The sequence below is a fragment of the Ascaphus truei genome, chromosome 2 (assembly GCF_040206685.1).
Source record: "Ascaphus truei isolate aAscTru1 chromosome 2, aAscTru1.hap1, whole genome shotgun sequence".
Taxonomy (NCBI): Eukaryota; Metazoa; Chordata; class Amphibia; order Anura; family Ascaphidae; genus Ascaphus; species Ascaphus truei.
This window is the reverse complement of record NC_134484.1, coordinates 62449885-62521973: the sequence shown is the minus strand read 5'-3', so window position 1 is coordinate 62521973 and position 72089 is coordinate 62449885. Positions and strand designations below refer to the sequence as shown.

General features: G+C 43.7%; 1 protein-coding gene across 5 annotated transcripts; it reads right to left on the bottom strand.

Annotated features, from left to right (window-relative positions):
- Nucleotides 1–45646: 45646 nt before the first annotated feature.
- On the bottom strand, nucleotides 45647–69590 carry AZIN1 (antizyme inhibitor 1). 5 transcript variants are annotated; one of them, XM_075582568.1, is made up of 13 exons: nucleotides 69297–69590; nucleotides 63730–63866; nucleotides 63274–63426; nucleotides 60517–60715; nucleotides 56915–57088; nucleotides 55495–55667; nucleotides 51598–51732; nucleotides 49721–49799; nucleotides 49280–49354; nucleotides 48862–49027; nucleotides 47882–47994; nucleotides 47364–47578; nucleotides 45647–46296 (listed from the first exon to the last, which is right to left on the bottom strand). In XM_075582568.1, the coding sequence occupies exons 4-13, from the start codon at nucleotides 60616–60618 to the stop codon at nucleotides 46194–46196; spliced, it is 1335 nt and encodes a 444-aa protein (XP_075438683.1). In that variant the 5' UTR covers nucleotides 60619–60715; nucleotides 63274–63426; nucleotides 63730–63866; nucleotides 69297–69590; the 3' UTR covers nucleotides 45647–46193. The 5 variants fall into 5 exon arrangements, with proteins under 5 accessions (XP_075438683.1, XP_075438682.1, XP_075438684.1 ...); XM_075582567.1 differs by lacking the exon at nucleotides 63274–63426 and having other exon boundaries at nucleotides 69297–69589; XM_075582569.1 differs by lacking the exons at nucleotides 63274–63426; nucleotides 69297–69590 and adding an exon at nucleotides 67663–68018.
- Between the last annotated feature and the right edge of the window lie 2499 nt (nucleotides 69591–72089).

The following is a 72089-nucleotide window of genomic DNA, read 5'->3' as shown; positions in this document are numbered from 1 at the left end:
TATCGCAAATCTGATCTCGCCACCCTTTAGCTCGAGAGAAAAGAATGCAAGTTTTTACAGTACGATATGCATATCAAAGTTTAGTGAATAGCAGTTGCTGGCAACAAATGCGAGTTTGGACATTTTTTCAGCTACCACACTACTTGTTGCAGCCAGTTTTATAGCTTGTTAAAAATTCATTTTAGTGTGATATTGCCATGTTCTCGAAGCTTTGTGAATAGCTACACATGCAATATCATAGTAAAAGGGCACTTATAGTGCATTTATAGCCCCTCTTCCCCCTCCCAATCGCAGATTTGGTCCCCTAAGGTGTTCTGGGGTCTGGCTAGGTGTCTCTGTGTGGTGCATACCTGCTGGCAACAGGAGGGCCTGAGTCTCCCGCGATGACATTGGGGATAACAGGAACAGGTTACTGGGGTGGATGCCTTCGTTCTGGTTCCATGGTGCAGCGCCTCCATCTATAGTAAGCCCCAGGAATGCGGGGTGGAATCCTTACCACAGAGTTTCCTCTCCAGGGATGAGAGATTCCAGTCTCACACAGGGTTGTCTTTAAAAGCAGCAGTCTCTTTATTCACAGCAGGGCAGCAGCAGCAGCCGACAGGTACAGTGATGCACAGTCCACTAACTGTTCTCCCTTGTGATGGTCCTGCCTCCACTCTGGATCCTACGGGCATCCAGAGTGGGGCTAGCTCTTCCCTCACCCCGTAAGCAGGGCGAGATTTACTTGGTCCACCTTACTAACTATAGTTAGATCAGCTCTACTCATGAGCTGATCACTCTTCTGCTTCCAACTCACTAACACTTCACACTCCAACTTTTGTGCCCTATATAGGAAGTGACACTGCTTTATGTAACCTCCAGTAGGCACCGCCCCTGCGTCTCTTGATTGGACACAGGGTCACGTGACCTACCTTCACTTACACAACCCAGTGTCATAAGCGGGGGAAACCGATGTCAACTCCAGGCAATCTGCCCTTAGCAGAGTTTACACTCATGAGGGGGATAGAACTATAGCCCCATTTCTTACCAGGGCTACACTCTCCCTCAGGTGGAATCCTATGGTCCCCACTTGGTCCTAATTTGCTGGGCCATCCTGCAGGTGAAAAATCTGTGAACATACAAAACATAATGAATCAATTTTGTGTACACTAGACTGTAACACCCATGATGGTGACATAACATAATGGGAAATTCCCAACATGGAGAACCCTAACTCAATAATAATGACGGGATTAGGCTTCTTCACTTCCCGCCCGTTGTGATCCACAATTTTAACAAAGAAGGGTTACACACAGGAGGAGGATAGAACTATAGCCCCATTTCTTACCAGGGCTACACATTAATGCAGTTATAGTGCATTAAGGCAGTTATCGAAGTATAGTGAATAGGCCCCATAGTCTCTCTCTTTCTGGGAGACAGTCTAACTCATTAGCCATCTCCTGCTGAGGATTGCAGCATGAGAGCTGTAATAACACATCAGAACTGTCACTCGCCACCAGGGCCGCTGACATCTTTCCCAGGGCCCAGGACTAGAGCTTCCACCGGGGCCACCTGTGTCAGCAGCCCTGCGAGCCCACCTCCCTCCTTTTTTATACCCCTCTCTCTTGCTCACTCCCCCCTCTCTTGTTCACTCACTCCCACTCACTTACTACTCCCTCCTCACTCTTCCCCCTCTCTAGTGGGGGCTAGAAACGCGTTGATGTCCTGTGTTCTTTTAGGGGGAGGGATCAGGGACTGGCTGGCAGATTTTTAACTTGGGGGCAAATGTACCCTACCAGCCCAAAAACCAGGCATCCCCTGGCCCCCACACATGTAGCACAATTGGTTAACAGAGGAAGAAGTGCATAGGCGGCTTGATAAAATTAAATTAATATAAGCACCTGGCCCCAATATCATACTGTACATCCAAAGTTCTTAAGGAGTTCTTAAGGAGTTCAGTAATAGCCAAACTATTACATATAATATTCAATGATTCCCTTTCCACAGGCTCAGTATCATAAGGCTGGCGTAAAGCTGGGGTTGTGCCTATATTTAAAAACAGGAGCTAGATCCCCACCAGAGAATTATAAACTTGTATGTCTGACATCAATAGTGGGGAAGCTACTTGAAGGTTTAGTATGGGATAATATTCAACAATACCTACTGGATAACCTCAAGGATTCGGTGCTGGGACCCCTGCTTTTTAACTTGTTTATTAATGACTCTGAGGTTGGCATAGAGAACAAAGTCTCCATCTTTGCTGATGACACTAAATTGTGTAAGGTAGTAGAATCAAAGCAGGATGTAATTTTTCTCAAGAAGGACTTGGATAGACTGGAAACTTGGGCAGGTAAATGGCAGGTGAGGTTCAATACAGATAAATGTAAGGTTATGCATTTGGTAAACAAGAATTAACAGGCAACACACTAATTAAATGGGGAAAATATGGGTGAATCCTGATTGACAAAGATTTAAGAATGATTGTAGACAGCTGGCTTAGCAATAGTGCTCAATGTCATGCAGTAGCTGCAAGGGAAAATAAGATCATATCTTGCATTAAACAGGGAATGTATCGGAGGGAAGTAAGCATAATTAAGCCACTGTATAAAGCATTAGTAACACCACATTTTTGATATGGAGTACAGTTTTGGGGACTACTCAATAAAAAAGACATTAATGTCTTGAAAATGTGCAGAGAAGAGCCACCAAATTAATAAAGGGGATGGAAAATCTGACTTATGAGGAGAGGCTAGCCAATCTTAGGCTGAGTCCATGCTCCCTGCTTGCTCGCTGAGGCGCGCTGAGGCTCAGGGAAAGCGGGTGCGTCACTGGCCGGGGGCGGGCCAGTGACGTCACAGAGCTGGTTCGCCCTCATTGGGCGAACCACTCACGTGACCGGCCTGTCTCGACGGCAAGCGGGGGAATTTTAAATTCCCCTAAGACCTGCGCAGGTGAGCCCCTACTAAAGCCGCTCTAATTGCGGCTGTAGGGGCTCAGTGGAAAGCATCAGCAAGCAAGAGCACGCTCAAGCAAGCACTAACCATGGCCTGGGCCTTAGATGTGTTTACATTAGTGTAGCCCTTTTTGTGAATCTCAGGTCTAGAGGAACTACTGGTGTTGTGTATACCTGTGGCTTCAGGAGCTCTGAGCCTCCGCTGTGGGGGAGCCTGGGGTCATACCCTTACTTATCATGGTGCAGCGCCTCCACTTACCCAGGATCCCCATATTAGAGAATCTACCCTGAGCAAGAAACATAGAAACATACAACGGTATTGTGCAACAGGCAACCTTTTACTACGGCGATTAGTTAACGAAAGCTTAGAGAGTATACATGACACGCATGAAACCCTTATACTCTATATATCACATAATGTAACACGCACACAGTGGCTCGGCCACACCTTGTTAGGTATAATGTTCTGTACACAGGTGGCTCTGCCACTCTCCCAAGGAGTATGTCCTGTAACTAGTATCTGTATAGCATGATATGCTGGCACACTGGTGCCCCCAATTAGTTAGTGGGAGGCGGGATCAGTGCCTGATGACCGGTGTAGGTGCACTTGTTGATTAATGATACCTTCCGGTCACTACGGTGACCACACCACTTCACACAGGGTCCCCAGTGTTGCTCCAGCCTTGCGCCGACACTCTGCTATGCTGTGCATTCTGTTCTCCAGACCAAGATGGCGTCCACAACTCCGCAGCTGAACCCGCACTAAAGGGGTAGGTCCCTACTACTACGGCCGTCCCTACAAAAGCGGCACCCTACGATGACAGGGGTAATGCTCCTGGGGGCTGGGGAATGTCTCTGACCTAAGCGGATGGGTCACTGACCCTCCGCTCCCGCACACGAGGTTCCGCCACCTTCCTCCTTCACCTCTTACTCGTGTGTCCCACCGCCCACACGCATCCTGTCCTCTCTATCCAGAGTCTCGCTCCCTATTGGTCCTCAGCCTCAGCTGACTCTCCCACGGTTCAGAGTTCAGAGTGCAACCCCCAAAGTCCCTCCAGATTGGTTGCCTTTCGCGCGCTTCCCTCGCGCATGCGCAGCATGATTATTCACACAGTGACCTTACTGGCAAAAGAACAGTATGGCGCTTCCTTTGTTAGTGACAGCGCGGAACCATCAATCTATATGTATACACATCCTTAAATTCTCCCCTCTCCAGAATCCAACGTCCCCGCTGGACTACCTAAACAACGTATACATGAACTTATTTACACAGCCCTCTTTTTCCTAGATCAGGTTACACATTTCGTTGAACAGTACCACCATAGCTTGCATTCTATGCCGAGCCCACTGCTGAGCCTCATAATGGGGTGCCCCAAATTGATCGTATGCCATTCGCATGGGAGGCTGACTGGTTCTTTGACTTCGCCGAGTTTGGTTCTCCTCGGCTTCCTCTGCAGAGTACCCCATCTCAACTGGTGTTTCCATATCTACCCTTGAGGGGTTTTCAGCATTAATACAGTCTCTCTGGGGTGTGAAACATGGGCTTTGTGGATCTAGGGACTGACTCACGGGAGTCAGATTATCAATGTTCGGGCCAAGAGGCTCTTTACCCGTGGCTCCTTCGGGAGATGCCTCCGCGGCCGGAAGGCCCCTTTGAGAGGTTCCTTCCATCGGATCCTCAGAGGTGGCAATTTTTACAGTCTCTAGGCCATCCTCTGGGTTTTCAACTTCTCCATCTATTGGCGTAGCAGGAAATTCCAACTCGTCGGTCCCTACTTGAGGTATGGGAAGTAGGTGATTCCTATGCCACACTTTTACTCGGCCTTCGGAGTCCTTGATCCGATACACAGGAAGGCCAGGCATCTGTGACTCCACCTCGTACACACCTTCCCGCCACCGGTCCGCCAATTTATGTTTCCCAGGAACACCTAAGTTGCGTAAGAGGACCGCGTCCCCGGGGTGAATCTCCTTGTGACGTACTTTGTGATCATAGCGTCTTTTATTTCCCGCATTCAATTGCGCTGCAGTGCGTTCAGCCAATTTATAGGCCTGCTGTAAACTGTCCCTTAGCCGCTGTACATATCGGAAATGTGTTCTGTTGGATACCCCATCGGTAGATATCCGCAGTCGCACATCCACCGGTAATCGGGCTTCTCTTCCGAACATCAAAAAGTACGGGGTGTACCCGGTGGACTCATGCCGAGTACAATTATACGCATGTACCAACGCCTCGACGTGCTTACTCCACTCCATCTTTTGGGGACTTGTTAGAGTTCCCAACATATCTAACAAGGTGCGATTGAACCGTTCGGGCAACGCATCCCCTTCGGGGTGGTACGGGGTAGTACGTGACTTGGCAATGTTCAGTAGCGTGAGCAATTCCTTTATCAGTGTACTCTCAAAGTCCCTGCCTTGATCAGAGTGAAGACGATTTGGTAATCCATAATGAATGAAATACTTTTCCCACAGGACTCGGGCCACCGTTACGGCCTTCTGATCTTTCGTAGGGAACGCTTGGGCGTACCGGGTGTAGTGGTCTGTGATCACGAGAACATTACTAACACCCCGACTGTCGGGCTCGATACAGAGAAAGTCCATACACACCAGATCCATGGGACCCGAACTTTTCAAGTGTGCCATAGGGGCCGCCCTGGTGGGCAGTGTCTTCCTTTGTAAGCAGCGATTACACCTTCGACAATGCTGCTCTACAGACTCCCTCATCCTGGGCCAGTAGAACCTATCCTGTAGTAGCCCAAATGTCTTATCAATGCCCAGGTGGCCATGGTCATCGTGAAGGGCCCGAAGGACTAGGGTCCTCAAGCGCTCCGGTAGAAACAGCTGACGCCGATCGGGATGGTTATGATATGGTATCACCCGGTATAACAAACAATTGTCCATTTCGAACTTCCCAGACTCATTCAACAGGAGTTTCACCAAGTTTTTGGGGGCTTGCTTCAGTATAGAGGGGTTTTCTTGTTGTACCGCTTGACGGGTCAGCTCCACTATGGGGTCTTGAGTTTGGTAATGCACTAGATCCCTCCACGAGATGATATTATCTTCCGTGATATTCATCCCTTCTCGACCTTGATAGGCCCGAGGGATAGCTCGCGAGTGGCATCCCAAAGAGTCAGCAACCCGTAATTCCGAGAATGCTACCTGGTTGTCGACTATCGCAGCCACGGAGCAGAGAGCACGAATCCCGGGACCCGATATTTCTTCCCATACTTCCTCATCAGGGGTAGATTGAAGGCCCGGTCGACGAGACAGGGCGTCGGCACCTATGTTGGTGGGTCCGGGTTTGTATTTAAGGTTGAACCTGTAGTTGGCCAGGGCAGCTAACCATCGGTGTCCCGTGGCGTCCAATTTGGCGGACGTATTTATATATGTCATAGGGTTGTTGTCCGTGCGTACTTCGAACTGTACCCCATACAGGTAGTCGTGCAGCTTGTCCACTACGGCCAATTTTAAGGCCAAGAATTCCAGTTTATGGACCGGATAGTTCTGCTCACTAAGTGTCAAGCTTCGGCTCGCATAGGCCACCGGACGTAGCCCGGTCTCATACTTCTGATGCAACACCGCTCCCAGTCCGCTAAGGCTAGCGTCGACATGTAGGACATATTCCCGTTCTGGATCCGCATAGGCCAAGACCGGAGCCTGAGTGAGGCTAGTCTTTAAGTTCAGGAAGGCCTGTTCACATTCTGGGGTCCATTTCTCCCCAAAGGGCGTTTGTGCCGTGACTCCCTTCCTCTCGGTTTCTCCTGGGTACACCTTTAGAAGATCGTTCAGCAGCTTTGCTTTGCTAGAGTAGCCTTCCACGAACCGCCGGTAATAGCCACAAAATCCCAAAAACTACCGCAGCTCCTGAATATTCTGAGGCCTAGGCCAGTTCACCACCGCTTCTATCTTCCCGGGATCGGTGGACACCCCTTCGGCCGATACGATGTGGCCCACATACGTCACGGAAGACCGGCAGAATTTACATTTGTCCAGAGACAGTTTGAGGCCCTCCCCCTGAAGTCTATCCAGTACCTTCATTAGTCTCTCGGAGTGTTCTTCTAGGGTCCGCCCGAACACTATAATGTCATCCAGGTACACCAAGCATTCTTGCGGGTTCAGGTCTCCGAGAGTCTTTTCCATTAATCGCTGGAACGTGGCGGGTGCCCCGCAGATCCCTTGCGGCATGCGGGTGAACTGATAAAACCCTAATGGGCAGATGAAGGCTGTCTTTTCTTGGTCCTCCTGGCCCATGGGTACCTGGTAATACCCTGACCTGAGGTCGAGTACGCTGAACCAAGTACTTCCCGTCAGAGCGTTCAGTAAATCTTCGATTCGGGGCAGCGTGTATTGATCGGGAATAGTGCGGGTATTTAAGGTTCTGTAGTCCACGCATAGGCGTACGGTTCCGTTCTTTTTGCGGACTACCACGATGGGCGATGCGTAAGGACTCCGGGACCCCTGCACAATCCCAGCCCTCTCCATTTCGGCGAGTAACCTTCTCACTTCGTCTACGTCCCGTTGGGCGAGTCGTCGAGAACGTTCCCGGAAGGGAGTAGCATCACTCATTCGGATGGTGTGGCGGGCACTGCGGCTGCACCCCACATCCATGTCACTGGTGGAGAACACCTGTTGGCGCTTTTGTAACTCGATCCGCAGCCTTTCCCTCCACTCCTCGGGGAGCGGAGAATCCCCAAAGTCGAATTCTAGCCGGGATCCGGAGGTATGACCATAGTTATGGGGTCGCCCCGTTACGCTCTTCTCTTCGGGGGTCACGGGGTATATTCGGCCTAGTGGCTGGCGCCGATCAATGCTCATGGGATATGGGGAGATATTCTGCACGTATACCCAGGTGCGCTCAGGGATTTTTCCAGGCCATTTCTTGACGGAGGCCAACACTTCGTAGCACAGCCGGTGTTCATCCTGGGCCACACTTTCTAGGGAGAAGAGCTGATCCTCCGGGCGTCGGCCCGGGTAGTGACATGCGGCGACCATCATTCTTCCTTCCCCCGGGGGAATTTGAGTCAGTCCCCACTCTTGACTATAGAGCATCCCATGCTCTTCTTCAGTCGCGATTTTCCCACAGACCTCTTGGAGGGCAGGGCAGGCGGCCAGGGCCAGCAGCGGGGCTTCTCCCGCCTGTTGCAAATACATGCGGAACACCGCGCGCACAATGTCAGTGTTAGTACCCAAGATGATCGGAGCGCTGGGGTGATCCTGAGGTTCCACTTCCATGGGATGATGTTTACCAGTGTTCAGTTGTGGGATGTCCAACTGCACCTTTACTACGCCGTCTATAGGGTAATCCTCATGACTCAATCCCCTCAGTCGCAAGGCATCCGCAGAGAGCAACGGTAATCGATGGAGGTGTTGATCGTAGAAGGGCCGGTATACGATGGTCACCTGGGATCCCGTGTCCAGCAATGCGGCGGCGTAGATGCCTTCGATAACTACCCGAATAATGGCGGCGGGGCCGATTCGGCTGCTTGGGGATGGCGGCGACGCCTCCCCATCCTCCAGAGTCTTGCACGGCATTGACTGCGCGGGCCGGGATGCCGTTTTCCGTAAGGTGGGGCAACGGGCACGCAGATGTCCCATCTTCCCACACGCGTAGCACTGAATTTGGCTGAGGTAATTCTCGCTTCTCCCGGTTGGTGAACTCCGCCCGGTCGGGGGACGAGGCCGGGGCGTCACTGGTGCACTGGCGTCCTCGTGGTCAGGATCGGGGTCCCCAGATTCGGGCCCGTCGGCTTTGGGTTCCACCTTCTTGGCTTCCTTACTTCCGGGCGGGGGCTTTTTCCCAGGAGCCAGGTCACGTCCTAACAACACCGTCTCGTGCGCTTGGACCCGATCCATTAGATCGTGAAACGATAAGGCTTGCCCGGGAGTTAGACAGCTACTGACCCGTACCGACACGGGATGTAGGGGTAGGAGCCCCCTCAACAGTTGAGTGGTGCGCAGTCCATTGGCTTCTATCCTTGGCAACACGCCCTTCCTCACCAGATTCCATAAGTCCAGGTGTAGTCGCCTGAGGAAGTCGGATACCATTTCCCCTTCCTTCTGGGCTAACGCATGGAATTTGGCCATCAACGCATAAGTATCCACTGGAGCCCCATACGCCTTGGTCAGGCAGTAGATGAGATCTGCTACATCAGCCTCCGGATTGTCATCTCGGTAGTAGTGCACCATGTGGGACGCGGGGGGCCGTAAGAACTCAACGATGCGTTGTCTTCGGACCGCATCCGTGCAGGTCCATTCAGGCAGCACCTGTTCTGTGTGATCCAACCAGTCCTCTATTCCTACTTCCCCTTGGGGCGTGGGTTTCTCACCGGAGAAGGCCTTTAACTTCCTATACTGGAGTGACTGGGTTGTGTTGTGGAGAGCGGCTGCTATCGCGGGGATAGAGGTGTCTCCCGGTAAGCTATCCCCGACTGCGGGGTAAGTGTCCAGCCTTGATAGGCTAAGTCGGTTGAGGCCAGACCGCAGGCCTGGCGGGGTGGCTGAGGAGCCTAGGTTCAGGGCTGCTGGCCAGCGCGGTTGCAGACCACGGTCAGGGGAATGGTCTGGGCCCCCAGTCGCGGCACCTACTGCGGTTGTATACTCTCTCTGTGGGGTGGAAGTGGCCAGGGGCGCAGGGGTGTCCGCCTGGACTATGGGGCAGCGCACCCCCGGGGCCTCGGGCAACAGCAGTATACGGGGCAAGGCCTCGGGGCATATATCTTGTTCAGTGGCATAAAAGACCCGGCGCCAGGCCTGGTCGCGGTCATAGAAATGGTCTTGTACTTGGGCATTGTCCAGGAGCGGGAGCTTGCGGACCTGCTCGGTCACTGTACCTAACGAGATCGTGGCGGGAACATGGCCCAGTGCGAAAGCACGATTTAAGGGGATCCCGCGCCGCTGGGAACACTTGCGCACCTCGAGCGCCGAGGGCACCGACATGATGTGGGTTGGTTGCACAATATAGAAAAAATGAAGGGGCACCCCAGGTCTAAGTATCTCAGCAGCGCCTCCAAATGTAGCCCTTTTTGTGAATCTCAGGTCTAGAGGAACTACTGGTGTTGTGTATACCTGTGGCTTCAGGAGCTCTGAGCCTCCGCTGTGGGGGAGCCTGGGGTCATACCCTTACTTATCATGGTGCAGCGCCTCCACTTACCCAGGATCCCCATATTAGAGAATCTACCCTGAGCAAGAAACATAGAAACATACAACGGTATTGTGCAACAGGCAACCTTTTACTACGGCGATTAGTTAACGAAAGCTTAGAGAGTATACATGACACGCATGAAACCCTTATACTCTATATATCACATAATGTAACACGCACACAGTGGCTCGGCCACACCTTGTTAGGTATAATGTTCTGTACACAGGTGGCTCTGCCACTCTCCCAAGGAGTATGTCCTGTAACTAGTATCTGTATAGCATGATATGCTGGCACACTGGTGCCCCCAATTAGTTAGTGGGAGGCGGGATCAGCGCCTGATGACCGGTGTAGGTGCACTTGTTGCGGAACCATCAATCTATATGTATACACATCCTTACATTAGAAAAGACGGGATATGATAACTATATGCAAATATATTCAGGGACAATACAAGGAGCTTTCAAAATAACTATTCATCCCAAGGGCAGTACAAACTACATGGGGTCATCCCTTAAGGTTGGAGGAAAGGAGATTTAATCAGCAACAAAAGAAAGGGTTCTTTGCAAATGCAATTTTAAAATACTGTAAATTCAAATATAGGATAAGTATCTGTCATTTAAATTTACAATAGATTGAACTTGATGAACATTTGTCTTTTTTGAACCTCATCTACTATGTAACTATGCAACTATTTAATATATCAACTGTGTATATAGGCACCATAAACAAGAGCACGCAAACACCTGATACATTAACCACATGCAAAGAACCATTTACATAATAATATATACACGACACACTTTCCCCATACATACCAAATGCATTCCACAAAACAAACACTGACCTGCAGAAACGTGCACAGACACTGGCATTCACAGCACTCACACACCGACTGACCAGCTCAAATTCTCACACCCTGGCCAGAACAGACACACACAGACACACTGACCAGCACAGACTCAGACACACAGGTTAAATGTTGGTCAAATAGGCATTTATTGTTTATTTGGCTGAATATATATTGAGTATACAGCAGTTAATTATGGTGCCTATTTATAGAGCCATTGTGTTTTTCTTAATATATAATCATCTTTTGTTACATCCTGTATTGTAAATGAACAGATTCATTGAATGTACTTGTTAACCTCTCTGCTTGCATGTATCAAGTCCACATTTTTTTTTAAAACAACCTTTCAGTGTAATCGTTTTTTTTTTAAAGGAGCATTTCCACCTACAGAAATGTGTTTTTACCCCCCTCTCTATTTTTATGTAATGGTGTTTCCCCCACCCTCGTGGAGACTCTGCCTTTTCTGGTTGTGTGGTGCATGATACCTGCTGGCAACAGGAGGGCTGAGTCTTCCGTCGATGGTTGTGGGGACACAGGACTAGGCTTCATACCCTACATATGTCTAGCAGTTCAGCGCCTCCATCTGCCATAGGCATCACGAGAACTGAAGATGATCTCCCACGGTAGAACCGATATCCTCTCCCCCAGTAAGATCACACACCGGGGCCGGAGGTATAATAACAGGAACGGTTTATTGTCTGTACACCAACAGCAGTACACGGCAATCTTCTGCCCAATGTGGCAACTGTCAGCTACTCACTGAAGGATGGTCTCTGGACCTTCACTACAGGCCGAGAGCAACCGCAGCAGTCCCAGCTCTTACCTGCCCCTCTAGCAGAGGCACAGGTATGGTCCACACTCACTCTCCCCTGAAGGGAAGAGGACCAGAGAAGGCCCAATAGTCAGTCTTTTGGCTGTGTGACCTGCCACTCTCAAGGGGGTAGAGGCACTGCCAAATTTGGGGTGGCACCACCCTTAAGTACAGCCAGGAAGAGGACATCAGGTCTGTCCCATGATTGGACATGCTCAGGCCTGATGTCACCACCCCCCCCTGTCACTCAAGTGCAGGACCAGTGAGTGTGGAAAACTCATATTGACTACTGGCAGGCCTGCTTTACCAGGGCTTACTGCCAGGAGTAGGGCAGGTTAGTAGCCATAGGTGGCATGGCTACATCCTCCCTTTGGTGGAATCCCAACGACCCAGCATGGGCCTTACATTTTCAGGTACCATCCTTAAAGGTAACCTGAACATAACAGAAAAACATTTCACACAATGATTATCACATTTTATAAGCATGATAACATTTTCTGTGACCACAGTACATTACAGCTTTATTTGACAATAACCATTAAATGGCTGCTTTACAGAAACATGGGTCCCTCCCAACATGGAGAACCTCATCAATAATAATGATTAGGGTCTGGCTTCCTGACTAAGGCCCCGGTAGTGTCTGGTACCGTTACAGAGAACACTTTCTTTGGATGCATTCTTCTAATTTGTTCACGAAATAAGCGACTACTTCATCATTTATAGCGGAAGGAGTAACAGAGGCACATGTAGGGGATACCCTGGCTACGGGAGCTATCCCTATGGATGATTCCCACTCGGAATCAGAAGACTCACTTGAAAATCCATCCCACCAATCCTCTTCCTCCTCTGAGCTATACTCAAAATCAACATTCCCTCTCCCTGGCTCACAGAAATAGAGTTCTGATTTCAATCAGTTTCCCTCCCACCTCACTATTTTCTTGAAATTCGCTGGTGGCTCAATTTCTGGCAGAACTGTCTCTATAGGAGCATGAGAAATATTGTCCTCAATCGGATCCATCTCCCAACTAGATACTCCCTCCATACCGCCAATATAAGACTTTATTACTGGCGAGAAGGGTGATCCATAACATAGTTTTGGTACTCCGCCACAGTCTTACGTATAAGTGGCAAAACTGTAACGGGAGTTGAGGCTTCACTGCGCCCAGGAAAAGGTTGACGGAACCCTCTAAGAGGCCTCCTACTTGAGGTAAAGGTAGCTGTACTCACTGGAGTGAGAATCGTCCACTCTTCATCCGCCCCGGCAGTCTTCTTTGGAATCATTGTAGAGGGAGAGGGGGTTGGCCCGGTATTAAAGGGGTTGCACCCCATATGGCCACCCCCTGACCTCACCAGGGAGGCAAGGGGTTAACTGGACTGCGGTCCAGGAATGTGGCTTACACCTTGTCATGTCAGGAAAATGTATGTTCCCCTGTTCCCATGTTTCATTATAAGCCTGTATTTTAATGTTTTAAAGTGCATTTCTGTATCTCCAGTTCTGGAGGTCGCAGAGAGTTGATATTTGGCCAATGTGTGGAGTCACTGTAGGCATTAAGAACTGGCAAATTTCGACCCACTGAGCCCACCAGAATGGAACTTATTAATATGTGTAGATATTAAAGTGTATATGTATGGTATTTTGGATCTGCTCTGAAAAATGCAGATTCCATCTGCTATGCTAATAGGTCATGAAGGGCAGCCGGCTGATTGAGCCTAAGCACTGTGATCAAAAGTTAAACTGCCCTGATTGTTTACACTAAGTACTAATCAACAGACCAGACTCTGCCACTCTAATTGTTACCTGAGGGCGGAGAATCATCAAACTGGAGTGGTTTGTAAGTGTTATGTCTACACCTACAAACAATGAAGAGTCTTCATTTGGTAAACTGGTCGTCGCCCCTGATTTAATTATGGGGCTACCCATAGAGTCCCAGTACACATGGGCTAATTAGCTGGGGGGCATGGGTTAATCTGTGTCTCCATGTTAGGGATTGGATACAGATAATTGTTCACCAATAGTCTGTATTCAATGTTAAGAATAGGGTTACACAGGTTTATAAACTGTGTCAACCCTACAGTTTTTAGTTCTTCTTCTGACACCATCTTGAATGTCACCGGATTGCTGGAGAATTGCTAGCTGATACTTCTCCATTCCCCAACCCTAAGTAAGTGTTACCTTCTTGCCTGTTAATTGTACTATATTGCTGTGTTCACCTTTTTTAAGGAATAAATTATATTTTATTATATCTAAGCCTTGTTCAGTTCAACCCAGATATTTGGTGTTCATTATATCTTGTCATAAGCTACCATGACAATGATGTCATCAGATTCCACTATCACGGGATTTCGATCAATGTCAATACCGTCGCCCTCAGCTTTGAAGTCGGCCCCGAAAAGTACCTTCTCGTTGAACATCTCCATCGGTTCCTGCTGGAAGGTAAGAGGTGGTATCTCACTGCTCTGTGGATATGCTGGAACCTGGAGACTCACTGGAGGTGGACTTCGGCTGCTGATCGGCCCACTGGAGGCTGTCACTTCAGGGCCTTTCCTCGCTGCCATCACGACCGCACAACACCATCGTTCGAGGTCTCCGGTGGGGTGGTCATCTGTAAGGAAGACGGTCGGGTTACACGCCGGTTGGAGCAATTCCATGGAAGCCGGCCCACTGGCGAGGGGACCGACAGGTTTGGGCTCTTTGGCTTGCTCCTGCATTGGTTCCGGCTTGGAAACCGTCTCGGACACTGAGTCAGCATCAGCAGCAATGAAGGAAGACTCTCCATCGTCGGACCCTGTGTTGGGACCGGTCAAATCTTTAGAAGAACAGGCCGTAGGCGTTAGCGGCCATGGTGCGAAATAGCTTGCGCCACACTCGGGGCACGTTGCTCCCCACACAAGGTCTCGGCCCGGGAAAGCACAATTGGGACACAGACACATCAAGCGGTGGTCACTCTGATCGTAACTTCCACGAACCCTCCTGGCAAGGAGTAGTGTACCGAAATGCAATTAGCCCTCGTGGACTTGACTAAAGTGCGTGGAGGCAGGAGAGCAGGTAAATGGTCTCCTCTGTCTTCGCTGGCTCCAAAGAACTGAGGGTGTGGTCGGATACATCCGACTCATCCCTTTCCTTCAACCGTCGATGAACATTGGTTGTCACAGTGCCCCCTCCCTCTGGTGGGGATTAGAGGAGGGGCCCACAGGGACAAGGCATGACTCTGAATCCAAGCTGAGCAAGTCACATCACTGGGGTGGGGCCCTGGCTTTCGAGCCAGAGGCGGGTCCCAAATCCCCGGGAATAGGGTGCTCCCAGCAGAACATGGTGCAATACACATGCTTGCTGCACCCTCGCTCGATGCAGCCTCGTTGCCATCGGCAGGATACTGGACGCTATTTTGAAACAGTTCACATGTGGGTCAAATCTGGGTAGTTATAGCAGGCTCTTCGATCTGGGGAGCAGGCATGTCGTCTGCAGCCCCACACATAAGCACAATGTCCTCACTGTCGGCTCCCTCTGGTGGAACCAGAAATCCTAAGCAGCACAAAAAGGTCGCGTTTATGGCTTTCGCGCCACTCCACAATGAAGCGGCAACACCATTCTCTGTATTTCACAACTGGACCATGCGGTCTGCGTGATTCTGGCGGGAACTAATTTCCGGTAATTCTGTACCGGTTGGATCTGTACAGCACATGGTTGCGGCCTACCGAGAGTAGGTTAAACCCCAGGCTAGCAAAGCTCCATCTTGATATGCTGCACACGATCACAGTCCATTACAAGCACTCTGTGGTTCCATGATCTGGCTACGGCTAGTAGTACTCTGGGCGTTCTTCCGACAGAGGGCTCTAGGCACCTAGTACGTCAGGCACCCCTGCTAAGACACTCCCGATCCAGTACCTTACGCCACCCCGTTAGGCTGCCGGCATTGCGGACCCTCTTCAGAGGTCTCTGGGACACGTTAACAAGAGCACAACCTTTAGGCATCCCAACTACCCACCTCAGGGCGATTCAGAACAGCAATAGCCCTTGTATCTCCAGACCATTCACCCAATAGGGCAGTCTAAGGCATAGTTCCGTGATTGGGGAAAAGTGTTCCCCCGGACACTACACCTAGCCTCCCTCCTTCAGTTTCAGCACTTGCTCTGGAAGCGTACCTTGTTACTTCCAGCCTTATTTCGCTGAAAGTCTGTCCTGTTACAAATCTCAGCAGCGCCTCCAAATGTAACGGTGTTTCCCCCACCCTCTGAGAGATTCTGCCATTACTGGTCGTGTGGTGCATGATACCTTCTGGTAACAGGAGGGTTGAGTCGTCCGCCGATGGTTGTGGGAACACAGGACTAGGCTTCTGGGGTTCATACCCTATATATCTCTAGCAATGCAGCGCCTCCATCTGCCGTAGGCTCCAGGGAACTGAAGATGATCTCCCACAGTAGAACTGATAACCTCTCCCCCCAGTAAGATCACACACCGGGCCAGAGATATAACAACAGGAACGGTTTATTGTCTGTACACCAACAGCAGTACACGGCAGTCTTCTGCCCAATACAGTCCCACTCTCAGCTACCCACTAAAGGATGGTCCCGGGACCTTCACTACAGGCTGAAGGCACCCGCAGCAGTCCCAGTTCTTCCCTGCCCCTCTAGCAGGGGCAGAGGTATGGTCCACACTCACTCTCCCTCGAAGAGAAGAGGACCAGAGAAGGCTCAATAGTCAGACTCTTGGCTGTGTGACCTGCCACTCTCAAGTAGGTAGAGGCACTACTGAATTTGGGGCGGCACCACCCTTAAGTACAGCCAGGAAGAGGGCATCAGGTCTGTCCCATGATAGGACATGCTCAGGCCTGATGTCACCGCCTCCCCCTGTCACTCAAGTGCAGCACCAGTGAGTGGGGAAAATCCATATTGACTACTGGCAGGCCTGCTTTACCAGGACTTACTGCCAGGAGTAGGGCAGGTTAGTAGCCATAGGTGGCATGGCTACATCTAGGATGCACGAGATGCGGGGTGTCGAACCACGTTATCTTTAGCTTTGAGATCCCATGTTCCCAACACATTTAATGACGAGGGTGCCACCAGTTCCTTCCCTCCAGGGGAAACAAAATGGACGTCAGCTGTCACGGCTTCAAATTGGCCCACGTCACGCAGGGGATGTGAACACCCAGGAAGTACCGGTGGCACCTTCCTATTAAGGATTTCAGGAACCAGTGGTCCGCTAGAGCTGAAATAAACACGGTTCATCTCCGAAGATCCTCACGCTTCCCCCATGTTAAACATCGGTATGCATTGAACTTTGACTGCATCGTTAAAGTAACAATGTTACAAGTTTGCCTGCTGTTAAAAATGTATATGTTTCCCTTTTCTCCAGGTCTGCTGAATTTAAGCACATCAATTACCTATCTTTATCTATTTGACTAATAATGGCTTCATAATTACTTTACAAACCATGGACAAAACAAAGACAGCAATTCTCGTTTAACTGTCCCCTCACCAAAAGACATTAAAATAAGAATTTTAAAACACTTTTATTAACCGTGAAACATGGGAACATTTAGAAAACATTATTTTTTAATACTTATACTAGTATGATTTTTTTTTTAATTTTAAAGCTGTGAACCAGCTCTATTTAATATAATAAACATGCCACTGTCCTTTGCTCACTTTAGCCCTAAGAAGGACTGTCCTTTTAGAGCAGCAATGCATGCAATATCATACGTGTTTTTTTTTTTTTTTTTTTTTAAATAAATCAGTTCTGGAGTATTAGATGTATTTGAAGCAAAAGGTGACATTGTGTGCTCAGTGCTTCTCATTTCCCAGAATCCCTTGCAGCAGTGGAAGCATTGCATGCTAAGGCCAGGTACCCAGTGGCCACTGTGGTGCGCGCTACTGCGTGCACGCCACACACCACAGCACAGCCCTGTTTGGGGCCGGCCCCAGTGGCCGTGTGTGTGGGTGCGCAAAGCGTGATGACGCATACGCAGGCAAGGAAGGCAAGAATTTTGTCTTCCTGTGCCGCGATCACGTGGTTGGCAGGCAGCCAATGGCAGGGCAGATATGCCCCGTCTTGGCCGCGCCCCTCCCCCCATCATGGTCCCCCCGCGCATCCCATAGCTCCCCTACAGAACGCCGATCGCGGCTTTTATCTGTGCACACGCCGCCAGGTCTCCAGGCGCGCGTGCAGCAATAAATACTGGGGGCGTAGCCTTAGGCTAAGGCCCCGCTCCCTCAGTCAGCGCGCCCGCACTGCATGCAGGCAGCGCGCTGAGAGGCACAGGCTATCTGCGGTCTGTAGGGAGCGGGAGAGGGAGCGGGAGAGGGAGTGGGGGGGGGGGGGGCATGGTTTGTGCGGGGAGCGTGGTTTGAGCGGGGAGGGGCGTGGTTTGAACGGAGGGTCCCTCCTCCGGTGTGCAGGAGCCCGGAGGCCAGGCTCCCTCCTCCTGAATGAAACTGAGCCGGCAAAAAAAAAAAAAAACAGGCCGCCTCCCTTCGAGCTCCTTCCCTGCTCCCCTGCTTACCTCCTCATTGGCTCACACGCACACCACGTGACACGTCAATGCTCCAGAACACCTTCTTCTGGTAGCACTGGCCGGCTGACGCATCACAGCACGTAGTGAGCCACGGAAGGAGGAGGCAGCGGGTACCAACGGATTGCAGGTAAGGGGCTGGTGGCGCACGCGCCGCACGCGCCACCGGACGCAGCGGGACATAACCCTTAGAGATAATGGGGAAAAGCCGGGCTGCAGACCTGTCTGAGACATGTGAATGTGCTCACACGTGATCTTTTCATTTGCTGTATGGTATACGGTGTTCGGTTTTTGTCACTTTTTTACCCACCATAACTTCTTTAGTTTCAATTAAACTCTTAATGCCATTTTTAATGTTTTAATATACTCCGCATTCTTTGATTTCTATAGCAGGTTTTAACACACCTCCCCAGCAGTGCAAGATCTTTGTAACGCTTTACTGTTAGTGATAATTTGGTTCCAATATTCCCAGCAGTTTGAGGTGCAAACTGCAACAAGAGATAATGTTACCTTAGTAATGTAGCGCTTTTTCTGACACTCTAGAGAGACTACGGGTAACTGCACACAGCCTGTGGCTCGAGGAGATCTGAGCCTCCGCTAGCTGGGAGCCTGGGTAACACTTATAGCGCAGCGCCTCCACTTACCCAGGATCCCCGTCATGTAAGATTCCCCTGAGCAAGAAACATACCACCACAGTGCGTGCAACAAAGTTTTACTGTGTGCAACAATAACTTTATACTTTATATGAACCGTGGCAATAACACAAAATGCATACACTTATACTCTAACGCCGCTAACTGATAATGTCCTTATAGCATAAGTGGCTCGGCCACGCCCCTAGGGAATATTGTCCTGTACAATAGTGGCTCAGCCACGCTCCTATGAGTATGTCTCTGTCCTGTCACCGCGTGCCCCACACACCGTGTCCATGCAATAATGATAGAGAGATAGCTTTGTGTATTTAGGCCTTTGGCCACTCACTAGTGTCCCAAAAGAGTTATGCCTAAGGCGGGATCAGCGCCTGTTGACCGGTGTTGGTGTACTTGATGTAATTTATACCTTACGGTCACGGCGGTGACCGATACCACTTCACAAAGGATCAGACGCATCCGACTCTTGACCTCCAGATGTCGCGGTGTCCAGCCGTATGGTCCCAGATGACGGCAACTGCCGCAACTCTGTGCTTTGTCCCTAACCAGTATACAGTAAGGTGACAATCACTTCCACTATAGGGAGTCCCTGCAGCACAGCAGCCTACTGTGACTCAGGGGATACTCCTAAGGGCCTTTGGGGATAGCTGTCCTATGCAGGCGGGTCACGGACCCCCTGCACTCACACTACCTCCTCCGGCTCCTTCCAGATCTCCTCTGCCTAGCGTGGTCTCTCCCCCACGCTTCCCTTTCCTCCTCCCGTAATCCTAGCCTTCCGATTGGTTCCTCCCGTCAGGTGACCACTCTAGGACTCATGGGAGTTGTAGTTCCTCCACGGAGCCTTTCCCTTACAGGCCCATGGTTCGCGTGCTTCCATTGCGCATGCGCGACCTTCCACTCTCACAGTGCCCTCTGCAAGGTTGCGCAACAATATGGCGGCGCCCTGTACTAACGTGCCACAGCGGAACCTGCCACACTCCCTCCAGGCACAGACATAAGGTTCCTAACACACCCTTACAGTAATATAAAGGATACATTGTAGCAGCTGAGTTACTGTGCACTGACTGAAGGATTAATGGGAACTAAAAGGCGGCCATTTAGTGAACCCTGTGAAGCAGGATCTTTGCTTATCGATTACCTTCAGTTAATTCATTTTCAATAAAGGAAATCAAAGGCTGTGTATGTTAAAAAGAAAAAAATTTCGTAAAAAAAAAAAAATTTCAAGTACTGCTTGGACTGCCTCTTTAAACCAGCGTTCAGCAAGACATCATTTCGTTCCCACTCCTTCCCGTTTATTAAAGTGTTGAATCAGCATATATATTGCGAGAACTGAAAAGCTCCCATAGTTACTGAAAAACAACTTTAAAAAAAGAAACACCTATTTTAAGCGAGTAGTACAAGGAAATTAACCCTTCGGCTCCCAGGGGGGGCCTGTAGCACATATCACTTCAAAAACATTAAAGGTTCCAGTTAGCTGGTAATTATGTATTAATTTATTTATTTTTTCATTTTCAAATTGCCTCCCTTGATCCTGTTGCGTCCTGCTCCTGTGCTTCAAACTTGCCACATGTCTTTTCCCAGCGAGTTGTAAGCCCCCTTAACACAAGTGTAACATGCATGGAAGTTATTGCGCTGGTGCTGCTTGCAGTTATTCCTCAGGGCTAATGCTGAAGAGCTACTCAACTTGTCTTCATGTTTTGAACCAGACTTTAAGCTTTTTGCTGCTTGAAGGCCGGCGCCCCTGAGTGCTGCTGGTCTTCCAGGATCGGAACCACGTGATCGCAAACCCCCAAGCAGGTTCCCAATGTCTTGAACGGAAAGGGCTCCACTTCCATTGTGCTGGAAAACGAACAGCGTGATTAGGTAAGCCAGAGGGTCAGAATGGTCTGTCGGCTCCATAAGGGCCGGATTGGCATGAGCTGGCTGCAGGTAGGGGGGAGGGGGGATGGGAGGGTTAGAACGGGCTGACCCCACCCGCCTCCTCCCCTGTCCACACTAGTCTGGGGTCCAGGGGGAGGGTTTAGTGAATTTTATAAGGGGAGCGCGGGACTAGGAGGCAAGAGTTTTTTTAAATTCCCACCCATCCCTTAATGTATTGTACATGTTTTAACTTGTTGTTTATCAAGCAGGAACACTGTTTTCCTCGTTACAGCTTGTCAGAACTGCTGCGCCAGCCAATCTCTGCGGTAACGCTAAGGACAGGTAAAGGTACAGGCGCCTGCTGTGCAGGAGGACCCGGGTAGAGTCCCAACCACGGATTGACAGGCTGGAGGCGCCGGCTGTACCGTCGGGCTTGCTATGCCCAATCAAAGCATGGGAGCAGGATGCCGGCAGTACAGTTGGGTCTACGCTGCCACCAAAGCGGGGACGGTGAGCCGAAGCATCATCAGCAGCCAGCGGGGGAGGGAGCGCAGCCGAAAGGCGGCGGGCAAGGATCTCCTACTCCGCTATAGGAGTAGTGAGGGAATGGTCTCCCTCCATTTGCTGCGTTGAGGCAGGGGGCCTAACATATTAGGGCTGGCAGGCGGTTTTGGGGATTTTTTAACAAGCGGTTAAAAATAAAGCTGTGACCTTTTTTTCCCCCCCAAACAAACATGTTGTCTCGTTTATTACGGTGTTCGGGTCCTTATTGCAAGGGACGATTGGAGCATGAAGCCTTTATACCCTGTACGTCTTTAAGAACCCCTGGGATCTCAGCCCTCGTGATGTGTATAACAGGGTGTGTCATAAAGGCAGCCTAAGGGTTCAAAATGCCAGAGAACTAGTTAACAAGACAGACTGTTTCGTGGAACGGCATATTTAAAAACACATACACCCGGCTAGTTAAATCTTGTAAATTGTAAGTTAAAAAAAAAATAACGTAAAGTATGTTCAAATATTGTTTTTATTCTTTAAATATTTGCATGTTGACCAACATGCTGTGAGTTTTTACATAGATGTTAAGTAATATGTAACTGAAGATCTATGTCCCTTTCTAAGAAAAACTTCACTTTTTGTCATGCCTATGCAGTAGTTAAATTCCAGCACATGACTTATTACATAAGATTCCATCTCGTGAGCAGAGATCTCCTGAGTTCATAAGTTCATGTCTGCTAGGTTTCTGTAGAATGTTTGGTTCCATCCTGATTAATAACCGGCAATATGCCTCTGTACATCCTACATTGTACTTACAGCAGTCTACATACTAGGTCCAAAAATATATGTGTAAACACAGCTACGTGTTATTCTACTCAGACAGATTTATTGTGATTTCTAAGCACTGAATTAGGAAGCGGTAGGCGTTGATAATACATTATTCATTTACTGGAAGCACCTTATTCCACTAAAATGAGAACTTCTAAAATATTGGTTTGAATGAAAGAGAAGGGAATGGGAGTTAATTCATTGTTAACTGTATGTTAACCAGCTTCCCACCATGGCGCTTACTCAATATGTTGTTCAGCCATCTTCACCATGCTGGGGAAGTGTTAAAGCCCATTCGAATGAACTAGAACCTCCAGGATGGGGAAGACCACTTTATAGCCACTTTTGAATAGCGTGGATAGTATTGGGAGAAACCTGCACGCTAGTATGTACAGTGTTTCATCCTGATGAAGGCAAGCAAAAAGAAACCCAGTGAAACATCATCCAATGATGTCTCATAAGGGAAAATAAATTCCTTCCCGACTCCAAATAATGACAATCAGATTTCTCCCTGGATTAACATTCTTCCCATGATTACTTATGTGGTATATCCCTGTATACTTTTCCTTTCAAAGTAATGTAAAGGGCTACCTGAATAAATAGGTTAAACGGGTCACTTTGTTATTGCCCCTTCCCATCATGTGATGTAATATGACTATGCAGAAGGGATTGTGACTCCCTTGTATGTGTTGTGACCGTGATGTCACCAGAGGGAAATAGAAGGATATATAGCTCCACCCAATATTCTAGAAGCAGGTTCCTCAGAGTTCTGGCAGAGGGCCTCGCTGTGAGTCCTGTAAAAATGTTTTTGGGTATAGATATGCGTGTTAAGAGTGTCCTGTCCCTGTTTATTGTTTTCAGTTAAGGAACATGCCCTATATAGTTAGCACCTATAGTGATGGCCCAAGAGTTGGGGGGAGGAGTGAGCATGTGCTTAGCAGGGAGTTCTCAGAGTAACAGCACAGGAGCATAATCAGATCAACCTCAGCGGAAGTTCCTTAGTAAACTCCTGATCCAATATGCATGAATGAAGTGTGCAGTACACAGTAATGGGATACTGATCCAAGAAAGCAGAGTGTATTCCATACAGGGACCCACTTGAGATAAGGCATTATTAACAATATGCATGAAATTGGCAATCTAACTAATACTTCTACCCTACTTCAATCTAACTAATACTAAGGGAAACAAGCATACAGGGGAAAGGTCAGGTGGGGAGGCGGAGCTGACGGGGCAGAGACACGCAAGGTGCGTGCGCCGCGTCAGAGGAGATGGAGTCAGGTGCCCGGTGCCAACTAATGGCGGCCTGGGTCCGTGCACGCTCGTAGGGGTGACGCGCGTGACCTGGAGATGCGGGGGCAGCCGCCAGTGGCGAGGGACGCCGCCGGGAAGCACGGACGGGCTCTAATAAAGGTAAGGAGGCGCTGGAAGCGGGTATACCCGCAGCGCGGATCCTTACAGTTGTGTAGTGGTGGGTAGTACATATTGTAATGTTTATTGGCGGCAGAGGGGGTGAGCCATCTTCACTCACCCTCTCTGCCCCCCATAAACCTGCCATTGTGCCTTAACTCCTTTATTGCCTTAGCGGCTAGCCTCTAAGGTAATGAAGATGCTTACATATTATTTTTATTCATAGTGTGCAGGAGCCGGGGGTCTCCTCAGCTGAACCACATTGATTTCAGCCTCGGGGACCCCCTGCTTCCCAAGATACAGGCCCTTTTATGGGGCACCGGTATCCCTGCCATGTTAAAATCCTCCGCATCACGTGACCGGAGGCCTTTAACATTGCGGGGATACCAGCACCCAATACCGGGGCCTGTATCTCAGGAAGCAGGGGGTCCCTGAGGCTGAAATTAACTTTGTTCAGCTTCGGAGACTCCCTGCTCACGCACACTATAAATAAAAATAAAATGTTAGCAGCTTCATTACCTTAGCAGCTACCCGCTAGGGTAATGATTTTTCCTTGGGGGGGATTTGATACTAGTGGGCGGGAGCAGGGTTCTTCTGAGCTGAACAAAGTTGATTTCAGCCTCGGGTCCCCTTACTTCCCGAGATACAGGCCCCTTATGGGGTTCCGGTATCTCCTGCAATATTAAAATCCCACGGTCACGTGACCCACAGGATTGTAATATTGTGGGGATACCGACACCCCATAACGGGGCCTCTAACTTGGGAAGTAGGGGGTCCCAAGACCTGAAATCAATGTGGTTCAGCTCTGGAGACCCCTGCTACAATACTGTAGTGTTAAAATTTAAATTAAACCCCCTCAATCGCCTGTTAGAGGCGTGCAGGTAGAGTGACTGATTCAGCCTATCTCTTACTGTGCGTCTTTTACAGACAGGTAGACCCCTGTAGGTTTATCACAGCAGGGACCCCTGCTGTGTTAATCCGATGGGCCATTTAGTCTGCAGTGGACCATCTTGGAGCCCCATGCACTATAGTGCGTGATTCAACCCCATAAATGGTCGGATAACAGCCACTGCATCTGTAGCCTGGCAGAATACACTATGATTTCTCTGTTTGTTTATCTTCACATGTCCTGAGGATCATCTGGTGGCCATCAGAGGCTTATCCGGATCTACTGGACCATCAGGATACCCCCAAGGGCAGGTAATGGGCAATAGCCCTTATATTGGTACCTTTGACCCTCACATTGGGGATGTTTATGTGTAAAGAGGTGTTTGTGCATTACTGACTATAATTTGCGGTAGTCAAGCAGACAGATCGCTACTGTGGCGCTGAGGCAAGGATGAGGATAAGATTGTAGACAGAGTTCTTCTCTTGGATGATTACCTCAAGAAAAAATGACAAAACATGCGGACAACGCTGCAATGGTGCACCCAGGGACAACAATGGATTATAAATAAATAAAGCTCCCTGATGAAGAAACCCACTATTTGGAGTTTCGAAATGTGTTGGAGGTTTTTTGGCATCGCAGGGACACCGTAGCAGTGAAATCTAAGTGGTGACGTCAGCAGAGGTGTTGATCGACCAGACTCTGGCAGCAAGCAGACTCCGAGCATAGAAGGTGATCCTCCTTCAATGACTGGCGTATTTCACCCCACGGCGAGCGGTTTACCTGGCGAAAAGACCCTTAAACAAATGCGCATGTCGTAGTCACTTTTGGTGAGTAGGATTCTAATTTTTATTAGGGCGGAGCAAGTTTCAAGATTCATCGTTCAAGTGCAGAGGCACATGAAAGTTTTATTGTATTATATTGTGTTTTTTACAATGTTTGGTTCAATTGTCTTATATTAAACTGCTCTCTTTATTTATAATCCATTGTTGTCCCTGGGTAATGCACCATTGCAGCGTTGTCTGCATGTTTTGTCATTTTTTCTTGAGGTAATCATCCAAGAGAAGAACTCTGTCTACAATCCTATCCTTATCCTTGCCTCAGAGCCACAGGAGGTTTTTTCTTCCACAATTCCAAGTCTGGTTGGGAGATACCAGAATAACCTCTTTGGGCAGCTCCAGGACTACCCATTGGACTTTGTATCACAGGTTTTTAAAATATCAATGTTTGCATGAGCGCTATTTTGCACCTACATTTTCACCAGACAGATCGCTAGGTCTTTTTTTGCCCCCCTATACGTGCTTATGGACTTTATACTTTATGGATGAATTACAGTGTTCCTATTTGATGTCCCAATGACTGTGATAATATATAAATAGTGCACACACTGATATTGAGCACCATTTTCTTCACAAATCTTTGTCCGGATCTACCTGACTGGACTCTAATGCATGGCTTGATCCATATTTGCCTATCCGTGTTTTTTGGACTATTAACCTTGGGCGCCAGAAGTAATTTATAGTTTGTATCTGTGTTATCCTGATTGGCATCAATCAGGCGTACTTTAGGCAGCCTTGCACATATATTTGTGTGTATTATTCAAATTGGATTGCAGCTGCGATTCTAATTGTGTCTAATATTACCACCCCTTCATCACAGCACTATCCCCAGTCACCTTGAGCATTAGGGCTTGTCTTTTCATTATTACAGTAATCACTTACAGTTCTTTTTCAACATCAGACAGGATCTCTGGGATTTTCAGCAGAAACTCATTCAGTCTCCAGTTGGTTTCAAGAGTTTCAATATTCAGGTTATCGCATACAATTTCGGGGGCATGGTCTGTCCAGTTTATATTATGTATTTTGGCTGAGGGAATTTTAGGTACCAATCTAGCACCAACAAAATTGTATTCTCTTTGAGAGTATGACTGGTGAGGGGATGTAAAAAAAATGTGTAAACTTTCGCTAAGGGGTTCAGTTCTCGCCAGGCTTTATTTATTGCTATGTTGTCCTCTCTTTTGTGAGTTGTGGGGTTATTACCAGTGGGCCAGAGCAATCCAGGATTATGTTGAGGGTCAGATTAAAATGTCCTCATATAATTATATTGCCTTTTCGCTCACTCCTGGGGATGTTAAAAAAAATTGTCAAAGAATTTTGAACTGCATTCCATCGGGGCACAGCTATTAGTTATGTTGAGGTTCTGACTGGAAAAGAGTACCCACTAATATCAAGAACATTCCCTCTCCATTACCTCTTTTAAGATTAGAGACAAAAGGTATTTGTTTGTTAATCAAGATCTCCACCCCTCTTCTTTTTTTTTGTTTAACTAGCGCAGATGAGTGGAGAAATGTTAGTATAGTTTATTGAAAAACCTTGGGACCATTTAAAGTACGTCTCTCGAACTGAGACTGTCTCCTTTCATCTTTTTGTAATCAGAGAATGCCACTCGCCTTTTACAAGGGCTATTGAAACTCTTGACATTATGAGTAATTATATTCAAGGACTTATGAAGAAAAAGGGATTAGCAAATACACACAATCGAGAGCGCTTAATTTTAGATTAAAGGGGTTGTGCGATATCAGGAATGGCCTGTGTTCATTTGTGAAGTACCCAGCTAGGGATTGAGGGAAGGGTCATGGGGGGAGAAAGTGATAGTGGAGGGGGGAGAGTGAGGCGAGGGAAGAGCTTGCGGGGGAAGAGAGTGTGTAGGGGGGAAGAGAGTGTGGGAAGGGGGAGGGAGTGTGAGGAAAGGGGAGTGTGTGGGGGAGGAGAAAGTGGGAGGGAAACAATGCGGGGGGGGAGAGAGTGTGTGGGGGGGTGGAGAGAGTGGGGGGGAGAGCATGGGGGGATACGTTATTCTTCTTTAAATGCGTATTAGACGTTATAACAAAATGGCTCATTTCCATGATGCCAGAACAGTCCAAAAAAATCCTTCATGCTCGACAGATGTCACAGGGCCCTGTGGCCGAAGTCTCCGCCTGGTGGTCGTCCTAGGGATGTCATGATAAGATTTCACTACTTTAAAACTAAGGAGGCATTTTTTTCCAGCAGTACGGAGTTACGGTGACCTCTCCTTTGAGAATATCCCACTTCAAGTCTTTCAGAACCTGTCCCTGGCTACACTCTCCAGAATGCACAACCTGGAAGTGATAACGGAAGTGCTATGCAAAAAAGACATCAGATACAGGTGGGCGTTCCCCGTCAGGCTTCTGGTCTTCAGAGATTACACCACCTTCTCCTCGAAAGACCCTGCAAACGTACCGGCACTTATACGAAGATTGGGGAACTCAGCTACCTCATCTCCGACTCGCCAAAGGGAACCTGAAATTAGCCAGCTATCTTGGTCTGGTTTCAAGCCAAGGAGGAGCCCTGCGAGGCAGAAATTAGGATTCTTGGTGTCAGTGATCAGTGGAATATAAAGGAGTGACAAGTGGATTCATAACCTTCTGCCTGGCTAGACAGTAAGAACTCTGCCTAGCTGCACTCTAGGTTTCCAACTGCCTGCCTGTTTTCCCAGTCAACGACACATACAAACACAAGATACCAGGTTACCAGGTTTAAGGGTCAGCCCTAAGCCCATCTCCCAAGATAACCCACACTTAGCTCCTAACCGGACCAGTCAGTCTGTGAGGCTCACCTTTCCTTCTAGCCTAAGATGACTTAATACACACATATACACACATATATATATATATATATATATATATATATATATATATATATATATATATATATATATATATATATATATATATATATATATAGCACTAGTTGTTCCCATCTATTACCTACAGCCCTCGGGGCTGCACCCCTAGACATGCTCACTTAGGCACCTGTATTGTTCTGTAAATGCTATGGTTCTGAGCAGTGCGTTAGCAATATCCTGTGCGCTGGCAGGATCAACAGCTCCGCGAACGAGCGGATCCATGGTCCCCAATATGAGAGGGCCCTAAAATTCCTGCGGTCATTCCTCCGGTCTTTATTCTCGGCATCTTCCTGGCACTCCAAGAAGTCCACCATTTATGCCTGTAATTGCACAAGGCCCCGATCCGTCCTGTTCTGATCGTCTGGTCCAACTTCCTAATGAGGGAATCCATCCTCTCCTCCAGAAATGACAGGTCCTGCTTTATTTCTTGAAGGGCTCTTTGTAGCTCCGATTGGAGCATGATTTGAGGTTGAATGTTGGACCCAGCGATTCAGAGTTGGTGCCTGCACATGGCTGAGAACCTGAGACCAGCTAAGTGCAGGGAACTGTTTGGCGTTTAAAGCAGCAATACTACTTCACTTTTTTTTCCTTTCGATTTTTATTATTTGTATATATAAAGCATGGAGCAATGTATAATTCTACATACTTACCTGAGCTGGCAATCATTTGGTGCTCCTATTATAAATCTTTCAAAATCGTGATTGTGTGCCTAACATAATGGCTGCTTCAGGCAGTGTAACTCAGCAGCTACGATGTATCCTTATATTACTAAGGTAACATTATCTATTGTTACACTTTACAGCTCTAACTGCTGGGAATATTTGCAACAAATCATCCCAAACAGGAAAGTGTTGCAAATAGCACCAGCACTGCTTGGGAGGAGTGCTAAAATCAGCTATAGAAATTAAAGGATGCTTTGATTAACTCATTAACAATGGTATTAAGAGTTGAATAAAAACAAAAAAATCAGTCACCATTATCTGATACTACAGAAATTTAAAAAAAACAAAAAAAACCACAAAAAAACACACACACACACACAAGAATAAGCCTCATAAGATTTCACATGTTTTGCTGCTTTAAAGAAGTCCCCAAGATCATTTAGAGTTTATTTTTTGTTATGGGGCTATTCCTACAGTGATGTAGGCTGAGTCCCACTTCAGTTGTAGGGAAAAGGGCTAGTAAAACTAGTAATTTATACTTTAATGCCCCATTTGCCGCACAGCTCGTCTCCTAAATTTCCATTCATTCAGGCACCGCACCTGCGCCACTGTTAAAGTTTACAAGGTTTTTGGTCCCTCCTCTCAGGTTCTGATCTACTTGCCAATCATCCAATTAGCAAATAGGTATAATACACGTGAGTGGCAGGTTGAATTTCACTTTATACAGAAGAGGTGGTTAGTGGATACAACTGACATAGATACGAGAATTGTGTATCTACCGGCAGTCCTCGGTTATCCAACGGAGTCCGTTCTGGAAGTAGCGTTGGATAGTGAAACCGTTGTAAAGTGAGCCCCATGTTAATCAGTGGCGGCGAGCGTTGGATAACGCATTCTGGCATCGAAAAGCAGCCCATAGGGAGGCATTGTAAAGCGTTGGATATGCCATTCGTTGTAAAGTGGAACGTTGGATAGCGAGGACTACCTGTATATATTATTACTTTGCACTAAGGAACGTGCACACACACGTCTCCTTCATGATGCTAAGGGAACCTTATTTCTGGCTTGTGCTAGCTTTTATTTGCACTGAATCACAGACAGCATTATGCTTCATTTATTTAACCCTTTATGCACTTTCACATATTTCACTACATTTAATGAACAGGACAATAAGAAATAATATGCATTTAGTGTAGGTGCCTAATAAAATGGCGGTTACCTAGACGAGATTAGCCGGCTTGAATATTTTTTTCATCAAAAGATGCAACTAAATGACTCCTTTGTTTATTAGACTTGGGATCAAAATGTAGCATTCCACTAATACATTGCAAATCAATATGGGAGGAGCCCAGGATGTGGGTATTTGTTTTCCATAAATGCAAGGCCAATTATTTTCCTAGCCGCGTACTGCATAAAGATAGTGAATTATATGGTGTTACAGATACATTCCGTTACAAGGGTAGGTCTGAGCTCAGCTAATTCTGTTGTGTTCATTAGTTTCTATTAGCATAGAAAATTACTGTCATCAGCCAGCTGAAACAGATCCAGAAAAGCAACGATAGATTGTTTAGGAATTAACATTAAGTTGTGGGCAACCAGTGTTAAAAAAAACAAGGGCTGGCATCTTTTAGGCAGCGGACCTAGTACGCGCAACGGGGTACCTGGCTAAAATGTACTACAAACCTTTATAAAAAAAAAAAAAGTTTGTTGTATGTATGAAAGGTCATGTAACTTCAAACATAGTTTGTGGTTTGAAATTAATGTTGACTCATTGCGTCATGCTGAATACAATATCAATGAAAAGAGAACAGTTACTTTTTTTTTATTTAGAACTACTATTTGTAAATCTAAATCATTAATGTAATATTTCTAATAGCCGTACTGTTAAAAGAATACATTTTGACAACCTACATCATGTAACATCTGTACTGCGTCAAATACCTTTTTGGTTGACACGTAGCAACTTAATTCTGCACTAACAACATAAACAGACTTAAGGTTTATGCCAGGTTCAACTTGGTTGACAATTTTGATGCATGTTATACTTTTTGCCAAGCGAGTGCCATTTCCGTGCAGCAAAATTTCACCTCAACAATTTTGTATGCTTAAAGCACACATTGAGCAAAGTAAGGTTAGTACAAAGACGCACACAAGCGCGTTTCAATTTGAAATTTAATTTGCGGCACTTAGTAGATAGGTCCCTGCGCAAGGGGGCGGACAAAGAAATGAGTCGAAGCAGGAAAGGGATTTAGAAAAGCTGTAATGGTGTTTACCTATTCTCTCCAGGGGAAAAGACACGAGTACCATTCGGATTACATGTGAACACAATAGAGTACTGCCAAAAATAATACCGCGGAAATCTTGAGTCACTGCTTTCCAAAAAACGTATCAACAGGCTTTCAAACTAGGTAAAAGGGCATTCGTTCTGAACACGGGGAATGAGAGCAATACAGAATATCTTTAATGAACCCTTTTGCAACTGAAATGCCAAACAAGGCATTGCAAACAGCCGCATAAAAATGTGCACATATTTGTTTCTTTTTTATGCTGTGCTTTTTGGGGCCAGAAGTTTAAAAAAAAAAAAAAAGTGCCATTTGTAATGTATCAAAATAGGGAACCGGTTTTCATGTAGACGTATTCTGCATGGGAGAATTCTCTTTGATGTTAGAAGATGCTCAGTAATCTTTCAGCTCTTTTGAAGAGCAACATGGAACATTATCTGTAACTATCACTACCATGTTTTCTGTAGGATGGTGGCAGCCTTGATGCTGACGTTGGAGCAATGTAAGAAACTGGAACTTAACCTTTTCTCACGTTTCACCTAACAAAATTGACATTAAAATAATTATCTTTTTTTGACCAGAACCGGAGGTAATTTTGAGGCCCAGACCAACAAAAGGGTGCAAAGCTTTATCACACTTTTACTCCCATTCAAAAGAATGTGAGCTAAGGCGTGCTAAAGGTTAGCACCCGTTTGCAGATCTGGGTCTGAACACCAGCAAGGTACTGACTCTGGTCAGTCAAGGTAGAGAGCTCTGCATAGGAGACAGGCGAGTTACTGTCTATGTGTGTGTAAAACAGGGGAGTGTGCGCGTTGCAGTGTTGTATGTATGCATTGTAGTGTGTGAAAATAGAGGGGGTGCAGTGTGCATGTGTATAGAGGGGTGCTGCAGAGTATGCGTGTGTGTATAGAGGGGGGATGCAGTGTGTGTGTGTGTGTATACATAGAGGGGGGCTGCAGTGTGTATATACAGAGGGGCGCATTGCAGAGAGGTGTGTGTGTGTGTGTGTGTGTGTGTGTGTGTGTGTGTGTGTGTGTGTGTGTGTGTGTGTGTGTGTATATATATATATATATATATATATATAATATAATATATATATATATGTATAGCTGCAGAGAGTGTGGGTATATAGGGGGCAGTGTGCGTGGAGACACAGGGGGTGGGTGCGAGACAGAATATAGTGAGGAGAGGGGGCTGCAGTGTGTGAATGTAGAGGAACTTTACTGTATTTGCAATTTTATTTGAATAAACAAGTACAGTAAAGGCACAAAAGAAAACGTAGAATATTTCTAATAATTAATAACTATACAAAAGTATCTTATTTTATGGGGTGGAGGGGCAAAGACATACAGTTAGCCTATAATAGTATAATTCCCTCATATATTAGGGCATTACTGGCCAAGAATGCCCTGAATGGGTTCATGTCCCTCAGCTTCTGCCTCGGGCCTTTGACTCTTCCAACTCTTATTGGCCAGTAATGCCCTGTTCTACAAGGATTATAACTTGTTTTAAATAATGAGCTCATCTGGTGGAGTAGTGTCCATTTCTGTAGGTCCCTTGTCTAAAAGCATAGAGGCAGGGCTCTTCAGAGAGCACCTTAAAAGTTTACACAGAGGGGAAAAGGGTTATGGTGAATTTCCACAATCTGTATGTTAATTGGAACCCTCTCCTACAGCTAAAAAGCTAAAATCCCCAGTCTTATTTACTTTTGAAAGGGAATTATTTCACATTCCAACAGGCCACTCCTAAATAGAAAGTCCCTTTGAAAATCCTACACTCTGGGATACAACATCAGGTGCTTTAATTCTAGCCTGATGTCACTTGGAAAAGAGAGCCAATAAACAGTGAAGATGACACGAGCAGAGGATTCTAAGGGGGTGTGTGGGTACGTACACGTGTGGTGATATTACTTATGCAGGATACAGCCAAGTGGGAAATATGATATGCTATACATGTTGACTCATCCATAGTGTTTATTTTCTAATGAATCTTGCTTGTATTAATAACTAATGTTGTGGAAACTCTAAAGTTAGTAATCTATCGAAAGAGAAGTGTACAGGAGAATTAGACTATGAGGTTTTACAAAATCATTAACCGGCCTAACACCAAGTTGTGGTTACGTCAGGCCAGAAACCCACCGTCCTTCCCTTTAGACACGGCTTGACGGGAACATGTATGAACTCTCTCCTTCAGAAACTAATGTATCGCCTAATCACCATATAAAAAGGTAACCCCTATAAGGTACATATTTGTATATATTTATTTTTAATAGATGCCTTTGTATCTGTCCCCGCTACCCCCACTCCATGCTAGTTTCAGAAGGCAAAAAGAAAGTGAAGGTAGGCTGTGCTGGTTTCACTCTGAGAAGATGCTGGCTCATTTCCCAAGCACGTGAGCGGGGAATGAGATAAAAAGGAGTGTGGGAGACATGGAAATACCCAGCAAAAACAGAACCTGAATTTGTAAGAGCAGTATCTTCAACAAATGAACAAGAGACGCAGCAACTATAATAAATATTATTAGTAGGTGTGCGAAGATCTTCAAAAGTGCTTCGTAAAATTTTGCACAGCCGTCTTAGATATTGCTTTTTAGCACAATTTTCGCTAGAGGTCACATTGCGCGAAACGTTCCCTGTTTTGCCAGAATTGCAGGGCTTTATTATTTTTATTAAATGTCCATCTGTCAAGTCATGTGACCTGCCTTTTTGCCTTTGGCAAACTTTTCAGATTTTTGCAAACAGGACAAATTTTGCACATCTCTACTAACTAGTCTTGGCCTTGTGATGGGGTTATCAATTCAATTTAAAGCAGCCAGAAACACAAGATTTAACTTCACGGAGTGTTTGAACACCCTGTGGTGCTATTAGCACATTACAGCAGCAAAATAAGCATTGCTGATCTTATCCAGCTTGACAAAATATGATTAACCCATTTAGTCATGGGAGGGCGACTCCCTAATTAACAGAGTTGGCCCAGTATACTTTTCTATCATCTTTAAGATTTGTTCAATAGTTTAGGATACTAGTCTTACAGTTACAACCTCTACAACACATTCCATAGCAATTGCCTCTGGCAGCAAAGTGGTTAGGGCTTGTTAGTCTTTTTGTCATTGTAAAAAATGGCTTAAAAGCAACAACAAAACCGTAATTTTGCCATGAACACTTCATATATGTAACACTTGAAGAGCACGTGTGTACTCATCAGGTGGCATGGAGTTTATGCTGGGCACTGGCATTGCCTTTTAAAAAATGCAAGTATTGTGTCCATACCCAGATTTTTTTTAACCTGTCAAAGAGGTTTTGCATTGCCTTCTTTCTTGCCATTTAATAAAATATTTGCAGAAAGGGAGACCACTTTAAAAAGAAATTCCCCTTTCTTGCAAAGACATTATGGAACTATGAAAAGTGCAGAGAAGAGCCACCAAATTAATAAAGGGGATGGACATTCTAACTTATGAGGAGAGGCTAGCTAAATTAGATTTGTTTACATTAGAAAAGAGGCATCTAAGAGGGGATATGATAACTATCTACAAATATATTCAGGGTCAATACAAAGAGCTTTCAAGAACTATTCATCCCAAGGGCAGAATAAACGACACGGGATCATCCCTTAAGGTTGGATAAAAGAGAGCCAATAAACAGTTAAGATGATATGAGCAGATGATTCTGAGAAAGGATGCACGTACGCTACTTATACAGGATACAGCCAAGTGGGAAATGTGATAAGGTATACATATTGACTCATCCGTAGTATTTGTTTTCTACCGAACCTTGCTTGTATAAACTAATGTTTTGGGAACTCTAAAGCTAGTACTCTATCGAAAGAGAAGTTTACAGGAGGATCAGACAGGCTGGTTAATGATTTTGTAAAACCTGACAAACACCAAGGTGTGGTTACATCAGTACGGTAAACCACCTATCTTTACTTACCTTTAGATACAGCTTGACTGGACCCGGATTAACTGACCCTTTCAGAAACTAATGTATTGCCTAATTGCCATATAAAAGGTAACCCCTATAACGAAAGAGGTACATATTTGTATATACGTTTCTTTTTAATAGATTTATTTATAAAATGTTTTACCAGGAAGTAATGCATTGAGAGTTACCTCTCATTTCAAGTATATCCTGGGCATAGAGTTAAGATGACAAATAATACATGGTTACAATACATAGTTACATAAGTGAACAGGATATACATTATATACAATACATTGCATGCCCAGTTAGAGATAATATATTATAGGCGTATGTAACAGTTACAGACCAGATTAAAATGTGAGACAGCTTTAGTTTTGAAAGAACTTAGACTGGTGGTGGCTGTGAGTGTCTCCGGTAGATTGTGCCAGTTTTGGGGTGCACGGTAAGAGGAGGAGCGGTCAGATACTTTGCTGAACCTTGGGACCATGAACAGTCTCTTGGAGTCAGATCTCAGAGGATAAGTGCTGCGTGTGGTAGGTGTTCAGATAGGCGGGTAGCTTGCCCGAAAAGTATTTGAAGGCAAGAAAGGAAAGATGAACTTTGCGCCTAGACTCTAGTGATGACTAATCTAGATCTTTGAGCATTTTGCAGTGATGTGTAGTTGCATTGAGTTGCATGATTATGTAGTTGCATTGGATAACAAAACAGTATATTGAATTGTAAAGGGTATCAAGTTTGCTAAGGTGGGTTTGGGGTGCCGAGCCGTATACTTTGTCCCCATAGTCGATAATTGGCATTAGCATCTACTGTGCGATACGCTTTCTGACCAGCAGACTTAGGGAGGATTTGTTCCTGTAAAGTACACCCAGTTTGGCATAGGTTTTGGATGGCAGGGTATCAATGTGCATCCCAAATGTTAAATGGGAGTCAAGCCATATGCCAACATATTTAAAACTAGTAACAGGAGTTAGGGTGGTGTTAGCATTGGTTCTGATCTGGAGCTCAATTATTGGAAGCTTTAAAAATGTAGCCTTGTTCCCAAATATCATGTTTACAGTCTTGTCAGTGTTTAAAATAAGTTTGTTTTGGGAAATCCAATTTTCAAGTCTCAAAAAGTCAGATTGAAGTATGTGTTCAAGGTCAGAGAGGCTAGGGCTGTGTGCATATAAGATTGTGTCATCTGCATACATTTGTATTGAATCTCCCTTACAAGCTGTAGGAAGATCATTGATGAACACTGGGAAGAGTAGGGGCCCCAGAACAGAGCCTTGCGGGACACCACAGGTGATATCCAAGGGGTTGGAGTTAGAGCCTGGGATGGAAACATGTTGGGATCTACCCGATAGGTAGGACTGAAACCAGTTTAAAGCATGCTTCCCTATTCCGGAGCACTGGAGTTTAAGCAAGATAACATGATCAACAGTATCAAAAGCCTTTGCAAAATCTAGGAATATTGCACCAGTGAGTTGTCCCCGTTCCAGGGTAGTTACCGTCGAGTGTTTGGGGTGAAAGCCAGATTGGAATTGGCTAGGGAAACTTGTCTTGGTATAGTAATCGCTTAATTGGGAGTGAACACAATTTTCCATGACTTTGGATAGTATTAGGAGAAGAGAGATTGACCTCTAGTTTGAGACAGTGTTTTTGTGCCCACTTTTGACGATTGGGACAACTCTGGCAGTTTTCCAGGTCTTAGGGATATGTAGAACAAAGAAAGAATGACACCAGACGCTTCTAATAGTGAAATAATAAAGGTGAATAAGTGATAAAGAATAAACAATGACTGTGAACCTAAAAAAAATAAATATATATATAGTGAATTAAATAACCTTCACCAAAAACCATGATTCATAAATGTTGAATGTGAAATACAAATAGATAAATATAGCAGCTCTACACCCTTTAAAGGACTGTCCAGGTCCAATATAATCTTGCGTTGTCTTCCAGGTGGGGGGAGCGCTGTAATTCTCAAGGTGATATGCGAAAAAAATGGAAAATATAATAGTGCAGATGGTAATAAAAATGTATGTATACAATAGTCTCTGGTGTTTGTCTCACTCACAATTGATCAAATATATCAGGCGTATCAGAGATCCATCTCTCTCTGATAGGAGCCCTTTAATGTAAGCCCTCTGGTGATGGAAGCCTTACAGCTATAGATCTGGTAGGCTTGATGTATGATAAACTCATAAAGTACTCAATGTCCCTCCCAAGGAATGTGTTGAAAAAAGAGAAAGAGAGCGCACAATAGTGTGGTATAAAAAGGGTATAATGTAGCATAAAGTAACATATATGTAATGCACTTTGTGCTACATTATACCCTTTTTATACCACACTATTGCGCTCTCTTTCTCTTTTTTCAACACATTCCTTGGGAGGTACATTGAGTACTTTATGAGTTCATCATTCATCAAGCCTACCAGATCTACAGCTGTAAGGCTTTCATCACCAGAGGGCTTCCATCTTAGGGATATGGCCTGCAAATATAATAGTTGACTATGGAAGTAATTGGTTTGGCAATGGCTGGGGCACCAAATCTTAGTAACTTAGATTGCTGTAAATCAGGTCCACATTGGCTGCTTCGTTTTAATTTAAGGAGCGCTTGTGTAATCTCCTCTTCGGATACTGGGACAAATTGAAAATTGTGAGCAGTGTTAGAAGAGGGTGGGGCTATAAGGGTACTCTCAGAATGAGGTTCATGTTTGTGGTTTGTGTTTCGCTAATAAGTTAGTAGCACACCCCACAAAGTAATCATTGAATGCATTTGCAATGTCAGTGGGGTTTGTCAGAGTAATATCCCCCTTAGTGATATTCCTTGGTTGTTGATGGCTAGAAGGCTGGAATATATTGTTGAGAACCTTCCAGAAGTTACCTGGGTTTGATGTATTCTGGTGAGGATTGTCAGGGTAATATTGTGCTTTTGCATGTCATGTTTGCCTTGTGCACATATTCCGCAGGCATCTGTAGTTATTAAGATCCTTGGCAGTGCTAGTTACTTTGAAGCTTTTCCAAAAGGCATCCCTGAACTGGTAGAGTGCTATAAGGTCAGGTGTAACCCATGTAAGGTGAGCACCCCGTACCCTTATTCTGCGTAGTGGAGCATGGGTATCACAGAGTTTTAATAACTCAGGATTGGAAATAGTCGAGCGCAGAATCAGGGTCAGGAATTAAGTCGATTCTGTACCAAGGACAGTTGGTAAGGTCAGCCAGAAACTGTTGTGGGTTAAAGTTTCTAAATGTTCTAGTGAGGAGAACTTTAGGGCTTGGTTGGGGTGGTTTCATTTTCCTTACACAGTACACTATTGCATGGTCACTGAAAATGTCAGGAAGGATGCCAGAGGATTGGATTCTGATGGGATTTGAGGAGAGAATCCAGTCTAGCAAGGAATGGTTGAGATTTCAGGTTTGTCCGTGTGGGTTGGGAAATGAGTTGCATTAGGTTAAGCGACTTGATTTGTATCTGGATTATGTGTTTTTTAGGGTCGAGTTTATTGTAGTTGAAATCCCCCAGAACTAGCAGTTCACTCTTCTCATTCAGAGGAAATGGAGCCAAGAAACGGGGTGATATCAGTCAGTAACTGCAGAGGGGCGGTATATGCCATCAACCAAGACGGGCTTAGAAAAGGAAGATTTTGCCAACTAGGATTTCAAAAGAGGGTGGGCTTGGGGGGCAATTTAACAGTAACTTGTAAGGTGTCTGCAATATAAAATAACACCCCTCCTCCTCTCTTTGACCTATCTTTCCTAGAAATGGAGTATCCCTGAATGGCGATATTTGCATAGTGTTTTAGGGGTTAGCCATGTTTCTGTGAGAATGATGGCTTTGGGTTTATGCATAAGGCACCATGCCCTTAGTTCATCCAGTTTGGGCAGCAGGCTCCGGATATTTATATGGGCGACAGATAGACCTTTTTGGAATTTGAAGGGGTATGGTACAGAGTTACAAAGGGAGGGCCTGGGTTAAGTTCAATATCACCTGCTAAAGAGAGCAATAGTATGAGTAGAAATTTGAGTCATTGTTTGCAAGTTGTAAATGTATGATATTTGCCATTAGTGAGCAGTGGTTGGTGTGCTGATTTTCAGAGTTCTCCACCAACATTCAGTATAGTGCAAGGCTTTTGAGTAATCCAAGGCATATGGTGATGTTGGGTGTGAGCCAGATACCTTTGTATCTGTCACTGCAACCCCCACTCTATGCTGGTTTCAGAAGGCAAAAAGAAAATGAAGGTAGGCTGTGTTAGTTTCACTCTGAGAAGATGCCGGCTCATTTTCCGAGCACGCGAGCAGGGAATGAGGGGGAAAGAAAAGAAAGTTGTGTGGGAGACATGGAAATACCCAGCAAAAAAAAGAGAGCCCGAATTTGTAAGAGCAGTATTTTCAACGAACAAACACGATACACAGCAACTATGTTAAATGTCATTAGTAGATATATGCGAAGATGTTCAAAAAGTGCCTCGTAAAATTTGGCACAACCCTCTTAGATTTTTCTTTTAGCACAATTTTCACTAGAGGTCACACATTGCTCAAAATGTTCCCCATTTTGCCAGAATGTCAGGGTTTTTATTATATGTCCATCTATCAAGTCATGTGACCTACCATTTTTTTCCCTTGGGCAAACTTTTCAGATTTTTGCAAATAGGAATTTGTTTTGCATCTCTACTAACTAGTCTTGGCCTTGTGATGGGGTTATCAATTCAATTTAAAGCAGTCAGAAACACAAGATTTAACTTCACCAAGTGTTCGAACACCCTGTGGTGCTATACAGCAGCAAAATAAGCATTGCTGATCTTATCCAGCTTGACAAAATATGATTAACCCATGTAGTCATGGGAGGGCAACTCCCTAATTAACAGAGTTGGCCCAGTATACTTTTCTATAATTTTTAAGATTTGTTCAATAGTTTAGGATGCACAAGTCTTACAGTTACAACCTCTACAACACATTCCATAGCAATTGCCTCTGGCAGCAAAGTGGTTATGGTTTGCTAATTGTTTTGGCATTGTAAAAAAAAAATGGCTTAAAAGCAATAACACAACAGTAATTTTGCCATGAACACTTCATATATGCAACATAAACATGATAATAGAAAAGCACCTCTGTACTCATCAGATGGCATGGATTTTATGCTGGGCAGTGGTTATGTCTTAAAAAATGCAAGTAGTGTGGAGGAAAGGATATTTCACCAGCATCAAGTGTCCTTTACAGAAAGGGCAGTTACAATGAAGAATTCATTACCCATGGAGACTGATGGCATATATAAGTTGGACACTTTATTAGAAAGTGACAATATACCAAATAAGTAAACATGGGAAGGATGCTGATCCAGGGAGAAATCTGATTTGTAGTCAGGCAGGCATTTATTTTTTCCACTTATGAGACAGATATTTCACTGGGGGTTTTTGTTTGCCTTCCTCTGGATCAATATACCTTAAGTACAAATATAGGATAAGTATCCATCATCTAAATTTAACATAGATTGAACTTTATTGACATATCTATTCAACCTCATCTATGTAACCACGTGTACAAATAAGGGTAGCAGTTATTCTGGTTTGCAGAGAAACTAGTGGCACACCCATGGTACAACCCCAATTTTCCACTGATGCTGAACTATACACATCTTTCACTACCTGCAAAATAATTCTGTTTTCTCCAGGACTAATGCAGTAACTATAACTTACTACTGGATAATGTTTGGGCTTTGCTTTCATGTGTTAACCACATATTTAGGAATTGTATATTTAAAAGCTTCGGAGCGACTACACTTTACTATTTTTGCAGTTTGTGTTACCGTGGTGGTTTTGCTCTGTGGAATGTGTGAAAAACAAGACATTGCCGAGAGATCAACACCCTCATTTCTGGCCAATTACAGCGCTGCATTTAAAGCCTGACAATATTTAGTCTATAATAAGTGAGAAAAATAAAAGGATGCTGGAATTGGCAGAATATATGGCAATAAGCCATTTTTAACCTTTCATTCACACTTGCTTAACACTGTAAAGGTTGAAAACAGTTGTATAGATAATTAAATAGAGCCAACATCGTACGGTAAACATTTGTATGTTTCAGTCCTATAAAAAGGAAATCAATCGGCAAAGTAAGCACCGATTTTGCATGAAAATGTTTGGAAACAGCCCAAGTCGCGTAAGGGACAGTACAGGCTGTACAGATTATTAAAAGGAAATAACCAAAACAACTTCTGAGTAACCACATATTATACTCTTAAATGCGAGTGTATTACTTTCACGTACAATTAAATCGTTATGATTAAATGTACCAGACTATTTTACCATTTCCTCTCACAAAAGCATGACCAAGATTAATCATACAATGCTATACTCAACGACTTAATTATTGAATGTCAACTTCACTTTGATGTTGTGTCTATTCATGTACACATTCACGGCAGGGAAGGGGCACAACAGTTTCTTTTTTAGCCACCGGACAGACAAGATTGGCCACAGCAACAAGAAAATCTTGCTGGGCTAAAACACCCCCCAAAAAACACATTCCTGTCCAGGCTTCAGATGTGTGTGAAAGTAATAATTTTGTCTTTACAAATTCAGTCTACCATCATTTAACCCAGGGGGGAAAATGCAGAAAGGTTGCACTGTTTCTGTTCTAGCCTTTACATTTATGGACCCACCTTGAGATAATAGCTTTAAAATGTGGAATATTTTTTCCTGTTTAGATGGATGAATGATCTGGTTATTGTGAAAGCCTCACTGATTGCACAATAAAGGATTATGGGGAATTATTTGAGGGCAGAGTTACTGTCCCACCGTACTGGTACACACATGCTGCAGAACACATTGTGGATCTTTGCTGTAGTATTCCTCACACATCTTTCTGGTAACCAAACTACAAAAAGAACTATCATGAACTATACAGTACATACTGCTTTTGTTAATGACTACTTGTGGGCCAAGATCTTACTGAAGAAAAATTGCAGCTGCAGTTTCAAAGCTCCCATAATCAGGCCCATTTTTCTTTGCCATTTTTCTTTCTAGACATTTTACAATTCCCCAACAAAATGATTTCCCCCCCAATTTCCCTCTTGACAAAATCTGAATTTCCACATCCTTTCACTCTATAACATCTTTCCATATCAAATGCTGTGGCTTTAAACAATTTGTAGTGCAACAAGCAATAGGAACATGACAGCCTTCAGTGCCTCATTTTAAATCTGTTTTTTTTTAACTTAAATGTTATTGCATATTTCAAACGTGAGGTACAATATACAATACATTTTACATGCATTCTTGATATTAATCTCCGCTGTAGACAGTAATCTAATTCAGTTCATAGTATATTGATATAGAGACTGACGCTCAATATAAGTGTTTAGACTCACCGAAATACTATAGACATAAAGGTAGACAGGAACTTTCATTAATCCATATCCTCATGTATGTAATGACAATTTAAGGGGGGGGGGGAATAAAGGACCAAGCGGTCAGTCAGCCAGACTGCCGCAGATATGATCCAACCGCACCCCCCCCATAATAACCATACCTCCCCATATAGGCTCCAAGGTAAAAATATAAGGGCTATTGTCCATTACCTGACCACGGGGGTACTTTGAAGTCCAAAGATCATCTGTAGGTAAGTTCCATTTGCGTGCAATCCTGGTAGGGGATATAACAAAGTAGATGAGAGCAAAGGAGCACTGCTGGTAAGAGAATCCACAAGAAAAATTCTTATAGAAAAAATAAAGGGCACAACTCCGTGACTAAAACTGAGTGTAGTTTATTCCATGAATACACAGGGACAGAGACACAGCCCACGCACCAACGCGTTTCGTCCCTGTGTATTCATGGAATAAACTACCCTCAGTTTTAGTCACGGAGTTGTGCCCTTTATTTTTTCTATAAGAATTTTTCTTGTGGATTCTCTTACCAGCAGTGCTCCTTTGCTCTCATCTACTTAATTCAGTTCATAAGAAGAATCCTGGCCTTTCGGGCCCTACTTAGCCGGGTTATTCCGGACGGAATAGTAATAAAAACAACCAATAAGCAAATATAAAAAAATTAAAATTAAAAAAAAAGGGGGGAGGGGGGAAAGGGAAAGTTAGGGTGGGGAATGGACACGAAAATGGCACCAACCCGAGCAAGACCTATCATCCGCTCCTGACAGATCGCCTCTTGACCCACCTCTTCTTACCGTCATATCACCCCTGTCGTCTTCCTGCCTGTGTCCGTATAATCATCCTAACCTGGATTCCCGCTCCCAAAGGAGAATGCATCTATATCTATCATAGCCAGATTGTGTTACTCTCAACCCCGGGAATATCTGTCTGCGCCAACCAAGGTGTCCACACTTTGAGATAATTGGTGCCAGTGTGTGTTAACTAAACTCGTCAACTTTTCCATCTGGCAGATAAACATTCGATTTCGAATCTTTGGGATACTTGGAATGTCGGGGCGTTTCCATAATGCTGCGATCTCACACCGTGTAGCTATTGCAAAATGTGCTATCAATTTATTGTTTGCTTTGGAGAGACCCGTTAATGGTCTGTTCAAGAGGAATAGCCATGGGTCTGGGGGAATAGTGAGGTCGAAGATCCTCTGTATCTAATTTATGATTTCTTCCCACAGTGGGGAGATCCACGGGCAGGACCACAGCATATGTAACAGATCGGCCGATCCTCCGCACTGTCTAGGGCACAGCGAGGAGGATCCCGGCACGAACTTGGCTAATTTCATTGGGGTGAGGTACCACCGCATTAGGACCTTATATGCGCTCTCCTTTAGTGTGGTACATATGGAGCTTTTTGCTGTGGCCAGGTATATAGCGTTCCACTCCTCGTCGTCTAAGGTCTCTCCCAGGTCCCTCTCCCATTGGGTCCTAAATGACGATGGTTGCTGTCTAGACCCCGCAGAATCAATTACCTCTCTGTACAGCTGTGATGTGAGTCCCTTAGTGTCGGTCTCTGCCAGCAGAGCTTTTCAAAAGTCGTCAAGGGGGGATTTGGGGCAAATTTGTTGTAAAATGCTCGGAGCTGCAGGTATCTAAAAAATTCTGAATGGGGAATCTTTTTCTATTCTGACGTGGTCAAATGTTTTAATCTTTCTATTGTAACCCTCCAGGTCTTTGATAAGTGTATAGCCTTTTTGTTTCCAAATTGACGCAGGCCCGGAGCGAACTTGGGATTGTTCCAGATTGGGGACATTGAAGAATTACCCGTTGTGAGGGAGTATTTAGTCTTATTAGCCTCCCAGACAGACGAGTTGGTCATTGAGAGCGGCATGCCAGCATATTGTCATGCTGTTTTAGTAAGCCAAATCAAGTTGCTTAGTTTTAATGGAGCACAAGCAGCACTCTCTAGCTCCACCCACCGTTTCAGTTGCAGGTTGGATTGCCATTGAACAATTTGGCTTAATTGAGTCGCTTTGTAGTATGAAAGCAGGCAGGGTACTGCTAGGCCCCCTGCTAGAACAGGTCTTTTCATAATTCATTTGTTGACTCGTTTTTTTCCCTCCCCAAATAAATTTAGAGATTTCAGAATGAAGTGAGAGCAAGGATACAGGGGAATAGATTCATTTTGACACTATGTATCCTACCTATCCAGGATATCCGTATGGAAGACAACTTATGTAGGTCAGATATCAATGTCCGAATTAGGTTGGGATAATTTGCCTTGTAAATGTCTTTGGCTATGTAGACTACTAGGTATTTTTATATATTTTTGTTGCCAATTGAAGTTAAAATTTAGTTGTAGTAACTTCTCTACATGTCTGGGGAGATTGATGTTGATGGCTTCGGATTTAGATTGATTTATTTTAAATCCCGAAATGTTCGAAAATCTGTCTAGTAAGTCCAATAGGTTTGGGAGGGAATTGAGGGGCTTTAAGATAATTAGCAGGATGTCATCTGCGTACAGGGCCGCTTTATGTGATTGAGAATGTGTTTAACCCCGAGATGTCCGGATTGCCTCTAATTTGCGCCGCCAGTGGTTCAATACATAGGGCGAACAGAAGAGGGGATAACGGGCATCCCTGTCTTGTGCCACTTTTAATTTGTAAGTAGAGTGAGGGAAAGCCCTGATGTATCACCCTGCGGTAGGTCCTGAGTACAGCGAGAGAATCGCCACACTCACCCGATCCCCAAAGCCAAATGCCGCAAGCGTCTCCTTCAGGTAAGGCCAGTCTATCCTATCAAAAGCCTTTTCTGCGTCCAGACATAACAGCATACTGTGTGTGTTATTTGTATTAGCCAATTCTACCAGATCAATAAATCGCCGGGTATTGTCCGCTGCTTGTCTTCCCTTAATGAATCCGACCTGATCTGGGTGTATAAGTCTGGGTAGGATTAGACAATCTATTGGCCAATAATTTACCATATATTTTAATATCAGTATTAATTAGGGATATGGGCCTATAACTTTTGCAATCCAGCGGATCTTTACCGGTTTATGAATTACGGATATAGACGCCTGCAACATCTCTGGGGATGGGGGCTCCTGCTAATATTGCATTAAACACGTGGAGCAACCTAGGGGCTAGTGATTTGGCAAATTTCTTATATTATAGCCCCGAAAAGCCATCTGGACCTGGGGCCTTTGGTTCCTTAATGGCCTGTGACACCTCCTAGATAGAGAAATCAGCGCCAATGGCCTCCTTCTCCACATCTGTCAATCTCCCCTAGCTTTGAGCTGGCTAAGAAATCTCTCAGCATTAAATCTGTTTTTAAAGCGAAAGCAATAAAAAATAAAACTGTAAAATCTACACAAAAGTTTATTGCGATCATACAAGGTTACGCCAGGTCAAAAAAACAAATATGATGCAATTTACATTTATTAATCTACTGGTCAAAGCACAAATTTACACATTCTAAACACACTAAACATATCTAAGTTATACACTAGTATTCCACTGACATGTTATATTGGAGAATAGACAATAAATGTACAAGACTTTCTAACAGGAATCCTTAGTATAAAAACTGTGTACTTATGTAAACTGTTAACAAGGAGCCAAGGTGATAGCTTCCATCTCAACTAAGTCATCCATTTTGTTGCATATTTTATTTAAACTGCACAGGGGGGTGGATTAGCTGGCATGTTTAAATCCGGACATTGCATCTAATTTTCCCCTTTTAATTACTTTTAGCTGCTTTTGCCTGGTCCCAATTCGCTTTGACTGAAATTCAAGTTTTGAAAATGGGGTTAACTCAAGATTGATCGATTTTTCTTCCACTCTGGAATGTTGACCAGGCAAGCTAGAGACTTGCACCTGTAGGTCTAATGTGAGCAAAGTAATGTGATTAGGCTGCTGTGGAGAAGCCGTCTTCGCGGAACTGCAAACAAGGCACACAGAGGCTCTTTATCAACATCTCTGATGTAATTCCAGCATCTTGCATTTCACACCTATGATTAAAAAAAAAAATAAATAAGTTATGCCTTAAGAAACATCTCAGACAATTGTTCAGTAAAAGCAATTCTAATTAGTAAACACAATGCACCATATCTAACGGCTATAGGATTTACAAAGGACGTGAGACCCGGTTTGCATTTAAGCAGTAAAATGAAATGGACAATAAAAATATCTAAATAGCCACAAGTTACAGGAGGTACTTAAATACTTTGGAATACGTGCCTAGTGAAATCTTTTAGTGATATGTTTTTAATTTTTCCTAGTTAATGTGATCAGCATGACCATTCCTACAATATATTTTGTTGCACAATATGTTCATGTTGCACAAGTCCTTTTGTTTTCACTGTTCCACAGGTGTCTCCGGACTTGTGCTCAGTATGTAAGGCTATGGTCGCTGGAAAAATCAAATTGAGATGACTTCCAGCGACCGCGACCAAGCCGTCGCTCCGTGCTTACAATATGCGCACGCGACGGCGGCAATGCATTAACTAAGGCTAGTTAAAAATTAGAAGTTGAAACCAGCGATGGTTTTAAAGTTTTCACTACTACTATATAAAGCAAGGTTTAATAATCCAATTTGCAATCTATATATAGTAATGTTTATTATGTAAAAGGGCATTCACATACAATATCCTAAAATTCCCAGGATTACCACCCTGGACTTCCTAATGCCATCTAATTCTTTTTGTATAGTTTTGCTGCCATTTATTGAGGCTATATGTTTATCTCTATCATTCATGTTATCTGCGTAGCCTGCCATTTTTTTTAAATAAACACTTTTCACATACTTTTGTGAAATCATAGTACCTCATTTCAGAGAAATTATGTAAAAATACATTTTGGTGAATACAAATTGTGTAATTTGGAAGAAATTAGCCTTGCAGTTACCCTATTGATATTCATAGTTCTACTTTAGGCTTAGACATGGATAGCTGTTTAATTTGAAATGACAAAGTGGAACTGCAAGTTAAAATGATTGTCAGGTCAAGTTTTTTTTTGTCTTTTCCCCCAAATCTCCAGTGTTTACAAGTGAAGCATCTACATAAAGACGTATACTTACCAGTCACTGAACGACATGAAGTTGTACAGGGACGGCTTTTCAAAATCTGTAAAGGCAGACTGTTCATTTAGAGTGCCAGATCCCATGTTTTCAAATACTATCCAATCTCCAACGTTCAGCTCAGGCAGAAGACAATGGTCCTCAATTATGTCAAGCTCATCATAAGATGGACCCAAAAGGCTGCTAGGAAAAAGTGGCACATCTTCCTTGTATTTCTAAAATACAGAATTATAAAACTTATTGAAATAAAAAATAAAACAGCCATATGCTTTTCTCTGTCATTTGTTAAATATCAGAGCACAGCTAAATACTTTTAGGGTGTACAATTTGTGTTGTCATCTGCAAGTATTGTCACTCACATTTGTATTGGCAGACTGCAGAGATCTACTGTAGCACTATGGCATTTGGGGAAAAAAAAACTGTTCTTCTGTCGTACGGCTTTGCAATGAGCAAAGTGCATAGGATTTTACATGCTACATTAGCCCTTAAGAGAACAATCAGGTTTTGCAATAACTTACCTTGTACACTGTGGGGGCAGTATTTAAGTTCTCGGACAATTTACTGGCAAAAGAACCGTAAACACCATCATTCATGCAATAAATAAAAGACTGCTTATTAACAGTTTGTTTGCCTAAAAAGAAAAAGGGAAAAAAAGCTTGAATCTTTTGGATCTCACACGTCCTGTATTCTTATGTTAGGCAAATTCAACTATTCATAGGCTTAAAGACTAGGACAGCTTTTTGCAAAATTCAAGGTATTAAAATATTACTATAAAAACAGTAGCGCCTCAATGTGACCCAATATCACAACATATCAGTTTGGCAATGCATTTTAGTAAATATAAACATCTAAGCTGTACTTCCTTCCACTTAAATATGACATGTACTCCGGATTTAAAATGGCCTTGAAGTCATAAAACATTTATTAGAAACAAATGGCAAGATGAAACTAGTCACACGGGGATTAATCTAAAATAAGGTGAAGACACTGATACAGTCAGCAAATGAGCAGTAACGAGTTAATGTAACTGGCCTTGCTTTCACATCACAAGATAACTACCAACTATGACTAAGCCAATACACCCCCCTGGATAGTGACAGAAAAGCATATGGAATAAAGCAAGTACAGTAATAGCTTAGATGACAAAAAGAGTGCAAAGTTTGGCAAAAGTTGTAGTGCTATGTTTGGCAATAGTTTGAAGTTTCCAGACGTATGTACCCAGTTATGTGCCTTCGTGTGTTTGTTATCTGTAGAATTTTGTGCAGACAGGCGCCCTAATGTTTGGTAACTATTGCCATTACTCTTATGCTGCCAGAGGGATCTGCAACGCACTGCGGAGTAAGGCATTGCTAATCCCTCTGTCAGGCTACAAAGTTTATCAGTGTTCTTAATTTCTTTTGTTAACGATTTTAAACCAATTCTTCAGTTTGTAGCTAAGTGAATTCTGAACAAAGCAAAATACAAGTGTGAATTTTGATTGAACAAAATAAAATACTACCTCCAGAAGGAAAATGTTGATCATGTTCAACTACTTTCTTTGCAATTATGTTTACTGCTAGGGTAAATGCAGATGAAACATAATAGCTTCCAGGCTCTGCAATGACTCTAATCCCAGATTCTTCAGGGAAGTATGCATCCAGCAAAGGGCTGACAGCATGATTAAGCTACAAGACAAGAAGTTCCAAAAATTTAGTTCATACTAAACTGGATAAAACCTACACACATACATATCCACCCACACATCACACTATGGAAGCTTATGACCAGAAACCATAAGAGATTACTGGTTAGCTAGATCACATTTGCACAACTATAGACAGGGCACCAATTAAATGGCCCCCCCAAAAAAATTATTGTAGTGAAATTAAATTTGATTTTTTTTAAAAGCTACTGCTGTAGCTGGTTTAGCATAGTACCTCTTCCAACTGAAATGCTTTTTCTGAAAAGCCTCCGCCAATATCCAACATGTTCATCTTAAAGCCAAGTTCTTCCTGGGAGAAAGAGAACATGTTTAATTTTTATAAAAGCTTGGCTCCTAAAATGTATTTATTTTCTAAGTGCCCTTCAGTTGGTGAAAGAAGTGACGTATTGTATTTCTTTGCTACAACGATAAAACTATTTAGCAAGTGTTTCACAATACAAGAACATATCATAAAAAGCTTTGGTTATAAGAGATACGATTTAAAAGGTAAAGACACCTGATAAATTCTGATCTTGTCCCAGATCACACACAGTACCTAAATATATAGTAATTAGTGGTCAAGTGTCAACCACTCTAGGCTAAACAATTAACAAGACTATTTTTACCAGTTATTTGAATGTGACAATACTTAAGGAACCTTCAAATAGATACTTACTGCCATATCGTACACGCAGCGAGAATCAGATAAAGCATGAATATATGCTTGTAGGTCATTCGACCGTGAAACATGAAACCTAAGGATACAACAAGTACATATAAATAACAGTTGAAAAGAAATTGTGTGAAATATGCACTATTGTCTGAGCATTAACCGCAAATGTCACTTCAGTTTAGACACTTAGGCCAAGTCCCCGGTAGTTACGGCAGCAAACAGCACAGCACAACCCTCTATGGGGCAGGCCCCAGTGGCTGCGTGGGCAGGCAAAGCGATGTGACGCCTACGCTGGCATGGGAAGACAAGAATTTTTTCCCGAGCCGCGGTCACGTGGCGGTGCGCAGCCAATGGCAGGCCAGATATGTCCCTTCATGGCCCCACCACCTGCGCTCCCCTAGAGACCGCTGATCGCGTGTCTAGGTGCTGCACGCACGCCGGGAGGACTGGGGCTGTATCCTTAGAATTATCATTAACCAGTTACAATACAGCAGTACTGAACTTATTTTTTAAACATTAGGTTTGTATTGAATGATGAAACTGCTTACAACATTCATGCAAACACTATGTTCAAACCGAACTTCTGATGTATGCTCTAACTGCAAATCAATAGCAACGGATTCCTGACTGGCTGAAGTTTCTTGCAAAATTGCTCGTTGATAGCAGTTAATGTTTGTGACAGAGCAGAGCCTGAAAAGCCAAGTTACAAGCGACTTCCAATCATGAAGGTTACAAAACAAAAGGCAATTAAAGCTTAATTTGGACTGCAGGACTTTACAACTAAGAAACATAAAAAACAAACAAATGCAGTATAAATTGTTTTGTTTTAATGGCCAAATATTTCAGATTGCAAATGTGCAAACCATTTGATATATGTACAGCTCTCAATGTAATGAAAGCCATGCATGTGAAAGAGCAAGTAAGCCACCTAGTGGCTATTCAGATAGTCTTTGTAAGTGGAACTACTGTACAGCAATATGAACTCAGTTCTTGTGCTGCCTTCTCAAAGTCATCCTAACATTACAGGATACACTTAAAAAAATGACATTCAGAACTCGGAACATTAAACTGCCTCCATCTAACTTCAGTTAAAGAGAATTCTGAGATACAGAAAGAAAACGAAGATCAGCAAATACCTAAAGAGTATTAAATCATTCTGCAACGTGTACATGTTTTTCAGAAGTTGGCATTGCCCGCTTCTTCAAATCAAAACTTTCAAGAAAAAAAAGGGGGGGAAAAGTCCTTGCTCATGCTCTCCGAATCAGCAATTCAATACTGCATTTATGGTGTTCAGACTGAAAGAAGTTTTTTAAACAGTTTACGACCCATCAATGCTAAAAGTTCTCAGTCACTTCAAATGGTCGGAAAAACTGAAGGAGTCCATTATTGGAGCATTTTAGGTTCAGAAACAGAGAATTAATACGATGAACAGTTCCACTTATTCTGCAGCTTAGCCATGGGTTAATATGCAATGTATTAACAATGAGAATACCAGAGGTAATGGTGTCATGTACAAATTTTAATAGCAGAATAAGTTGGATTCAAAATGTGTGTATTCTATTTGACAGTGAACAAAGCCATTTAGTCTACACAGATCAGCGGTAGCCACCTCCATTCCTCAAGGGCCATCAAAAGGTCAGGTTTTAAAAATATCCCTGCTTCAGCACAGTTGGCCCAATCGTTGACTGAGCCACCTGTGCTGAAGCAGGGATAACCTTAAAACCAGACCTGTTGGTGGCCACCCCTGACAGATAGTAAGATCTTTGGAGTAGGGAATCCTTTAAGTCAGTTTCTCCTACAGAATCACTACCAGCCATGTTTCTTTTGTTTACACTAAAAGCTTGTGCACAAAGAGATAGGTGTAACAAAAACACACTTACTTTACACCAATCACTTGAATTTTGAGCTCCTTAGCACATTCCAAGAGGTGCCTGCAGCCCTTCAGTGTGGTGCCAAACTTCATGTTCATCTCTTCATCTCCATTGATGCCCTCTGTGGCAATATGAAGCAAGAGCCTAAGAGAAGGGGAAGATGATTGGGGCACAGTTGGTTTACATCAGCACATGTGAAGCCTGAAGTTTTGCAGAAGTATGTTGATTAGGGTGCCAGTGCTCGAGCGTCATCCTTGGAAGAGTCAAGAACTTAGTGAGAAACATTCCTGTATAGAGAAAAAACTAGCAATTAGGGCCTAAGACTAGGAGCTGAGAGTGGCACAAATGGAATTACAGCAAGCCATGTCTACATATTGTTTAGCATTTCATAAGCTGAGTGGGTGCTGTAATAAAAGATGTTCCTTCTAAATGTTTGACAATTTCCAGAAAACAAAAATAGGCTTAAACTTTACTTTGTTTTATTACACAGCTCCACACATTATAGGAGTAAATGTTATCAGATTCCAATGTGAACCAGAACAGCAGTTGTTACCAAATACACAACTTTAAATAACTGATTACAATAAGCATTTATGTAGATTTTATCAACTGTCATCTTAAGCAGGCACCATTTATTGCTTAAAGATCAACATGTCGTTATAATACGAGCTACAAAGAAGGGGAATCAGGATCAATGAAACTTGGGATGCCTCTAGTGAAATGGGGACCAAAGCAAAAGCAAGGGGTAAAGGTATGGGTGCTACAGGCAAAAACCTAGTCAGGGCAACAACATAGTATGCAAGGAGGGGGCCATGCACACAAAAAAAAAACAATGCAAACAAATTATTGCAAAAAAAGTCATAGAATTTATGTAGATTTTATTAACTGTCATCTTAAGCAGGCACCATTTACTGTTTAATGATCAACATGTCTTGCTATATGAATCACAATTAAAAGCCTGACTGCTCCTTTTGCAGTTATTGGCATCTTGTTACTAAAACAGCAGACAGGTTCCTGAATGAAAATAGGACAAAATGTAGTTTCTATTTCAAACAGCTAAATAATTCGCTCATGTTCAGTCTATTCCTAGAGTTTGCATATTAATCATCATTATTATAGGTTAAAGCTGTAAAATTCCAACATTACTGAAATCCCTGCTCTTTGGTTAAAATTCCAGGCATTATTCATTCAGTAATGCCTGGAATTTGACAGCTTGCCAAGTTTTTATGTTTTAGCCAATCTGCTTTTCTTTGTCAGAACAGATCTGAGACAGGGGATTGGTCAGGAAGCAGGAACAGCTTTCAGACAGGGCATTGGTCAGGAAGCAGCAGCAACCAGGCAGTGACTCCTCCCCCTCCCGCCGTGAACAGAGCTCCACGGACAGTTGAGTTGAGGGAGAGTGTTTGAAGCGGCAAAGTAAGTGTGTCTGCAGAGTTTGTTTATAGCTGCAGAGTGTGTGAAGCTGCAGAGTGTGTGAAGCTGCAGTGTGTAGAGCTGCAGTGTGGCGATGTTGTGTTGTATGTGTGTGGAAGCAGCAGAGTTTGGATGTAGCTACAGTTTGTGTGTACAGCTGGTGCGTGTGTACAGCTGGTGCGTGAGTGTGTGTGCGCTTAGAGCTGGTGTGCGTGTGTGCATGTATCTGGTGTGTACATAGAGGGGGCGGCAGTGGATATAGATAGCTGCAGTTCAAGTGTATATAGAGGTGCTTTAATGTATTTACCATTTTATTTTAATAAATCTATATAACTGTACAAAAGTGTTTATTTATGAAAAAAAGCCTACATTTAGCCTATAATAGTAATAATCCCTGACGAACAGGGCATTACTGGCCAATAATGCCCTGGCTGGGTTAAAGTCCCTCGGCTTCACTTCAGGCCTTCAACTCTTCCAGCCTGGGCATTATTGGCCAGTAATGCCCTGTTCAGAGATTATTACTTAAGTAACTCTTTTGACACAAATATATATGGCGTGGTGGGTTTGGGTCCTAAGCTTGCAGGGATGGTTTGTGTTTGTAGATTTCAATTGGTAAACAATTGTTTGGGGTTTTTTGGCCCCGCCTCCCTGGTCTAAAGCTCTCATCCCACTTAAGTGTCAGGTCTTGTTCTGCACCTGTGAATGACCAGTCTATTAAGACAATTTCCCCTCCATTAGAGATGTTAGGAGTATTTTTGCAGGTAGTGTTAGGCATTGCAAAAGAGGTATATCGTGGAGCAGAATGGGACGTTTCGCCGCGGACATTTGGTCGTGACCAAAACGCCCCCGGCAGACACGTCGCCGCAGGGCAGCTCACCGCGGCACACCGCTGCGAAGTCCGCTCCTGCATGTCCCGACTTCCCGCTCCGACAACTGCATGTTTATTAAATGTCCCACATGTTGGAACGGCTTGTCAAGGCAGTGTAGCGGTCCCACGCGGGACAGAGACCGTGTCGAGTCAGCCATGCAGCGTACGGTAGTTGGGCACAGGAGCTGACATCGCGGCGGCAAAGTGTCCCGGCGAAGGAACGTCAGAGGTGTTTTGGTCAAGGCCAAACATCCTTGACCTACCTTGGTGGTGTTTGCAAGCTTGACATGCTTTGGCCAAACAATTTAACTAAATTACCCTCCCTTGTGAAAAGAAACATACGTTTTTAACTATATAATTTGTCATGTTGGATGTAAAACGAGGTTTTTTGTCTTGTTATATACATGATGTAACAATTCCAATGGCACTTCGACACATATAGTGTGATGGGTTCTGAGCTTCTGAGCATGGGATGTGTGTTTGCATATTGATAACCCTTCACTGCCAAAGGAAACTGCCATGCATTGCTTTGTAATTGTGTTTTAGAGAAAATGTTAAAGAAAGGTCAGGAAAATACGTTTTTAGGACAATTTAGCATTGTTATGTTGAGTGCACAGTACAATGCAGAAGACTTGAGATACAAGACATCTTCTGCCCAATAAGAGGTTTCAAGATTGGTCAGAGTACTCTAGCTTTCAATTGCCATTTGTTAGACTTCACTATTCTGTTTTATTATGTGACCCCAGCACATGGATTGAGCAATGAAAGATGCAGCAACATAACCGGCAAAATATTGATCTTCTAAACAATTGATCAATGCAATTCACATTCTTGCAAGCATTTGTTTACCATGGAAAAAGAAAAACATTTTAAACCAATAACCGGGTCACTTTGATCACACGTGGGACAGTGCCCATTAAAGCAGCAATCCCGCTTTCTTTTTTAGCGTTCTAGGACTGAAGCAGGGGGCCTCAGGAATTGAATTTCAGGTCCAGCTGGGCTATGGGGGACTATCGAAATGATAGATTTAAAGCTCCAGCGTCACACCCGCCAATAGGAAGCTGTGACGTTTATACATTGCGGCTTCCTATTGGCCCGCGTGACCGGAAGCTTTCAATCTGCGGAGCACCCACAGAGCTTTAATTAACATGGTTCAGCTTCGGAGAAACCCTGCTTCCCACTTATTAAAAACACGTTCTATTGCTTAAATGACCAGCTATTGCTTTTATGTATTTTGTTAAGTTTACATATTTCATTTTACACTCAAAATAAATGACTTCTGAAATTAACAGACCCCGAGTATGTTTAACTGTATAAAGTGGTAGTCAGTGCCAGAAGAAAACATTGTTTTGTAAAATACCTATACAGAACCATTTTTTTAATCTTTAGGTACCTTTCATGACTTACACATGATACTAAAAGCATGTTGTAGCCTGAATGATTACATTTCTTAAGAGGATAAAGGTACAAAACGTATTTCACCTTACTAAAACAGTTTAAATTTTCTCTTAAGCTGCCAACAATTTGTAAAGTTGATAGATTTCTAGAATTCTGTTCTCCAATTAGCAGCTGAAGTGGATTCTAAACGTACACTACCAAGACGTGCAAATAGTTTCTAAACTTACTTTGCATTAGGATGATTGCGTGCAATTTTCTTTAGTTCAGTTTCATTGTCACATGTCATAATGTTTACTCCAATTTTGGCTGCATGCTTGATCTGAGAAGCTTGCTTGCATGGATTACTATATACAACGTTGTCCATAGAGATGCCCAAATCATACACCAATGTCATTTCATTCTGTAAAAGGTATAAGATCTGAGTCAGACATTGTGCCCCATTGAGCAAAGAGCTAAAAAGCATCTTCAGTCTTCGTTAAAGCTGAAGTTCAACATGTCGTTTAAAAAAGAAATAAATAAAAATCTTTCCATATGAACATCAATACAATCTACACACTGACAAGTGATTAGCTAAGTTGCTGATTGATCCGCTCATGTGATCGATCGGCGATGATTCGGCTCGGGGTTCACCAACTGCATCTTGAGTCCTCTTCTGCTGCACTGACAGCCAAAGTTCTGTGAGGAAGATCATGTGACCAGGCAGGCACTATATTCAATTGGTTCACTGCTAGAGGGGGCAAGGCTCAAAAAGGTGATGCTGTTTCAGAAGGGAATGTGACTTTGTAAATGGCTGCTATAGGAACAAAAATGCTTTTAACATTAGAATACATTAAAAAAAAAAATCTTTAAAATAGTACATTTTTCCTTCTTTTTTTTAAATGTTATAAGTATTTTCTCATAGTAAACCTGATTCATTAAAAAAACAAAAAAACATATGTAGGATATTGCTTGAACTGCAGCTTTAAGCATTTATACCATGCTCAAGTATCAACTATGTTGACCTGAAGTCATTAGCAGAAATATTTACAAATAAACTAAATGGTAAGTCAATACAAGTTATTTACATCCTTTTCCAAGACGTTTTACACATTTGAAAAGTAACAATCCAGGCCATACTTTCAGAATACTAGGCTGCGGTGGCATGCGCGGTGTGATCTCAATGCCTTAAGGCAATGATCACAGCCAGATAGCGCATGCGTCAGCGTGGGGAACCAGTTAAATTTGATTCCACGGCGCGACAGCCAGGTCAGCAGTTCGCCCAGAGGGCGAACAAGCAACGTGATGTCAAAGCCACACCCCCTGGCTTCAAATCGCTGGCGCTAAAAAGCGGGTGACGTCACGCACAAGAGTACATGGTCACCATGGCCGCAGCCTTAAACTAGAGCAATATCAGAAATTAACATTTTCAAAACAGACTGTATATTGTTGCAGAATGGCAGAAGATTTGCAAGAGGAGAAGAAAAGTGACATCGCTCTCCACTACACACCGACTAGTTATATATCTTCAGAATATAGATTGGGTTACTGTTGTTATCAATAACCACAGCAGTAAATCTCAATACAAGTCCCTTGTTTCTGTAATCGCATTCCCCATCTCACAAAGCACCAATATACCATGCAAATGTTTAGGTATCATGATTTACTCACTTTATTGGCACAAGCAAATCCAGTCCCAAGAGCTGATAAAATGTGAAGAACAGCTGGGGAGGAGTTGCACCTCACTGTGTAAAATGGCATTATGTTCCCCAGGATATTTTGCCATTCAGTGTGTTTCTTCACAATCTTCCCAAGGTCAGCAACAAAGAATGCATTTTTTCCTGTCTAATAGTGGAAACAAATTAATAAGTGTGACAAACCGGAAATAAAATACATATTTCAAAATTAGAGGGACCCGTGAGGCAACGTTCTAATCGCTTTTGAGTCAACATGGTCAATTATTTTCAATCCATCATAAAATGTATCCACTTTAATAATCTAGCTGTAATACAAAGTGGTACCTATTTAAAAAATAAAACATCAAAAAAGTGCTAAAATGTTTGTGTGTATATATTTATATATAGTTATTTATACACCATCTAGAAAATATTCACATATCTTTAAAGCATCATTCCAGGTTGCATTTATTTGTTTGGATTTAATATATGCAGCATTTAATCAACTGTAAGGAAAAGTAATTACCTAAGCTGCCAATCGATCTGTTCTCCTGTGTATGATCGGCGAAGATCAGGCTTCCTGGGTTTTATATTATGGAGGCCTGTGAACCTATCCTGAAGTCAGTGGACGGCAACAACTACAACATAACCTTATATTACAGCGGGTAACAAATTGCAGTGGAAAGCTGTAACAATAGACAGTCTCCTGCTGGAAACATTGCAAGAGATCTGCTTGTGATCATTTGTTGCCAAAGCTGGTGCACTGCTGGGGAGAGGGCAGAGCTCAAAAACACGCGTACAAAAGCCGGTTTCAAGAGAGGAAGTGGCTGTGCCTTTCTAAATGGTTGCTATAACAACCAAAGGATGCTCAGTACGTTAAAATCAATTAAAATGGCATTAAGAGTTAGAAAACGGAAACAATGCAGTATTATCTAATACTACAGAACTGCTTTATAAAGATTGTAAGATAGGATTTGCTCTGTATTGCTGCTTTAAGCAAACCAGTTTAATTACCATTGGCCCAATAATGAGTAAATTAGTCAGTTTTCAATATTCAGGCAACTCTTTAATTCTATTCCACACTTTGAACTCTGAAACAGGATTATGATTTGATTTAACATGAAACCATGAACATGTTTGTGACAGACCTAGATTGTTACTAGAACACGTTTTGTTCTAAGGTTCCATGTTTATTATTATTCTCCACCTCTATATAGGGATCTCTCTCTCTCTATATGTATATATTTATACGGGTGTATCTGGAGAGGTACACAAAAAGAGTCCCTTTGTAGGCGCACCGCAGACCGTTATAGAATAAATGTGGTCAGGGGTGAAAGTACTGCAGACCTTTATATAATAATGTGGTCTGGGGTGAAAAAGTGTGTACAAAAATAAGTTTATTAATAAATATGCTTTAAAAACGTGTGTGGTGTTGTACTTCCTATAATAAAAATAGACAGATAGTCTATATGTTCTACTCTGGTCACCCAGTTTGATAAAGGTAGCAGAATATGACTGATGGCAATAGGCATGTGCTACAAATCAGATATACTCTCAATGGTGAAGCCGGTTGTGTGATACAGATCAGAAGGTATAGGGATTCGGCAACACACGCGTCCTAGGGTCACCATGACAACCACCTGGTATAAAGGAGCGACTGGAGACGCAAACACGCCCACCCCGGAAGAAGTCGCAGAGAAGCGACGAAACATGCAGCATGTCGGGTCTTTTTGCCGACAGTTTCTACTTGAAGTCATACCCAGAATAACTAACATACATTGATACACCCATTTAAAGAGGTGTTTGGCACAGCCATAGACTCTTTTGTTCTCTGTGCATTACTATCACTAGGTGTGATTTGCCATCTGTTGATGCCCTGAGCTATAGCTTATTAAAGCTACCACATCCCTATGCATTTGGGATTCACTAATTGCAATCGAGCTGTATTGAATAAAACATGTCCCGTTTTTTGATGCGTTATATCACCTCTATACAAATGATATAACATATGCTGATCGATACTATACTTACCAGCCTTTAGGTTTTATTGCTACACTGTATACTGCTCTAGTAGCAATGACATTAACATCCGTGTGCATCTGTAAACAAATACTTATCATACAGCACTTTGAGCGAAAAACTCCTCTGGTCTTAAAGGTGACAAACTATCTTGCAGCAGAAAAAATGACATATACGCAATACGGGTACAGAAAAACACCATACAATCAGCAGATATATTGATTTGTACTTATACAATACCCATGGCATGATAGCTTTCTATCTCGATGTGTAGAATCACATGGTCTAGGCTCTAATTAACCCGTTTTACTCACCCCGCTCCGTTCCTACATACTGGATACAGTGTCACGGTACTCAAATGACGCATGCGCAGGAAGACCCCTTCAACATACAGCACATTACAATCACGAGCGGCGTATAGGAAGCAATCATAGTGGCACTCAGCCCCTCTGATAACTGCACTACAGAGTTATCCTACCAACTGGTATTGTTTTAGTAGTGGATGTATAAACAGACATTTATTACACACATTACCAGGTACGCATTGCCAGTGAACCTATATGACGCAGGCGCAGTAAGACTTACCTACTTTTCAGAACATACCACTACGAGCTATGTGAGGAGTAACCATAGCTACGTCTACTCCTTTTACCATGGTGCAAACAGTTATTTTATAAACATCATTAACTAGTATACTTTAATTTGCTGTGTTACAGAGACAGATTAAACAGGTTTTACTAATCCTGTCTTCCTCTTCCATCCATGGTATTTGGGAATTTATCTCAACTAATAGCTATTAAGCCTATACAGTGAAACTATAATCCCTATACCTTCTGATCTGTATCACAAAACCAGCTTCACCATTGAGAGTATATCAGATTTGTAGCACATGCCTATTGCCATCAGTCATATTCTGCTACCTTTATCAAACTGGGTGACCAGAGTAGAACATATAGACTATCTGACTATTTTTATTATAGGAAGTACAACACCACACACGTTTTTAAAGCATATTTATTAATAAACTTATTTTTGTACACACTTTTTCACCCCAAACCACATTATTATATAAAGGTCTGCAGTACTTTCACCCCTGACCACATTTATTCTATAACGGTCTGCGGTGCGCCTACAAAGGGACTCTTTTTGTGTACCTCTCCAGATACATCCGTATAAATCTATCGATTTACTCCCTAGCCAGCACGCCTCTACCACCAAGGGGTTAGAGCGAGGTTCCTACCTATAGTTGTCTCTCTATATGTATATAGATATATCGAGAGAGATCTCTATCGAGAATTGTCTAAAGGGAACAGGCAATTAAGTTAATCTTTTTAGCAATTTGCTGCAGTTTGAATATTTTAGACTGAAACCTTTTAACGGTTTAAAATGTTCCCCATAGAAGTTTACAGACGTTTCAAAGCCTCGCAGGTCTTCATCAAGAACTCTAGCCGGTCTAGTGAAAGATACCACAACCTACTAAAAATGTACAATGTGCTGTATGGTTTAATAGAGTAATAATTTGCACAGGCTCCAAGAAAAGTGGCAGTCATCAGAAGTTATGTAAAAAGCAAGACTTACAAGGGTATGCTCATAAATATAGTTATCAATGACATCTCTAGGAGTCGCTGCTTCATCCAGTAGGCCAATAGAGTAATTTGCATCTTCGTTAAATCCTTTCATCTCAGCCGTATACTGCAAAGCCGACAATCATAAACCAAATAACGCCAAATGAGGGGTCAGCAACTATAATTGTTGGGTCCTTTAAATATGCAACAAACTGGAAGAAAAAAAATAATTAAGGCACAGCTCACATTTAAATACAATGCTGCATGCATTAAATGATTTATGTACAGGACTGTATCTCTACATGAACACTGGGATGTCTTCTACCGAACCCAAAGAACATTTACCCATTTTTACAAAGTGGATAAGATTCACACAATAAATCCCTGCTGGAACAGAACCACTTAAGTGTAGCTACAATAGTCTTAAATGATTAAAGACATTTTGACACAATGTTAACATAAAACCCATCATTAAAAACATGGCTGTTTGATGCTTCTCAATTTAAAATGGTTAATGGGTTTGCAACTTTAGTTCACAAGCTACATCCATCACGGCACAGTCAGGAATTCTGCACATGGCTAATGTTCACACAACATAAGTCATTTCTTTTTACTGCAAATAAGCAGGCTGCAATATATATTAACAGAGGATAGCAGAGTCCACAGCAAGGTACAGTACTGTATTCCATATCAGTTAATTCCCTCAAATGTTTTATATTGCATGAAGTGTTAAATCTGCCAAAGCTGGGTGATTTAAAAGTTCAAAGTAATCTGATGTAAAGCTAAAGTTACACATACTTGACACAACAGATACATTAAATTGAAATAAATTGCTAATCTAATACTTTCTGTACAATTTTAACCAATATTTAATAATGAAAGATGTATTTAAAATGGCAGTTTCCATTACTTTGTTTCAGAAGCAAATATGTTAATCAACACCCAGGAATCTATATTTGCAGGGAACAGAATCTCAATTAAGGAAAATGCAGCTACAACCAGTTACACATGGACCAGCCGCTTCGAAAGGTAAATGTTGATACTTTATTGATTAAAACAAGCCTAATCAGTTAAGGATTGTAAGAGGACTCAAAGTTGTGTTTTAATGAAGCAGTACTGATTTAGTGGTATGGCAGGCTTTAAAGTCCTTCTGATTTCAGTGCTTTAATGCATTTGCGCCGTTAACACTGAATAGGTCAATTCTGAATGATTTAATTCTCCAATTTAAACACAAGGTCACACTCGCGTTATTTAAACAAACTGCCATGTGTCTAATTTAGCCATTTACAGACCTTTCAAAACGCACTTCAAAAGTTAAATGTAAAGAAAAGTTTGTTTTACAAATTCAATAGCTTAAGTTACAATCTTCTCAAATACTGTACACGCACAACTAAATTAACGTAGTGACAGCCATGTCCCAAGTATCTTCATTTTAGCCAACATTCACTGTATTCTGAGGGCTCCCGGGTTTTCCAGATCTTTGTATCTCAGAAGAGGAAAATGGCACAAATCAAAGAGTTAAAGGAGTGGCTACGTGAGTAATGGTACGGACACTGAAAATTATGCCACTGAAGCAGGAGAGTCTGCTTCAAATCCCAGTCAGCTTCTTGTGAACTTGGACAAGTCATTTTATCCATCTGTGCCTCTGGCACCAAAAAGAATATAAGCTCATCAGGGCAGGGGCTGCCTGTACAATTCTATGTGCAGTACTGCGGTACCACGCTGTAACGTAATTGCAACATGCTTTGAGTCCCATCTGGACAGTAGTACTTTTGAGGGGAATTTAACCCACCAACTACTAAACAAGTAAACAAACTGCATTAAAACATTTTTCTCCATATATTCTCTTCCATTCCCCAAGAAAATATTACTGCCCTTATGTACAAATAAAATAATAATGTGCCACATGGCAAGAAATAATGCATTAGCTGTTTTTAGACTTTTGGGAGAGATTTATAAAAATGGTTTGACTTGGGTGTGCCACTTATATTGTTTTGTACTGCGCTGTCCTTAACCATGAGCATCTAAGCTTTGGGCACGCTATTATACAATGAAAGTCAATTAGAACTGATGTTATCACATCTCAAACCCAGAAAGTCTGCACGTCGCCCCAAAACAATAGACTCAATCGGCAACACCCAACATGTTCTATTTAAAACATGCCACAATTTTCCCTATTCCCTGTGGCACACCAAAGCCTTGTAGGATACATTAGTACTTAAGTGAAGCATGTGACTAAATGAAAGTGTATTGTGACTAGTCTACATGTTTATGCATTCTAACAATGAATAGGCAAAGACTGTATAGCGCACATGCCATGCAAGTTTAAGGGAATGACAAATAGAACAAAAATAGTTTGTAGAATACTAGCACCAGTTTAAAGAAGCAAACCAAATTGTCAAAAGGCAAATTTATAACCACATGAAACCCAGAGAAATAATCATGGATACTTTTTGTGAGGAGTTATTAAATAACACACAATAATCACTTAAAGGGTTGTAGAGATACAAAACATGGAAAAATATTAACAATCTCCAAAAGAAAACATAAGAAAATACAACAATCTATATACAAATATTTTTTTGCCCTCTTGGTGTCCCTGGAGGTCAGGGGAGCCACGCTAAACATTAGCTTTTTTGATATAGCATGTATATTTTAGAGTTGGATTATAGTCGGGCAAAAGTCACTTGTTTACCAGGGTAAATAAGGTAAAAACAAGTGGACATGGATAGAGTACTAAAGCATAAAAGAAATGGGTAAGAATACTTACATCGCTTTAAGGATTCTCCTTCACAAAACGCATGCAATTCCTCAATTAGGTATAACAGATTGCACACTTAAGGTAGACTACAGTGCATCTAAGGTATACAAGCTCCTTGTCATTGCTCAAATACATTCACTATACATTAACTTATTTCTCTTGCTGGGAGCAGAAAAAACAGCAGGGGAGGGACAAACAAGATGAGAGATCGTTAATTTTTTTTTTTTATAAATAGCAAGCAATATAGACATGTTTCCTCAAAATGTATTGCATTGCAGAACCCATAATAGTAGTTACAAGTCCTCCAAACTGCAAATATATTTACCAAATAGTCACATGAATTGTCTCACTGGGTCTCAAAACAGATTTGTATTAAATAGATTTCACACATCCGTGTTTTTTATAAGAGTTTTCATAAAGGCACCTTCCAACAACCGTTGTAGGATTATTTGTGCAAATACTTACATGGACAAGTTAGGAGATGGAATCTCCTATCATCAGCTAGGGTCCCAAGGTGGCTCTGCGTTGAAGTCGAACTGCTCCCTATAGAGTGCTTTTCCTAGTCCCCCTGGATAGTTGTACGCTTTGACAGAAAATACGCCCTACAAGAAAATGTACATGTGACTAGTGTCACATCAAATGGAAGCACTGATGCAAGAAAACAATCCTGTAAAATTAATATTAACGTCGTAAAGTTTTCCGGGTAAGTTCGCTAAGTGAAAAGAAAAACGGCTGCTGTTGACGGCAAAATTAAATCACTACGCAGCACCACCATAAAATAAAGCTGGTAATATGTAGCACGGTTTTGTCGCAGAGAGCTGCAAAGTTTTATAGCATTATGAGGCCAATTTAAAACTTTTATTTTTACCAAAGCTACATATCTGATGAATCTAAAAAACAGAAACAGAACAGCAGCAAAGCATTCAGCTGCCCCTCCTGTTAAATAACTACAACTCCTCATGCTTCTTCTTAAATCTTTATGTACTCATTGCCTTATTTCAAAGTAACACAAAACTAGTACAAGTCAGCACCTAATCGTGTATGCTATTTTAACCCATTCCCGCCCGGGGGTGACAACTTGCATTCCAAAGCAATGTGTCGCAGGCTGCTCCTACAACGGTCATGTATTTTCTAGTTTCTTTTCTTGCACCTGTCCACTCAGATCACAAGACTAGAAACGTTTAATCACTTTCATTGTTAAGCTTTCCTCTCCATTTGTTGCGTCAGCCAGATTTCAGTGACGTGGGCAGGGAAATGTGTAATTGGTATAATTAAACTTGAGCTCTTTGTAAGCAGTGTTCCTATATAAATGCAAGTTGGTGTCTATGAAACTTGTTTCAAAGCAAGGAATATGGCATTGTACAAAATCTTATAAAGCAGCAGCTCATGTTATGGGAAGCCTGTACAAAAAAATAATAATGCAGAGGTTCTATTACTTGGCAAATAATTATAACCGAGAAATATAGTGAAACTAAATGACCTGTTACTGCAGTCATTTAGTGACCTGTCGCACTGAAACACATCACACACGCCATGGGGCTCGATGGAGCAACCAAGACGAAAAGAGATTTTCGAAAGGTACAGTTTTCCTACTTACACACCTGGAAAACAATATGCTACAATCTTATCACAGTATTTTAAAAGTATAGTGTAAAGGTTTTAAAGTGGTGTTTATTCCTTGAATCGCTTGAAACATTAAAAATTCCCACAAACTACTACTGTACATATGGGATCTTTACCAACTTGGTGAAAAGAAACCTTTCAGAGGTCTGTTTCACAACAGTACTGAGGAAAAGCACTGCCAAATTTATTTATTTATAAAATATTTTACCAGGAAGTAATACATTGAGAGTTACCTCTCGTTTTCAAGTATGTCCTGGGCACAGAGTAAAACAAAATAATACATGGTTACAAATACAGTTACATAAATGAACAAGGTATACATTATATACAAGACATTGCATGCACAGTTAAAGAAAATATATATTATGAGCGTATGAAACAGTTACAGACCAGATTAAAGTGTGAGACAGCCTTAGATTTGAAAGAACTTAAGCTGGTGGTGGATATGAGAGTCTCTGGTAGGTTGTTCCAGTTTTGGGGTGCACGGAAGGAGAAGGAGGAACGTCCGGATACTTTGTTGAGTCTTGGGACCATGAATAGTCTTTTGGAGTCTGATCTCAGGTGATAGGTACTGCATGTGGTAGGGGTGAGGAGCTTGTTCAGGTAGCTGGGTAGCTTGCCCAGAAAGTATTTGAGGGTGAGACAGGAAAGGTGAACTTTGCGCCTAGACTCTAGTGATGACCAATCTAGTTCTTTGAGCATTTCGCAGTGATGTGTGTTGTAGTTGCATTGGAGAACAAAACGACAAATTGAATTGTAGAGGGTGTCAAGTTTGCTAAGGTGGGTTTGAGGAGCCGAGCCATATACTATGTCTCCATAGTCAATAATTGGCATTAGCATCTGCTGTGCAATACGCTTTCTGACCAGGAGACTTAGGGAGGATTTGTTCCTGTAAAGTACCCCTAGTTTGGCATAGGTCTTGGTTGTCAGGGTATCAATGTGCATCCCGAATGTTAAGTGGGAGTCAAACCATAAGCCCAGGTATTTAAAACTAGTGACAGGTGTTAGGGTGGTTTTAGCGTTGGTTCTAATCAGGAGCTCAGTCACTGGAAGCTTTACAAATTTAGTCTTGGTCCCAAATACCATTGTTAGTCTTGTCAGTGTTTAAAAACAGTTTGTTTTGGGAAATCCAGTTTTCGAGTCTCAAAAAGTCAGACTGAAGTATGTGTTGAAGGTCAGAGAGGCTATGGCTGTGTGCATACAGGATTGTGTCATCTGCATACATGTGTATTGAGGCTTCCTTACAAGCTGTGGGAAGATCATTAATGAACACTGAGAAGAGTAGGGGCCCCAGAACAGAGCCTTGCGGGACACCACAGGTGATATCCAGGGGGTTGGAGTTAGAGCCTGAGATGGACACATGTTGGGATCTTCCTGATAGGTAGGACTGAAACCAGTTTAAAGCATGTTTCCCTATTCCAGAGCTCTGGAGTTTGTTAAGCAGGATAACATGATCAACTGTGTCAAAAGCCTTTGCAAAATCTAGGAATACTGCACCAGTGAGTTGTCCCCGTTCCATTCCACACTGGATTTCATTGCAAACTTTTAGCAGGGTAGTTACGCTGGAGTGTTTGGGACGAAACCCAGACTGGAATTGGCTAGGGAAATTTGACTTGGTGTAGAAATCGCTTAATTGGGAGTGGACACATTTTTCCATAACTTTGGATAGAGTTGGGAGAAGTGAGATTGGCCTGTAGTTTGAGACAGTGTTTTTGTCCCCACTTTTGAAGATTGGGACAACTCTGGCAGTTTTCTAGGTCTTAGGGATATGGCCTGCAGACAGGATAGAGTTGACTATGGACGCAATCTCAAATATAGGTGCGTGTACCAAAACTTCAAAGGCTACTAAATTGCCTGCCACTTAAGAAACGGTACAAGCCAATTTAAGCAAACAGACGACATTCTACCAAATCAAGTTATTTCGACTTGCCTTTTTGCCCTCCCACTTTCGCATCCTACAGCACGTGCAAGCAGTCGTACTGCAAATCTAGACAACCAACTATTTTTTAAATGAGGACTACTGATTGTACCATCAGGGTCTGGCTTTGCTATGTGATTCATAAATGGTTGACAAGAAGTTGTTATGAAGAATACGAAAAGAAAATATACAGAACAAAATTAATGTGGTGTGTAAAAACAATTTTCAGAAAATAAAAAGGGCAGGAAAATGTTCAGAAAATAAAAATTAAGTTATTGCTATGTGGTCAGTAGAACACATGACCTCTCCAACCCAACTGCTAATGCAAACACTGCGATTGTACAATCATCACTGCCCATCTGTAAGAAAAGTAACACTTCCAGTACATGAAAATTGCAAGCACACATGGTTAAAACTGCAACGTGATACAGTGACAGATTTAACTTGAGCTAGAAGAGTGTAGCTCACTTTCAGTACTCCAGTGTGACAGGACTATCACACGAAAGGCACATTTAAGAACATTATGTTTCAACCACCAAAACATTTGCAAATTCCAAGCATCTGATACATGATCACAACTTTATTTGCTACAACTTCTCTTCATCGCTTTATAACTTTCAAAGCATTTGTTTTATTATTTTCTGGTATTACAGTAAAAAGTAAAAATATAGACGACAAATTCCTGCTCTAAATTAATTTTATTGTCCGCAAAACTGCGCACAAGTAAAATAACAGTATGCACAAGTAAATCATACAATGTATCTACACAACTGAAGACAACGTATCCGGCAGGGTTTGCTATAGAAACAGCAGTTAGCAGAGGAGTTAAAACCAAAATGACCATGCACTTAAATTACCTCGGACATTTACAGTAGCATGCCAACCCGAGTCCTCTATGGGAAACGCTTCAGGGGTGCAGGGATTCACTCCCCCATGCTTGGGAAGCCTTGCGGTAATAACCCAACTCTACACCAGTCCATCAGATAGTAACACTTGGAGGGAAAGTCAGCAGGGTGTATTGTTCATTCAGTGACAGGAAGAAAAAAAAAACTAGATCGGGCTGGTCCAGACCGGAACAACCTCACCCCTCCCCTCATTTGCACCGTTACCACCAACACCGGCATTCAAAACAAATGCAAGGGTTGCAAGAAAACGAGCTGCTGAGAGGGAGACGGCGCCAGGGGGCACGTCCTGGGAGGGTCCTTCTGTGCGGCCTCCAGTGTGAAGAAGCAGCAAGGAGGCAGCAAACATGTTCATGCCCATGCCAGATTCAGCATCTGCCACCACACTGGCGCCGAGATACACCACTGATCACCTATATATGGCACAGACTGCAAGGTCTCACAGCGAAAGTACCCTGATTCAGGACCACAATGTCTGAGGCAATGTAAAAACGACACGTTGTATAAGATCTGCTGGCCACGGTAACAGGGTGGAGCAGCATTTCTTTTTTTTAAAGGAATGCAACAGTTCGGGGGTGGGGACGGGGAGGCTCCTGTTAGGAAACCAGACCACACTAGAAACGGGGTAAACTACCAGTGTAATCCACAGCTGTTCATCTCTATTAGTGGCGAGCTGCGGACATTTGGGCAACCCAACATGATTCACCCTGTGCACATTGCGGGATGTGGTGTCAGGAGAGTATATAACTTATTACACAGGCAAGGACAAACATGGTGTCACTGACTGTAGTAAAACATGAGTAATAATACTGGCATTGCTGCTGCAGTGCTAATGACACGAGCTGCACTCGGGTGCTGCGGGAAGAGGTTCAGTGTCACACCGTGTCTGCTCGCAGCATTCACCACGGCAAAAGGTTAAGTGAACTCTGCCATACTGCAGCGCCAAATCCAATTAGCACCGCATATAGTGACGCTATTACACGTTAAGCAGTCCAAAGCCTTAGCCTCTCCGCGGCAAGCAGCTGTTTGCCCGGTGACATTATCCCGCCTCTTGCACCCCCAACGATTCTACCCCCTCATCCTCCTCCCTCAGACTCCGCCAGACTGCACATCCCCGCCGTGACTCGTAGACGCACGTGCTCGCCACCCCTCCGGGTGTTTTAACCTCTCTGGGGTCCTTTACCCTCCCGCGCTGTCACACAGCCCGCCCCGCCCACTTAACGCTCTCACGCCCGAGACGCGGTCACGTGGGGAGGAGGATAAGCTAGTGACAGGCATCGCGTGCGCTGTATAGGGCGCGCGCCGCCTCACGCGCATCTAATGTTTGAAAGCCCAAACCGCTTTCCGTGAAGTAACGAGGGCCGCATTAGCACGGGGGCGGTGGGCTTAATTACACGTGACATCACACAAGGGGATCCGTGGTTAATCTCCAGCTCTCATATCAGTGTTACATACTCCCCCCCTCCTCCTCCTCTCTCATTCTCCCTGGTGTCAGCCATGTTGGAGTATCCCCACGCCGCAAGCCTGTCTAGCCTCCCCGCCGCCCCACACGTCTCAGCCGCTCGCCCCTCTCCCCCCCAGCCACTTACGTGAAATAACGGCCCAAAGGATTTGGGGAATCGTCTTCTCTTTTTTGGCGGAATTTTTAAAGAGTGGTGGGGGCACCCAAAGCAGAAATACAAGCAGCTTTCTTGGCCATAGGCTCACGGGAGCCACGGGCGAGAATCAGCGTGGGTCTTCTCGTCTATTACGCGGGGAGCGGTGCAGGAGGAAAGGAGCCGCTGGCGAGGGATATGCGTGGTGTTCGCCTGCGTGTAAATGGAGGTGAAGTCAGACAGGATTGAGCCAGCCGGGGCCGGCTGCGAGCGGGCTCCTTATATAGAATCAGGGGCGTGGGCGTGGCCGACGCTCTGTGACGTAGAATGGGGGCGGCATCTAGCGCTCCAGACCATAGATTGGTGTGTTGAGTGACAAGGAGCCATGAAGCGAGAGGCCGCCATCTTTGACCCTGGCTAGGTGAGGGCACCCCGAGGTTAGAGAGAGAAATTAGTGGTGAAAATTCTAGTAATGAATGGGTGGAAAATGTGATGCGGATGTAAGTTGTTACCCTTTTCATTTAAAGATCTCAGGAGTACCACAACCTGTTTATTTACACGTTTCAACACTGGGCACATGCAAATAGGTACAGTACACTTAAGTTCAAGGGCAGGCAACTCCAGTTCTCAAGGGCCACCAACAGGTCTGGTTATCAGGATATCCCATCTTTAGCAACTTGATAAACGCCTAGGTGCGTTCTTTCACGTTGTAGTACTACTGTGAGCTGATTAAATACAAGTCTTTTATTTTAAATCGGAGTTGCCTTGAATTCATCTTTTTTCCTGCTGGGATTTTGGCTGTGCTTGTGTGTGTTTTATTCCATTTGCTGACCTATACTGAAGCAGGGATATCCTGAAAACCCGGCCTGTTGGTGGCCCTTGAGGACCGCAGTTTCTCACCCCTGCGTTTACTTCCTCTTGCAATGTAGGATTACAAACAAGTGGGCACCTCCTACAAAGTCAATGTAACACATGCTATTTATTACATACAAAGGTCATTTTACTAATAAAACATTGCCAAATCAGTCATTGATCTTGTACATGCTGTAACTAGCTAAAGGTTCCTTGCTTCAAGCAATGGGAGACCGGCCAATCACCTTAGCTCTCATACATGGATAGAAATTGTTACAACTGGTTTTAATAGGTACAAATAATCAACGTTTATATAGGCTCAGTGCCTGCTAAATATATACAGTTGGAGGGCACTTCTCTCGTTTTTATTGCATACATCTAAAAATACAGTCCAAATGGCTTTGTCCCAATATTTAATAAATGGTTTTGTTGTTTTAACGGCTCCTTTTTTATAAGCCACTTTGACCACTGATTTTAGCAGCGTGTCACACTGATATGCTGGCTTTAAATTGATATAATTTTTAACGGATTTAACCACAAATTATATTGAACCATCCTTTCCTGTGATCATGGGAACCTTGTCAGTGAGTTTGCTCGAATCAATACAAAAGAAAAGAAACCATATTCTCGTACTCCCCACTGGCAGTTATATAAAAATAGAGGTTGCTTTCTCTAGGGAAAAGAAACAGGTGCTTGGTTAACAGCAGCGCTCTTCAACTAGGTTTTCAAAGGGATCAGATCACAAATAGAAGGACCACATGAGTAATGTAATGTAATTACAAAAGACCATGATGACGACCAAAAGTAAGATGAGAGGATGAAATCAGAAAATTTGTTTGAGCAACGTGGAAAAGAGAGGTTTGCAACCGCAGTACCTGGAACATCATTGGGGAGGCCTTCATCCAACAGCTGACTGACAATATAGATATATATGTATATACAGATGTGTCCGCCTGGTCTCACCGGCTAGCCCAGGAAAATCTGTGGCTATCTCACAGAAATGCTGAAACATTTCAGCGAGATTTCTTTGATATTTCTGCAACCAGACTAATGGCCCATCGGCTGAACACAGCAGGGGGCCCTGCTATTTGAATGGGACTGCAGAGAACCCGCTGTGTTAAGCCGATGGGCCATTAGTCTGGTTGCAGAAATATCACAGAAATCTCGCTGAAATGTTTCAGCGTTTCTGTGGGGTAGCTGCAGATTTTCTTTAGGCAAGTGGTCGAATACAGGAGGACACATCTGTAAGTGTAGCAGGGTATAACTCCTGGCCAATGGGGGCGTTTACACAGTTCCTCAGGGTGACTGAAGAGGCAGGGATGGAATAAAAGAAACTTTGTCCTTTAACTCTGACACTGACCAGGGAATGAAACATTGTGTCTGTGACACATGGAGGCGGAGCTGCCAGAGCACATGAGGTGCTAGGACTGTCCTGGGAGCTATTAAGGCTTCCTTGACTAGGCCGGACTTTACCCCCTAGGCCCCAGATAGTTCCCCCTCACTGTAGAGACGTGTGCATGGCTGACTCTAGGTATAGGTAGCTCCTGATAGTGAGGGAGCACAGTGGAGCGCAGCGGGGTACAGTGGATCAGACCGGAGTGCAGAGGGAGGCTTCCCCCTGCGGCCTGAGTATCAGCCATCACCCAGACCCTGAGGTGTGAGAGGCTTGTGTTTGAGACCCCGCAGGGTGGGACTCTGCTGCTATTTTGCCCTTGCTGGGAAGTGTGGCCTGGCTGGATCCTAAGGACAGGTCCCCGCTGGCTACTGCAGCGCCCGCTGTGGCGGACGCTGCAGGGACAAGAGCCACCCTTGTGGGGCCGGGCCCACTGCGAGGGGGGGCCGCCGCGCTGCGCCGAGAGAAACTCCTGCATCCAAGAAAATTGAGAGCAGGAGTCGCGACGGAGCACTAGGCCATGCCCCCCGGCGGTTCAGCCA

Excerpts from the sequence above, each read along its gene's own strand:
- AZIN1 (XM_075582568.1), bottom strand. The coding sequence starts at position 60,618 with ATGAAAGGATTTAACGAAGATGCAAATTACTCTATTGGCCTACTGGAT. Across the intron at positions 49,800-51,597 it reads ATTCAAGTGATTGGTGTAAA|GTTTCATGTTTCACGGTCGA; the intron begins GTAAGTGTGTTT and ends TTGTATCCTTAG. Across the intron at positions 47,579-47,881 it reads CTGCCCCCACAGTGTACAAG|AAATACAAGGAAGATGTGCC; the intron begins GTAAGTTATTGC and ends TCTGTATTTTAG.